The sequence below is a fragment of the Bidens hawaiensis genome, unplaced genomic scaffold (genome assembly GCF_021521415.1).
Source record: "Bidens hawaiensis isolate Kalapana, Puna unplaced genomic scaffold, B.hawaiensis_p1.1 tig00008064_1, whole genome shotgun sequence".
Taxonomy (NCBI): domain Eukaryota; kingdom Viridiplantae; phylum Streptophyta; class Magnoliopsida; order Asterales; family Asteraceae; genus Bidens; species Bidens hawaiensis.
In genome coordinates, this window is record NW_027491569.1 from 376,799 (window position 1) to 448,887 (window position 72,089).

At 33.9% G+C, this 72,089-nt stretch overlaps 4 protein-coding genes across 5 annotated transcripts; 2 read left to right on the forward strand and 2 right to left on the reverse strand.

Moving 5' to 3' along the window:
- Positions 1-16,030: 16,030 nt before the first annotated feature.
- On the reverse strand, positions 16,031-18,738 carry LOC143636829 (LOB domain-containing protein 1-like). The gene is made up of 2 exons (XM_077104321.1): positions 18,192-18,738; positions 16,031-16,530 (listed from the first exon to the last, which is right to left on the reverse strand). Exons 1-2 carry the CDS (start codon positions 18,429-18,431, stop codon positions 16,204-16,206), a joined length of 567 nt encoding a protein of 188 aa, XP_076960436.1. The 5' UTR covers positions 18,432-18,738; the 3' UTR covers positions 16,031-16,203.
- Positions 18,739-25,176: 6,438 nt separating this feature from the next.
- Positions 25,177-28,720, reverse strand: LOC143636849 (uncharacterized). Its single transcript, XM_077104334.1, has 2 exons — positions 25,583-28,720; positions 25,177-25,499 (listed from the first exon to the last, which is right to left on the reverse strand). Coding segments are annotated over exons 1-2 (2,877 nt in total). The 5' UTR covers positions 28,459-28,720; the 3' UTR covers positions 25,177-25,498.
- Positions 28,721-35,817: 7,097 nt separating this feature from the next.
- LOC143636850 (uncharacterized) lies at positions 35,818-39,818 on the forward strand. 2 transcript variants are annotated; one of them, XM_077104337.1, is made up of 7 exons: positions 35,818-35,873; positions 36,672-36,783; positions 37,320-37,359; positions 37,502-37,597; positions 38,261-38,475; positions 38,543-38,641; positions 39,280-39,818. In XM_077104337.1, exons 2-7 carry the CDS (start codon positions 36,677-36,679, stop codon positions 39,683-39,685), a joined length of 963 nt encoding a protein of 320 aa, XP_076960452.1. In that variant the 5' UTR covers positions 35,818-35,873; positions 36,672-36,676; the 3' UTR covers positions 39,686-39,818. The 2 variants fall into 2 exon arrangements, with proteins under 2 accessions (XP_076960452.1, XP_076960451.1); XM_077104336.1 differs by lacking the exon at positions 35,818-35,873 and having other exon boundaries at positions 36,567-36,783.
- Positions 39,819-46,441: 6,623 nt separating this feature from the next.
- On the forward strand, positions 46,442-47,015 carry LOC143636810 (uncharacterized). Its single transcript, XM_077104306.1, has 2 exons — positions 46,442-46,647; positions 46,736-47,015. Exons 1-2 carry the CDS (start codon positions 46,442-46,444, stop codon positions 47,013-47,015), a joined length of 486 nt encoding a protein of 161 aa, XP_076960421.1.
- The last annotated feature ends 25,074 nt before the right edge of the window (positions 47,016-72,089 follow it).

A 72,089-nucleotide genomic window follows, 5' to 3' on the forward strand; every position in this document is an offset into this window, starting at 1 on the left:
TAAACCTTTGAAACAAAGATATTCGTTTTTGCTAAATATGATGTGATAGTGTAAAAATTCTTGTGTGAAAGTGAAGTATTTATGTCACACCCCGAAAATCTTAACTTAACACAGCGGAAGTCTTAACTTAAGTCGTTCGGGTTATGACAGATGCCGATAGCCAACAATAATAGACAATTAATAATAAAAGCATCATCTTTTATTATAAGAAAATATTTTACAAAATCAGAGTTTATTACACGTGCTAATGCACGGTTTACAACACTTCACTTTTGTTCAAACATCCCACGCTCTCGTTTCCATGCCATCTCGAAATCTTCACTTTCCTGCAAAGCATATTTAAATAATATTTGGGTCAACACGAATGTTGGTGAGTTATTCCCGAGAAAAAAAAACTTATTGTATAAATATAGACAATTCATATATAAGCAACACATGAATATAATATTGTACGGCCATTATACTCCCAACAATACCGATCTTTACACGGTACAACACAATAACGAAACCCGCAATTTTACCCTTAAGCACAAAAAGCGTTAGTTGTAAACTAGCTAAGAATACAACGCGTGTATGACTATCAATTTGATAACTCGAAACGTACCATACTCGAAATATTCCCACTTTTAACCCAACGCGAATGGAAATGGGGGGCGTCACCCCGATAGATCTACCAACATTTCTGTGCCCTCAATTCGGTTAACAGTTATTTAACCAAATTGATTCATCCCACAATAACGACAATTTGTAAAGTATAATGCGCTTTCAAAACATATATATAAATACGAATATAGATATACAATATGCATTTCGGAGGAAGAACTCACCTTTGATTTCGGTGTTCGAATAAACGCTCGTTCCTATATTAGTACACGTTCGTTAATTTTAAATTCGGGTTTGACTAAAATATATATATTCTTATTCTAAAAATCCACACAAGCACACAACACATAAAAGTTTACTACTTATAATTCTATAAATACATACTTAAAAATATAAACAAGTAATAATCAACTAATAATTGTTTTATTTAATAATTTAATTTAATTATTAAAATTTATAAAAATTATTACCTTTAGTTGCTGGAGTGTTTTGGAAAAATTCAAGTTATTATTTTATTTAAAATTTTGACTCTATTATAATCGGTTTTGTCCGTTTTGCCGGTTTCGTTGGTTTTGAGCTTAAAAACGAACCGGTTGTTATTTTATGAAACTTTTAGTTTTAAATTATCTAAAACACTTTTTGTATAGTTTTTAGTCAAGTTTTATTGGTTTTTCAATAAAAATGTTTTGGTTTTTATTTTGTTGCCAATTTCTTAAAAATGCCAATTTTTAACGTTTTCGTGTCGGTTTTCGCGACACGAACCGTGTTGGTTTAAGTTTTGCTATTCTTGACTTTTCTTATACTTTAACTTATGTTAAATATAAGAATATTATGACTTTAGGAGCTGTTTTAATTCAGTTCCAAAAACTCATGTCGGTTCACCTTAAAAGTCGAACTTTCCGACCGTTAAAGTCACCGACAGGCTAATTAAGTCACAATGTCAAAACCCAACCATTTGGTACAGCAAATGTACATATAATAAAAAATAATATATCATCATATACATGTTTGATCATCTAGCACCAAGTATGCACACAAAACAAATTTCTAATTACACATACTCAAACCTTAAGTTTTCAACTATACAATAAACATGTTATTTCTATAATCTCTACAAGGTGTTTGTGTACCAAAATTTCCAGATCTTAATTACCCATATTAACATCTTATTTCATCCCATTATTATCCTTTAACAAACACATTCTTGATTTCTTTAACAACAAGGTTTCTATTACTAGTAAGTAGCAATTTTTAACAACCATATTATTATACCAACAATCTTTACAATGGAGTTTACTAAAGGAATCCTAACCACAAGTCTTTAATCATCCACACAAGATTATGTTCATTTACTAAATCATTTTGCAAAACATCTTGTATAATTTACAAAGTTTCTTTTATTAGTAAATTTAACACAAACTCTTGTTTATCTAAGTTATTATGTTACATGCATCCTAGTACTTCTAGTAGATTTTATTCTTCTACATATGTCTCATTCAATCACTTAGTTAGTCACTTTCAATCCATAAAAATCAATACAAGACAAGTATGAACTTTTATGATCAAGAATCAATTTTTTTTTATTACTTGCATGTGTAGGTAAACTTTTTAGAAAAGTCAAATAAACAAATCTCTACACTTTTTGTCAACTCTTCATCCAAGATCTTATTCACCTTTTCAAAACCATTATTACTATTACTTACAACTTTTTCAAATACTTTTTAATAAATCAAGTATGTGGGTTTTCAAAATTTATCATTTATTTTTAACCATTTTAACATTTAATCAAGTTAACAATCTCAATCCAACACCCAAACTAAAACCCACGAATTTAATGGGTGTTTTTACCCATAATCCATCTTTAATCTTTGGCCATTTACATGTTTACTTCCATTATTAAACAATACTTAAACCCATTTGTTAAACAAACTCAAGTAATCAATATGGACAATCAATACAAGCTAATATGCATCCAATATAAGTCCTATAATCAACAAAAATCCATCTTATACATTCACATGCAAACTCACGGGTCACACACATGCATGCATACATCCATATTATACTTGCATGCACACTATCAAGCATACTAAAATCAAGCTTTAAACATCAAATAACAACTAATATACACAAATCTTGAAGTGGGTTACCTTGGATTTCGGATTGGTGTCTAAGGAAGATGATAATATGAACTTGTTTTAGCTATAACCCTTTCCTTTGGTTTCCTACTCCTTATTATTGGCCTAAACTTCCATCAAAAATTCTTAACTTAATAATGTGTGTGGTATTATTTTTGAATTTATGGAATGATGAAGTGGTGTGTGAGTATACGTATATATGGAGAGAGATAGAAGGTATAGACTCTTGAGTTGGAACCTAGGGTGATGTGTTGGGTAAACCATAACACTCCAAGTAACCTTCTAATCATTACATACATATATTATATTAATTTAATATTACAAGTGGGTGGTTTTGGGGAATTTTGGCGGCCGAGAGAGTGGTAAGGGAGTGGGAAAGTGGGTTTTAAATAATAACATGTGGTATTATCTAGGTGTTAAGGTTTAACGTATCTCGTAATTTATCTAGCCAAACGACATCCGTTTCTAATAATTTTTATCAGACTTTGAGCGAAATTAGATTACAGTCAATGTCTGCCTAAAATCATAATTTTCTGAGAAACTTGATGTCGGGTCCTTACGGTGTCCTCTACTGGCTTTCGGTTACTTATTTTCAAATTTTCGCGATTCGAACCTTCTAAAATTAAGTTTATACACTATCTCTAATATTCTAATATAAAATTAAATTTTTCGAGGTCATCTTGACATGTTTATGAATTTATCCGTTTTGAGATATTACCCGGTGTCAATCTGTACCGTGTCAGCTACACGACAAAATTTAACTTTTTTTTTTTCGGGTTTCAATATTTAAAACTCAACTAAAATCAAAGACTTTAGGTAAAAATATTATTTCTATATATTTACCTTACTAATTAATACGCGATTATAGTTAAGATAATTACCAGATTAGTCTAATTTTTGGCGGTTGTCACATTCACCCATCCTTTTAGAAATTTCGTCCCGAAATTTAGGATGTAGCATTGGTTTCGGTTTCTTCTGGGAAGAGGTGAGGGTATTTCGAGGTGAGGGTATTTCGCCTTCATTTGATCCTGACGTTCCCACGTGAACTCGGGACCAAGTCTTGAATTCCAGCGGACCTTGACAAGCTTAATCCTGTTACACCTTAGCTTCTGGATTTTCCAGTCCATGACTTCAACATGTTCTTCTACAAATCGAAGCTTATCATCAACCCTTATGTCTTCAATAGGAACAATCAGCGATTCGTCAGATAGACATTTCTTCAGATTGGATATGTGAAACACGTCGTGTATTCCAGTGAGTTCTGAAGGTAGGTCGAGTCGATAGGCTACCGACCCTACTCGTTCGGTGATTTTGAACGGTCCAACGTATCGTGGGCTAAGTTTTCCTCTTTTACCGAATCTGACTATGCCTTTCCAAGGTGATACCTTTAGTAACACTTGGTCTCCTACCTGGAATTCCAACGGTCTCCTGCGATTTTCCGCATAACTTTTCTGTCTGTCGGCTGCAGCTTTTAACCTATCCTTGATTTGAAAGACTCTGTCGGTGGTCTCTTGGACAATTTCAGGACCTGTAAGTTGCTTTTCTCCGACTTCTGCCTAACAAAGAGGAGATCGACATTTTCTTCCGTACAAAGCTTCAAACGGTGTAGCCTTAATACTGGAGTGGTAGCTGTTATTATAGGAGAATTCAGCTAAATGCAGATAAGTATCCCAACTACTTCCGAAATCAATGATACAGGCTCGCAGCATGTCTTCCAATGTTTGGATAGTTCTCTCGCTTTGACCGTCTGTCTGGGGGTGATAGGCGGTGCTCATATCTAAGCGAGTTCCTAGGGATTCGTGAAGAGATTGCCAAAAACGAGAAACAAATCGACCATCTCTATCAGAAATGATTGAGACCGGTATTCCATGTTTGGCTACGATCTCTTTCAGATACAGCTGAGTTATTTTCTCCATTCTGTCTTTTTCTCTAATGGGTATAAAATGAGCGGATTTAGTTAATCTATCCACAATTACCCAAATCGCATTATAACTTCGCGGCGTAACTGGCAGTTTGGTTATGAAGTCCATGGTAATATTATCCCATTTCCACTGAGGGATCTCTGGTTGTTGCAGTAGTCCAGGCGGTCTTCTATGTTCAGCTTTCACTTTGGAACATGTCAGGCACTTGCTGACATACACAGCTATGTCTCTTTTCAAGTTAGGCCACCAATAATGTTCTTGGAGATCTTTATACATCTTGGTTGATCCTGGGTGGATTGAATATCCAGACTTATGCGCTTCGTCTAGAACAAGTACGCAGATTTCCATAGAGTGGTACCCAAACTCGATCAAGTAGGTATAGTGTCCCATCAGACTTTGTGACAAATTCATTTTCAAGTCCTCGCAATTTCTCAAACCTTACATTTTGCGGTTTCAAGGCTTCACGCTGTGCATCACGAATTCGAGTAGTAAGACTCGTTTGAATCGTCAACCCTAATGCACGAACACGCAGAGGCTTTTCTCTTTTCTTTCGACTCAACGCATCAGCCACAATAGTTGCTTTACCTTTGTGGTAATGAATCTCACAGTCGTAATCATTGAGTAATTCTACCCATCGACGTTGCCTCATATTTAGCTCCTTCTGATCAAAGATATGCTGGAGACTCTTGTGATCAATAAATATTGTACATTTGGTTCCATACAGATAATGCCTCCAAATCTTAAGAGCAAACACAACAGCTCCCAATTCCAAATTATGCGTCGCGTAGTTCTTTTCATGCACCTTGAGTTGTCTGGACGCGTATGCTATCACCTTGTCTTGTTGCATAAGCACACAGCCAAGACCTAAGCGAGACGCATCACAATATACTACAAATCCATTGGTACCTTCTAGTAAGGACAAGATTGGTGCACTACACAACTTTTGTTTAAGCAATTGGAAGGCTCCTTCTTGTTTTTCTGTCCACTCATATTTCTTGTCTTTTTGGGTTAATTGGGTTAAGGGTTGAGCTATAGAAGAAAAATTTTCAATGAATCTACGATAGTAGCCAGCTAATCCCAAAAATTGTCGCACTCCAGTGGGTGATCTTGGTGTCTCCCAATTCTTAATTGCTTCAACTTTTGTTGGATCAACTAGGATACCATTCTCATTGATTACATGCCCTAAAAAGTGGACTTCTCGAAGCCAGAAATCGCACTTGGAAAATTTGGCATATAACTTCTCTTCTTTTAGCAATTCTAGAATCAGTTTTAAGTGTTGTTCATGTTCTTTCTTGGTTCGTGAGTAGATAAGTATGTCATCGATGAATACTATCACGAATTTATCCAAGTATGGCTTACAAACTCTGTTCATAAGATCCATGAACACAGCCGGTGCATTCGTTAGGCCCAAAGGCATGACCAGGAATTCATAATGGCCATAACGAGTTCTGAAAGCGGTTTTAGGAATATCCTCTTCTGCAACACGTAACTGATGATACCCGGACCGCAAGTCGATTTTTGAGTAATAGCTTGATCCTTGCAACTGATCAAACAAATCATCAATTCTCGGTAGTGGGTACCGATTCTTAATAGTAAGTTTGTTCAGTTCTCTGTAATCGATACACATTCGAAAAGAACCGTCCTTCTTTTTCACAAATAAGACTGGAGCTCCCCAAGGTGAGAAACTTGGTCTTATGAATCCTTTGTCTAGTAATTCCTGGAGCTGATTAGATAACTCCTGCATTTCCGATGGTGCTAATCTGTACGGAGATCAAGCTATCGGAGCGGCATCTTGAACCAGATCGATTCTGAATTCGACTTGACGCTGAGGAGGTAATCCAGGCAAATCTTCAGGGAAAACTTCTGGAAAATCCCGTACTACAGGAATATCCTCTATCTTTCGCTCTTTAGCCTTTGTGTCGACTACATTGACAAGAAAAGCGGGACATCCTTTCCTTAACATTTTGCGAGTTTTTGTGATACTAGAGAGTTTTAACTCGGTGTTACTCTGGTCACCTCGAATGCTCAGAAATTGACCGGTTGGGGTTAGTAAACGAACTAGCTTTTCGGAGCATATGATTTCAGCACCATTTTTGGATAACTAATCCATTCCTACTACTATATCAAAACTGCCTAACTCTACGGGTAGAAGATCGATTGGAAACCTAAGGTTTTCTAACAGAATATTGCAGTTTTGGACAATTTTACTGGTTTCAATTAGCTTCCCGTTGGCTAATTCTATTGAGTAATTATTGTCTAACTTGCTTGGTTCAATACCGAGAAGGGGTTCAAATTGGTCAGAAACAAAGCTTAAATCTGCTCCAGTATCAAATAGTACATAAGCATAATGATTATTAACGAGAAACGTACCGGTGACTACGGATAAGTCCTTCCGGGCCTTTTTCGCGTTCATCTCGAATGCCTTGCCCTTAGCATTTTGTATCTTGAGTTTGGGGCAATCATTTCTGAAATGCCCGATGACACCGCACTCGAAACATTCGGAAGTTCGGCTTCCTGAACCTGACGAAGAGTCCTTACTGAAACAGTACTGAGTCTGGTGTCCAAATCGATTACACTTCTGACATTTCCAACATTCCCCATTGTGACTCTTTCCACACCTGTTACAAGTGGATCCTTGTCCAGATCCTTTTGCGTTTGCTGCAAACATTCTTCGTGCTCCTTGGTTTCGTTTGAACTGTCCTCCTGAGTTACCATTCCACTTTCGTTTGAGTTCTCCAGTTTTCTGATTTTCGGTAACTGTTTTTCGTTCAGGTTCGGCGGTAGTCGCTTTCTTACCGGATTCTTTCAGAGTTCCCATACGAATTGCATTATCAGTTAAAGATTTTGCCAGCTCTCGGGCTGACTGGATAGTGGTTGGTTTGGAGGAGGTAACCAATCCTCGGATCTCGGGAGCTAAGCACCAAATTTACCTCTCGATTCTTGCATATTCAGGCGTAACCAGTCGGGGTACCAGCCGTGCCAAAGCGTTGAATCGGGAAGTATATCCTCCAATGTCAGCACCTTCCATCTTTAACTGCCAGAATTCGTATTCGATTTTCTGAAGTTCGTTTCGAGGACAGTACTCCTTTAACAACATTTCTTTTAGTTCTTCCCAGGTTAGGCGGTAAGCGGCATCTTCTCCAAGATTTTGAATTATGGAGTTCCACCACTCGAGTGCCTCATCACGGAATGAGCACACTCCATATTTTATCCGTTCGAGAGGAGTGCAATCACTGATTTTCATTACAGATTCCATTTTCTCGATCCACCGGATAATTTCCAAAGGTCCTTCGGCACCGGTAAATTCTTTCAGTCATCAACCTTGGAAAGTTTTGTATGAGCACCCGCGTACCGTGCTACCTGAGGGGTTTTCGTTTAGATTTTCGGTTCTAGGTGCTTCTCCATTTGAAGTATTAGTTGTATTTAGGGGGTTTTGGCTTGCGTTGCGATTAGCCTCATGTTGCTCAAGTGCCGTATTTACATGTTGAGCGATTTGCTGAGCTAACTCGTCTTGAGAGGAAGGTAATCCGGTTGCTTGATTATTAGTGGATCGTCTTGTTTTTGGCGCCATGTTCTTTTTAGAAAAATATAATTTTTGTTAGTTTTGGAAAAAGTGATATTTTTCTAAGTTGTAAGGGATTAAATAGCATCATTAATAATACAAACATAAATATAATCATCAAAGAGTGGGATTTTATAATATACCAAAATACCAAAATTAGGTGTACATACTTACACCTTGGTCACCCACCATAGTTTCTAGTTCCTACCACAACCACACAAAAGACAACATGTTTCAAAGTTAAGTTACATCACAACTACCATAATAGACATATTACCCAAAACACCCTACTACGTCTAGTGAAGGCTCGTCAAGTAGCCTACGCATGGCTCTATCATGCCATTCCTCATCTCGAGAACTCCTACCCTGGCTTCTGTCATCAGTCCCTGATTCCTCAGTTCGTTCACAAATTGGTGCATCACATCACGGGTTTGGTCATCAAGACCTTGTTTATGCTCGATAGCAAGTACGCCGTCCACCATGGTATGAACGATGTTCTCGTAAGCTGAGAACTTGGCAAGAAGAACCATAAGTAGCTCGTGATCGGAGGGTTCCTCGACCACGGGCTCCGGTGCGGGAGGCGGTGGTGGAGGGGGTGGGATCACAGCCAATGGGAGTGCAACGACAGGGGCAGATGCATCACGGTTTGCCCTGGTCCTTTTTCGGGTGTACACCCTCAAGGGCGCAGCTCCCGAAGTAGACCCGGCATCTCCTGATGCAATCACCGGACGCCACTCCACCGGTGATAGTGGGGTACCGCTGCTACTAGAGTCGGAGTCGGATACGATCGCCACAGAGTTCGTCATCTGAATAAGCGTATTAATTCAAGTTAGTAATAATCAATTATATATATATATATATATATATATATATATATCTTTGTTACCTTTTCGTTTCGAGAGGCGGGAAAGGAGCGCGTGTTTGAACATACCGTTATAGTTTAGAAAACTTTATATTTTCTAATTCTCTATAACTATTGGCTCTGATACCAACTTCTGTCACACCCCGAAAATCTTAACTTAACACAGCGGAAGTCTTAACTTAAGTCGTTCGGGTTATGACAGATGCCGATAGCCAACAATAATAGACAATTAATAATAAAAGCATCATCTTTTATTATAAGAAAATATTTTACAAAATCAGAGTTTATTACACGTGCTAATGCACGGTTTACAACACTTCACTTTTGTTCAAACATCCCACGCTCTCGTTTCCATGCCACCATGAAATCTTCACTTTCCTGCAAAGCATATTTAAATAATATTTGGGTCAACACGAATGTTGGTGAGTTATTCCCGAGAAAAAAAAAACTTATTGTATAAATATAGACAATTCATATATAAGCAACACATGAATATAATAGTGTACGGCCATTATACTCCCAACAATACCGATCTTTACACGGTACAACACAATAACGAAACCCGTAATTTTACCCTTAAGCACAAAAAGCGTTAGTTGTAAACTAGCTAAGAATACAACGCGTGTATGACTACCAATTTGATAACTCGAAACGTACCATACTCGAAATATTCCCACTTTTAACCCAACGCGAATGGAAATGGGGTCGTCACCCCGATAGATCTAACAACATTTCTGTGCCCTCAATTCGGTTAACAGTTATTTAACCAAATTGATTCATCCCACAATAACGACAATTTGTAAAGTATAATGCGCTTTCAAAACATATATATAAATACGAATATAGATATACAATATGCTTTTCGGAGGAAGAACTCACCTTTGATTTCGGTGTTCGAATAAACGCTCGTTCCTATATTAGTACACGTTCGTTAATTTTAAATTCGGGTTTGACTAAAATATAAATATTCTTTTTCTAAAAATCCACACAAGCACACAACACATAAAGTTTACTACTTATAATTCTATAAATACATACTTAAAAATATAAACAAGTAATAATCAACTAATAATTGTTTTATTTAATAATTTAATTTAATTATTAAAATTTATAAAAATTATTACCTTTAGTTGCTGGAGTGTTTTGGAAAAATTCAAGTTATTATTTTATTTAAAATTTTGACTCTATTATAATCGGTTTTGTCCGTTTTGCCGGTTTCGTTGGTTTTGAGCTTAAAAACGAACCGGTTATTATTTTATGAAACTTTTAGTTTTAAATTATCTAAAACACTTTTTATATAGTTTTTAGTCAAGTTTTATTGGTTTTTCAATAAAAATGTTTTGGTTTTTATTTTGTTGCCGATTTCTTAAAAATGCCAATTTTTAACGTTTTCGTGTCGGTTTTCGCGACACGAACCGTGTTGGTTTAAGTTTTGCTATTCTTGACTTTTCTTATACTTTAACTTATGTTAAATGAATATTATGACTTTAGGAGCTGTTTTAATTCAGTTCCAAAAACTCATGTCGGTTCACCTTAAAAGTCGAACTTTCCGACCGTTAAAGTCACCGACAGGCTAATTAAGTCACAATGTCAAAACCCAACCATTTGGTACAGCAAATGTACATATAATAACAAATAATATATCATCATATACATGTTTGATCATCTAGCACCAAGTATGCACACAAAACAAATTTCTAATTACACATACTCAAACCTTAAGTTTTCAACTATACAATAAACATGTCATTTCTATAATCTCTACAAGGTGTTTGTGTACCAAAATTTCCAGATCTTAATTACCCATATTAACATCTTATTTCATCCCATTTTTATCCTTTAACAAACACATTCTTGATTTCTTTAACAACAAGGTTTCTATTACTAGTAAGTAGCAATTTTTAACAACCCTATTATTATACCAACAATCTTTACAATGGAGTTTACTAAAGTAATCCTAACCACAAGTCTTTAATCATCCACACAAGATTATGTTCATTTACTAAATCATTTTGCAAAACATCTTGTATAATTTACATAGTTTCTTTTATTAGTAAATTTAACACAAACTCTTGTTTATCTAAGTTATTATGTTACATGCATCCTAGTACTTCTAGTAGATTTTATTCTTCTACATATGTCTCATTCAATTACTTAGTTAGTCACTTTCAATCCATAAAAATCAATACAAGACAAGTATGAACTTTTATGATCAAGAATCAATTTTTTTTTTATTACTTGCATGTGTAAGTAAACTTTTTAGAAAAGTCAAATAAACAAATCTCTACACTTTTTGTCAACTCTTCATCCAAGATCTTATTCACCTTTTCAAAACCATTATTACTATTACTTACAACTTTTTCAAATACTTTTTAATAAATCAAGTATGTGGGTTTTCAAAATTTATCATTTATTTTTAACCATTTTAACATTTAATCAAGTTAACAATCTCAATCCAACACCCAAACTAAAACCCACGAATTTAATGGGTGTTTTTACCCATAATCCATCTTTAATCTTTGGCCATTTACATGTTTACTTCCATTATTAAACAATACTTAAACCCATTTGTTAAACAAACTCAAGTAATCAATATGGACAATCAATACAAGCTAATATGCATCCAATATAAGTCCTATAATCAACAAAAATCCATCTTATACATTCACATGCAAACTCACGGGTCACACACATGCATGCATACATCCATATTATACTTGCATGCACACTATCAAGCATACTAAAATCAAGTTTTAAACATCAAATAACAACTAATATACACAAATCTTGAAGTGGGTTACCTTGGATTTCGGATTGGTGTCTAAGGAAGATGATAATATGAACTTGTTTTAGCTATAACCCTTTCCTTTGGTTTCCTACTCCTTGTTATTTGCCTAAACTTCCATCAAAAATTCTTAACTTAATAATGTGTGTGGTATTATTTTTGAATTTATGGAATGATGAAGTGGTGTGTGAGTATACGTATATATGGAGAGAGATAGAAGGTATAGACTCTTGAGTTGGAACCTAGGGTGATGTGTTGGGTAAACCATAACACTCCAAGTAACCTTCTAATCATTACATACATATATTATATTAATTTAATATTACAAGTGGGTGGTTTTGGGGAATTTTGGCGGCCGAGAGAGTGGTAAGGGAGTGGGAAAGTGAGTTTTAAATAATAACATGTGGTATTATCTAGGTGTTAAGGTTTAACGTATCTCGTAATTTATCTAGCCAAACGACATCCGTTTCTAATAATTTTTATCAGACTTTGAGCGAAATTAGATTACAATCAATGTCTGCCTAAAATCATAATTTTCTGAGAAACTTGATGTCGGGTCCTTACGGTGTCCTCTACTGGCTTTCGGTTACTTATTTTCAAATTTTCGCGATTCGAACCTTCTAAAATTAAGTTTATACACTATCTCTAATATTCTAATATAAAATTAAATTTTTCGAGGTCATCTTGACATGTTTATGAATTTATCCGTTTTGAGATATTACCCGGTGTCAATCTGTATCGTGTCAGCTACACGACAAAATTTAACTTTTTTTTTTCGGGTTTCTATATTTAAAACTCAACTAAAATCAAAGACTTTAGGTAAAAATATTATTCCTATATATTTACCTTACTAATTAATACGCGATTATAGTTAAGATAATTACCAGATTAGTCTAATTTTTGGCGGTTGTCACAATTTATACATAAGTAGTAAAGGATTGAATTTTGGGAGACTTGAATAAAGAAGGAATGTATATACGTAATTAATTAAAAACAAAAAATTAGGAAATTTCAATTACCTTAAATTATGGACGAAAATTAGGGGATGAGGATTAATTGATTTTTAAAATTTGAATTACTAAAATGTAATGTTGTTTTATTATATTATAAATACAAATTAATTAAATTCATATCTTTATATCTAGACTATATTTAAACATACTGAATTAATTTATTAATATAGAATTATAAGTTACTAATTTATTTATTTACATTTATATGATTAATCATCAATTAAAATAATTCTGTATATGTTAAATTGATTATCAGTTACCGTATATCTAATATATAAAATTATAATAAATTATGATAATTTAAATCCTAAATCATATGGGTGAAATTTATAAAAATACTTAACATAATATAAATAATCAGCATTTGAATAATCAAGTAATTGATATAAGGTGTGGAAAAATAACTTACTAATTTGTTTTTTATTTATTAACATTAACAAAATTTTAATATAATTGAACAACAATTATCAATTACAATATTTACATTATATTTAATATATTTAAAATTATAATCAACCTCATATATTTAAATCCTTAATCGTTTAATTTAGAATCAGTCAATCGGTCAAAATCTGTATTCTTAGTAACCCTTAAGGATGATTAATCAAATCCTTAATCAAATGATATACGATAATATATTAAAATATAGAAATTATGTAACTAAAGAATTCCTTAATCAAATGACTGTTTATTCCTAATTTACAGAAATTGATTACGAATCTGAATTTATACTTCAATGATTCAATTTTGAATGAGTCAATCGGTCAATTTCATAAATATAAAATTAGAACCAATTATACTAAAGTCAAATCTGTAATCTCTGTATATTGAATCCGATGGATGAAATATCAATTAATTATCTAAAATAAATTAAACCTGGTAGGAAGCCTAAATTTGTAAATGAAATCAATCAAAATAAAAAAAATAGTATTAAAACCTGATGATTAAAGTGACCGGATGTAACCTTGATGGTGAACAACTTTAACGATGACGGACAGTGAATTTGACAGACTAATGAATTGAAGGTATAAGTGGAACAGGATGGAACCGTCAATGAGAATGGATTATGTTATAGTATACATAATAATATAAATAATAGAAATCGTAATTAATTAATAATTATAATTATTAAAGAGAATCATTAAAGAGAATTGATTCAATCTTATTTTAATTTATTTTTGATTTATTTTGTTAACATGTAAATTAGACAAGTGATAGATATACATGAAAAGTCTAAGCAACAACCAATAGAAAGATGAGAAGTTGAGTTAAAGCCTACTGATTTAATAGTATAGTTAGATTTAAAGTTATTTATTATTTTTATTAAATAGTTAGTTCAAGTTTGTGAATGACTTAACCAAATTATTAAACCATTGAGACTGAAATTACCAAATAAGTAAATTGAGAAAATAAACAACAGAGGGATTAAACCAGTCTAAGGGAATTCGAACCTAGGTTACCTCCTTTTTGTCAAGCCTTAACTAGTTATCACACCCCTGGCCACTGCATGGCTACACCAACTTATTTCTATTGTTATTTATTATTATTTATTTTTTTTAGAAGCCAATATCAATAAAAAACAGAATGACAATTACACGAAGCAAAGGCCCAAGTCATACAAGAAAAACAAAAACAATATAAGGGAACATTTACAATGGAAAATTAACAAAATTAAACCTACACCACTTTTCCCAATCGAGGCCAAAACTTTTGCTTCTATACTTTACCCACAAAAAGGAAACCGTTTTTATATTGTTCACCACTTTAGATACTGAGAAGGGGACACCATCGAAAATAAGATTATCCTTCCTTGATTTTCAAACCATCCAGCATGTAACCGCTGAGATGGATTAAACTGCTAGACACTTTACTTTATTTAGTTAATTCATATGTAAAAATTCATGGTGGTAATAACATAAACTCTCAAATAATAATACTCGTATTAATAAGTATTATAATTATACCGTTGCCCATCTCTCACAACTACCACTATTTCTCACAATCACCACCACCAACACTATAGCAACCCCTCTCTCACAATTATTGCCTCCTCATTGTTGTTCTCACTATCGTCTTCAACTCCACCACCATTGCAATCTCGACTGCCATGACCATATACATTTTCGTCCCCACCACCTCTATTGGCATCGTTACCACTAGCCACCGTGAAACAGATATAGCATATGAATCTACTTCGATACATTTCTTTGTTCTAAAACCACCTATTTTACGTCATTATCTTCAATAGTTTATATATACACACACATGGAAATTGATCAACAACAAATAGATAACTTGGTTGAGTTATTAGGGGTAACGTGGTTAAAGCTGATCCATGTTCGAATCCACCTTGGGCTGGTTTGATACCTTTATTTAATTTTTTATACAACTTTCCCGCTGGTTTGACGATATAGTTAAATCTCTTAGAGTCTTAAATCAAGCATTTGATAAAAATAATAGTTAACTTTGACTTTTAAATAAACTAATACTCCCTTCGTCCAGTTAAAAGTGTCATAATTTGATAAACACAAAGTTTAAGGTATATTGAATGATTTACATTTTTTTGATACCAAATGACATTAACGCCCTTGAAAATTGGGTCCATCAATATTGTTTGTTAATGTTAATTAGTTGCGTGTGTTTACGTGTAAATTTGGAAATTGGCTAATAAATTTTGAAAGTGAACACTTGTTTTGGAACAAATATAAAAAGAAAATATGAACACTTTTAATGGGACCGGGGGTGGGGGTAATTAGTTATAACAAGAATTACCATAACAAAATGAACCGGTACCAACCGAATTGTAACTGTGCAATAGGTTTAATAGCGCATAGTTTAAATTAAAGAGACAAAATCCTTTGAAATATTCTTCACCAAACAACAAAAGTTTTGTGAAAGATGTGACTTGCATTTCTAGTCTATCCTTCACCACCGTTACACGTACTCAATATATTAGTTATATCAAGTCAATTGCAAGTTTGACAAAAGCCCAACAAACTGAAGAATTAATCAAATAAAAGTTAGGTCACCAATAAGTTTACTTCAACAATTGCTACAAAGACATTTATTTTACAATTTTAGTTAAAAATCAAGTAAATACAATAATTATGTTTAGTAAATAATAAGTTTTAAATTCCAAAAGATGAAGAAAATACGACTAATATCATTTATGTATTATATTGTTTATTCCCATTTATGGGTTACAAACATTACACTCTAGTTAAGCTTAATAAAATAATGTAGACTAAAATTGCTCCTCTTGAATCATGATCACAACACCCATTTCCTTACGGGTTTTTAACAAGACCAACTTTTAATTCATGTCCAAAGAGGCTCGGGGCTTCCAATACCCGCACAGTCATCTAAGAAACAAAAATTCTCAAAAAGATTTTGTTGTTGTGGCGACGGTGAGACTGGTAGATTTTGTTCCATTTGCATATGTATCAGAGTTAAAAAATGGGATTGTCGGCATTGCAAGTTGACCTTTTCTGCCCGTGCTTTCGCTAGCTCTGCTTGGAGCGCACTGATTTGTTTCTGAAGCATGCAAATAGTGCCGGTACAACCATAAATAGGATCTCGAAACCTTGCATTCGCTTCATAAACCATACTGCTAACTGCATCTGCTCTACGAAGCTCTGGAAGTTCCTATACATCACACATAATAATATATTAATTATTACTTATTTAATCATAATGTTTAGTTCATAGGCCACAAGAATTTGTGATATATGATAAACAGTTTTGGGATGACAATTGTTAAAACTAGGGGTGTTCATCGGATCGGATAACGGATTATTCGGGTTATTTGGTTCGGGTTATTCGGATTTGAAAATTTTTGGACCCTATCCGAAATCCGATCCGATCCGAATTGGGAATATTTCTATCCGATCCGAATCTATCCGAATTCAATTCGGGTCGGATTCGAATATATCCGAAAAGCCCGAAATTATCCGAATAATCCGAAATAAACCTAAAAAATTTCCTTTTTTTTTGTTCCTAACATTTAATAGTTTAGAATCACAATAAACATATAAATCGGAAAATACGAATTACTCTTAACACAAATTTTAAGTTTAAACTTTAAAGAATAGTCTAACAAATATACCAAACCAGAAAATAGCACTAAAAACATGTTTTTTATTCGGATTAAACGGATATCCGAACAATCCGAATTTTTTAATTTTCCATATCCGAATCCGATCCGAATCCGAATTAGTTATTCGGATATTTGGATTGATCCGATCCGAATATCCGAATAAGAATTCGGATCGGTTTATTTGGGTTTCGATTTCGGTTCGAATTTTGGTTTTTTTCGGATTTCGGATTTCTTGAACACCCCTAGTTAAAACTATTTTCATCTAATAAAATTGTATTTTAATTTTCATAACACATCATGCATTAAGACTTTAATATTAAATCATATTAAGATGTTTTTGTTCTCTTTATTAGTTGATTGGTTTGACAAAAACAGTTAGTGTTAAATGCGTCACATCCTAGCTCTCTCGTTGTATACCTTTAAACTTGAGGAACATTAATTCTCATTTTCCGTACTAGAAAACAAAAAAAAAAAGGAAAAGAAAAAAGAAAGGGTGGTTTTATATATTATATATTTTTAGTATATTGCGATTCCCATTTTTCTTTTTTATGTATGAATAAAGTAAAGTTTTAGATAAACAATGAGATTAGAAAGCAAAGTTTTAACTATACGTTAATCAAGTATATAAGTCCTTTTGAAACTTTAGTCAAAATCTTGGGATTCACCTTCAAAAAGTCAGATTCCAATCTATTTTTTTTAGCTCATTATTTATTTATGTCGTTTAAAAATAAATTTCATCAATCTAGTTGGGATAAAAACTAAACAAATTATTCATTAGACTAGCTAGCATGACTTTGACAAAGAAAGTAAAACAAATTAGAAGCATCATACATTACGAGAAATTTTTATTACCAAACTTCAATTTGCCTAAAAAAACGTATTTCTCATATAATATGAGGGTAAAAGCTTTACCAGGTGTTTTTACTTTTTAGATTTACTTTTCTAGCTATTATATATTGGTATAGCAAAATAAATCGTTAAAATAAATTTATGTTTATTTTATATATTTCTAATTATATTACTAGCTCATTTGAACAATTATGAGTAAAATGAAATAATGGTTTATGAGACTAATTAATAATTCTATAGATTAATATTATTCGAAGAGAACACAAGTAAAAGTTAAAAGTTTCAAACAATCCCAAATACATGCATAGTCATATTATTTTTGTCAAGTATGACTTAACATAAACTTTAATAATTTAATTACCTGCAACAATTTGATAACGTTGCTGGCTCCAAACACTCTATGTGCAATGGTGAACTTGTGTGGGTCAGTGGGTGGGAAGTAAGGTGCCAACATGCACTTGTCGGTGCACCGCCTTCGGAGGATCTTGCAGGCGGCACACGGGCTGAGCACCACCGGTGTAGGAGGAGCAAGAACACTGGTGGGACTCAACTGATGATCAGTGGTAGTGGTGGTGGTGGTGGTTTTCATGCAGCTTTCCATGTTATTATATATTCTAGAGAGAGAAAATGTTGAGAGAGAAAAGGGTTATCTTTAACTTTGCAAAAGAATCAAGTGGGAATATATAGAGGTGGTGATGACGTCATTTGGTGCTTTGGTGACGTCAGCAGGAGGAGGGGTAGGGTTTCACCGTGTTTGCGGCGTTGGTCAAAGATAAAGTCAAGATGATGGGACCTACATGCATGATGGATGGACTAAACTAAACTAAACTAAACGAATGGATGTCAAATAAAACCTGGTTACATTTTCACACCATTTGCATGAATGAAATAATTATAATTAAAGCTAATAATAAGTAAAAGTAATAATGTTCTTTTTCCTGTTATGAGAAAACATTATTTCATATTACGGATGAAAATTTTGTTTCAAATACTTGTAGAATTGTAGTGCCTGTATTTGTACTGATTTAAACTATTTGGTACGGTTATTAATACTCATTTTTATGAATTTCGGTACAAGAATGGGTATGGTATGAGTACGTTTTGTATTTTGTACATGTTTGAAATATATAGGGGTATAAATTCTTCATATTTGATATATAACATAAATTCTACAACTATGTTATTATTGAATAGTGACCAAACGTTTGTTCAATATTAAATAATATAACATCCAAGTCTTGAACCAACAAGCAAATCACTTAAAGTCGACGACCGAATTAGGGTTATTCAAGACTATCCTATCATTAAATCGACGACCAATTTGGTACTTGTACTAATTCGGTACATGTCACGTACTTGTGCACGTACCGACACCCGGACTAATTCAAGTTGTTTGCTACTCGTACCGGTACCGGTTTCAAGATCGTTGAATATTTGGAAATAATAAAGCAAATTGGCACAAAAATGGGTACCGTACCGAAATACCCATACCATACTAAAAAATTTGGTACGAGTATTGGTACATGCTTTTATTGATTTATGCTTTTGTTGATTTTTGGTACGGGTATAATCGGGTACAGGTACGGGTATGGATACAAATATTGTACCAAGTTCATCCCTGTTTCATATGGTTTTTTTCATTATTGAAGATACAGTATGTTCTCAAAATAATGTTGCACAGATTAGTAGAGCTGAGCACGGTTCAGTTCGGTTTAGTTATTGGGTGAAATCTAAACCAAAACCGAAGTAGTCGGTTATTTTCGTTTTCTAACCAATCGGTTTTCGGTTACTCGGTTACTTAGTTTTCGGTTATTTTCAATTTCAATTAATTGCTTGTACATCAAAAAAAATCAAAATCAAATAATGAACTACAATAATTATTCACGTTCCAACTAATATAAATAATAAGTCCTTAGTCATTATTATTCATGAATAAATTCCAAATAGAAAAGATTAGAATAAAGAAAATGTATTAGCCGATTACCTTAACAACGAATGTAAAGTGATGAACTGATGGATTTGACTCTGTAGAATAAAGAAAATGCATAATCGGCTCGGTTCGGTTTTATTCGGTTTTTCAAAAATGGATAACTTAATTAACCAAAAATCGGTTTTTCAAAAACCAAAAAATTAACCTTCGGTTAATGCTTCGGTTCGGTTTTTTCAGTTCGGTTTTTTACAGTTAGTCAGTTTTGGTTCGGTTTATTCGGTTTTCTGCTCACCCCTACAATTAAGGGAATGCTACTCATGGTAGTACGGGTGCAAATAAACCGCGTTGCTTTAGAGCTATTTGGTATCGGCTCGTGGAAAGGCACAATCGAGCCAAGCTTAAGTAAAGTAGAGCTCGAGCTTAAAATTAAGCTTGCTATAATAAACGTGCACGTGCCCTTTCCTGAGCTTCACTTATTGAGGTTGAACCGGCTCACGAACCCGCGCAAACCTATTATATATATTTTTTATGTAATATATTAAATAATTAATTAACAGTAAATGAGCCGAACTTAAGCCTAGTCAAGCTCAAGCTCGCCTTGGCTCATTTGCTCTCCTAAACTCCAAGACATGAATGTGAACAAAACCAAATGTTAGGTTTCGGAAGATCGAAGGACAAAGCATGGCCACTGGTAAGATATGGAGACCTAATGAACTGATCAACGTACATGAATGAAATGATGTACAAAGAAACATAATCATATTTATGTAACCCTACAAATAATTAAACCAAGATTTTTAACACATAGATACATAAACATAACACGAACCTAGCTATATGTGGATTTGACAGGGTGAGGGGACAAGTATTAGATATTCTTGTTCAGGAGGCTCCACGCTAGATCAGATGTCAGCCCACGGAATGCAACTTCCTTTTTAGAATTTGTTTCGTTGATTTTTTATTTTTTTAAAACCATTAAGAGTTTTTAAAGAAACATTAAATAGCTCATCACTCGCTTGATTGAATTCGTGTGTGTATATATATATATAGCAAGGTTATAATAAGAAGTAGATTTTTCTTAAGAAATGCAGGAAGTGTGCATTCACCATTAGATCTAATAAAACACACCGCAAAATAAACAAACCACAACAAAAATAACACACACTTTCCATATCCACCGTCAGATTAACATATCTAACGCACCAGATTACTTCTTACACTTTTTAGACGCACTCCACTTCTTATTTTAACCCCACCACACACACATATATATTTTAAATCAAGACAGATGACAAACATGTAACAAACTGCGCCGCAAGCTCTTTTTAAATAGCTAACCTCATGGTGTTTAACTATTTAAGCACCTTTTAATAATAATAATAATAATAATAATAATAATAATGTAGAAGATATTAAAGGGAATACCAACTATAGGAGCAGTGGTCTAGTGGTACGTATCCCGGTAACTTTTTATATGAAAGCTAACCAGTTTCATTCTCATTCATGATAAAGCTGTTATGTCCAACTATGTAATTAGTCATGAGTTTTACCAGAGTGGGCCTACGAACAGTAAGATTCTATCCCCTGAATTGGTGACGGGTCATCAGCTTTATCTGTGATTGTGGATATGAGTGACCTTTTGACGGTAGATGTATCTTTGTTGGACATTAAAATAAATATGAGAATGTCACGTGGAAATATTTAGCAACGAGTAAAACTGTCGGGATGCCGACAGTGTACAACATACAACCCCATGAGCACTGATATCGAATCAAACGATTGTGCCACATGGGCATGCAGGTCCACCACGTGTACATACCTAACAATCTACGTCCTACGTCACGTGTATTTCATTATGAGACCGTAGACAATTTCCAAATGTATTATTCTTTTATTATTTTCTAGGGATCTCATTTTCTTAAATAAAATTAGGATAACTTTTTATTACATGATTATTGATGAAGCACGTATACGTCAACCAGGATTGTGCTCAATGAATTATTCGACTAGCGTATTATAAACATAAATGAGGAGACGTTAATTATCATTTCAAACTGTAAATTAATTGTTATCTCGTCAAAGCAAGAAGTGATTTCTTCTTATGATCAATCTCTGTCGTGAAAATAATTAAAATTCGTCACATGAACACTAGAGAAAACAAAAGCGCTCGTCTAAACTTGCTAGGCTGACTTCAAGTATAGAGACGTTGTATTAACGACAATACCCACATTGATAGGTAATTGTCAGGGCACATTCTTGGCCTAGAACCTTGAGTCTTGAAACGTGGTACGATGTTTTGTCGGTATTAAGGTTATCCAATATCAGGTTTCATACCGATTTAACTGAAAAATGAGCTGACTCCGTTTAAACCAACTGTATATTCGGTTTTCGGTTAAGTATATTGGTTGAGTTCAAACAACGTGAATAACATAAAATGGTATTTAAGTTTGGCCATTTAACTCAATACTCACAATTTTAGTCCAACGTATTGGATAGTATATCTTAATTAGTGTTTATTATTACATCATTATCATACTAAACCAACCAAACCATTTGAACTATCTGAATGTCTTCAGTCGTTTTTTTGGGTCAGTCAAATAAACCGACCAAACCGAAAACCAAACCAATGAGCTCCCCCAGAGCAGATACAAAATATAAGTATTGGGACATGTTTCTAGATCATGTGCGTCGAGAGGTAAGTTATCTGGTACATGTTCATTAATTTGTATGTTTTGCATGAGTCGTATCTTCTGAGTTGGGTTAATTGTATGAAGAATGTGTTCGTAATTTGATCTGAATGCTACATGGAAAACATAAGCCAGATGGTGGAACAAAACGACCTAGGATGTAGATGGATCAATCAAAATAAGGGTTCGACACCTTGAAGTTAGGTGGTTTATGGATATTTATGGAGATTAAGCGGGTGTATGAGATTCATAGAGAAACGTTTATTTATTTATTTATTTATTAATATTAAATTAAATTTTTATATTTAAAAACACCGAAATAGTAAATAAAATAAATGATACGATTAATAGAGTGCATAACCCGGTGGTTGTTGAAAATTTTGGTTAGAACCACCTATCAGACTAGTGACTTTCACTTTCTTGCTTGAGTGGATTCTCGATTTTTTGCTCGATTCCGTTTAGAGTGTTTGTATGTAGCAAAAAAATGTATAAGTATGATATAAATATAGCAGAAGAAATTGTATGTTTTGTGTTAAAAATTTGGAGAATAATGGGTTAACTTACCGTGTTTTAAAATAAATTTATTTATTTTCTTAAAGAAAGAAAGAATTGAGTTAAAACGGTCACGAGACCCAACAGCGATCTTTCTCACCATCCTTGTCGGTTTCGCGAACCCCAACTATCTGCGCTGTTGTTCCCGATGAACTTGAGCTAACTACTGCACCAACCCGAGAACGCCCTGAATACATTTTTTTTTCCTTGTAACCTCAAAGATGATACATTTCTTAAGGAACCGCCATTGTATGTTAATTTAATAAATCATTTTAGCACATGTCGGTATTAGGGACAAAATACGTTACGGTTTGCAAAGTTCAATTGGTGGACATAAAGTACACGGCTTTATATACCCACTAAAATCTTGTGCTAATTTATATTTATTGTATGGGTTAGAAATTAGAACCGATGACTTACACATAAATTACTTCACTTAAATGAGCAATCAAGCGGTACATTTGCATTCGTTAATCTCAACTAAACAAATGTAAAATTAAGGGTATTAGCTATGTCGGTTGGCAGGTTAAATTGTTAAATCCATAACACAGTCGCTATGTACGTCAAGATATTGTATACATAGCGTTTTTGATTGTATAATCTATTAATATGTTAAATAATGCATCAAGTCATTAAGATTCAAGAGGTTGCACATGTAGCTTTTTATGTTGTGAATAAAGCTTATTCATATAAAGGATTCGTGAATCGTTATGATATTACCCTATCTTGCTTCTTGCGAACATAATGTACTCCTTCACCTCAGTTTTGCAGACCTATTGTCCCCATTTCATCTCGGGCTTTTCAAAACAACAATTTGCAGCCATTTTAATTAGTGCATCGACACGAATTTAGTCGGTATTGATTAGGTTCGTACCGTCAACAACAAACTAAAAAAAAAGTAGTTGGTTGGTAAAACTCGCATAGTGCGGCTATGAGTCGACGCTAATTCGATAGGTGCAGGGTAACAACACCGGAACTAAACCAAAAAAGAAATTCTTCAATGACCTAATACAACACATTAAAAATACAAAAAACCGTGCATTGCAATGATGAACCAACGTGAATTATAAGCAATTAAACATAAATTAGTAAACCCAAAAAAACAACATAAAAAATTAAAACCCAAAAAATATATAACAAGAAAAAGAAGAAAAGAACATGCTGATGTGGCTAACCATGGACAGCCACTTCGACCAATCGGATCCTTGCAGCATCAGCCCAATAGTTATTCATATACAGTATAATAATAATCCTCATGCTTTCACCTTTTCAACACTAATTACCCCATTTTAATTATAAGCTTAAACCATAATCAAGATTTAAGTATTTTCCAAGTAGTAAATTAGCAATTAATCACTCATGTGCTCACAAACCACATGGTTGACCAGAATAGCGTAAAGGATGAATATGATATTTGACCGAAAAGGTTATAGCTAACTAAGCTCATTCACTTTTGCATTTGCCGTGCCTATCTACATGTGTTTACAAAAGAAAAAATCGTCTCATATACGTATACTCATTCATGTCTGGTGTTAAAACTTAACTGGATTATCGTTTAGTGTGTCTTCGAACAACCCATTTTCAGAGTGTGTTCACCTAAGCTTGTTTTCTAGGTGCGTCAGTTGCAAAGGATGAACTCGAACTTCTCAGGTCTAAGGTTAGCTTTCTTGACTTCAAACAGTATTTCTCAAACCCCGGGCTAAAGCCCAAACATCCCAAGTCTAGGTATATCTAGGGTATACCTAGTTTCTTCATTCCGTGTTTTACAAGCTCGGGTTAGGTTGGGTTTGAATTCGTCTCCCCACCCTTTTCTCTACTCTAGATGCGTACAAAACTAATCTCTATTCACCCTAATACCCAACTTGTCTTTTTTGCCAACTCCGGATCATCAAATTGTAAATTAGATGGTTATTTTTTTTAAATCAAGACACAACTTCATTCATCGAAAATGTTTAGGTTTTCAGTTCAATCGGTTTTCAAAGTGCAGCCGTATCTAGAGTTTTAAAAATAACGATCTAAATTACATTATGATAATCCGGGGTTACCAACAGTGAGTCGTAATTAGGGTTTTTAGATTTCTTGTACATGATATTATTCAAACTTTCACAAAACTTAAAGATGGCTGGGTTCACATATTAACTTAATGACATAAAAATCAAATTAAAATCCACACATCCTGAAACAAAATGACTGGTCTTAACTCTTAATTAATTATAATCAGGTTTTTCCTAGATGACAACACAAACACATCTACCATTCCACAAATTACAATCTATCAAACATACCCCTTACTAAAAATTAATAAAAAATAAAGTCTCTCGCCCTGATAATTTATTAAAACTTAAAAACACAAACAAGGTACATCAGCAGAGATACTTTACCTTCACGAAGAAAATAAGCCAGAAATGATAACTCTCATCTTGAATCTTCATCATAGTACATAATGTACACTCAGCACCGATCCACGAGCCCCTCACATTGTGTTTCATGTTATCAATATCTAAAAACACAGCAGTTCATGTTACATACAAGAAATTACATATTAGTTTAGAAAAATATACAAAATCAAAAACAGTAAATTACCAGCCTGCGTGCGGTGGATCTTGTGCCAACGAAAGCGGCAAAGGCTTATACGAAATCAATGGTGTATAATTAATCTCATAATTCACATAAATGGCTCCAAAAATATTGAACTTTGCAGCACTGTTTTGAGCAACTTCCGCATCAGAACATTTTTTGAAAACCACACGGGCCCGCCCGCTCTGCCTATCAACTTCAGTTTCTGATTCCATTAAAGGCCCGAAGCGTTTAAACATTTTGTTTAAATGTATTTCTGAAGGAAAGTGTACACCCTCGGTAAACTTCATCAAAACTTCGGTTGCTAAATTTTTTCTTCTTCTTTCTATAAGCTCCGATTGCTCCTTCGCCTCTATTTCATGATTACTACTAAAAAACCGTTTTTTGTTCGACCTTCGGGCCGGTTTCAGGGTTTGTTTTTCTTGCTCGTAAGCCATCATTTGATGTGATCCGCCTCCGTTTTGGTTGTTGTCATGCCCAGGATTCTCTTCCGGGTGGTTTTGAATAATCCTGTCCGTCCAGTAAGAATCATTAACATCATCAAATTCAAAATTTTCGTTTTCATTTTCGTTTGATGTTTTTCTCTTTCTAGACTTGCTCAAAACAGTATCTCGGTGAGTATTGAAAAACGGGATTATATTGTTAACGAAACCGTACCCTTTCATGGGATCTTGTGCAGTCTGGTGGAGTTGCGACAGCATATCCGCTTGATTTCCCGTGGGTACCGGACCCTGCACTTGGTCAACCGGACCAACTAGTCCGGTCAATTGAGTTGCTACTTTTTGAATGCTTCCACCGACTTTGTATACCGTATCAGAAAGAGAATCGAGGGCTTTTCGTTTTCTAGAACCGTCTTCTGAATCCGATTCTTCTTTGACGACTTGTTGATCAGCGTCCAACAACTCACCACATAACTGAAACTCTGCCAGCTGGCGGTGGCCTTTGAACTGACAGTACGATGATAACTGAGCCTTAGCTATTGTGAGCTCCATTTTATCACCTTCACCGTGTGGAAACTTTGCTAATAACTTAACATAATCCACGAGCATATTCGGCTCAAACGAGTTCACGCTTGCAGATTCGTCAACACCGTGCCGTCTACTAGATTCTTGTTTAATTCCTGAATTTTCCACAATCTGACATTTAATATTTTCAAAAATTTCACGAGGAATGCAAGAACATGTGAGCCCTAACTCCACCCGTCTGGATACTTCTTGTAAAGCACAGTGAACTGCGTTATTAAATGCTTCTGAATCGATACGGTCCACAACCTGTGAGAAATTTTCACGAAACGGTTTCAAAACAGCTGCATCGTTCCACGCGAAAGTTCGGTCTCCAAAATATGCAACTAAAAAGCAATCTTTTTTATGATGTTTCGTGGCCTTTTCTGATGCATCAGACGGATCAAATATCTGACCGGGCCACCATGGATGGGTTCTGACTTTACCCCAGACCAAATCAGAAACCGAAAACTCGCCTTCGTTTACAGGCGGGTGGAAATAACAAGATTGCTGCAACGGAACTTCAACATGTGCAGGGTCCACCTTGTGCCCGTGTTCTTGCACAGGTGGTATTTCATCTTTCCAACCGAGTACTTCGTCTATGTCCATCCCCACATCCTCTGCTCTCTCCATATGCACATCCTCATATGTAAACTCTGCATTTGTTGCAGGTACATGTTCGGTTTGAGACGTCGTGATTTCATCGCCAGGTGTCACCTTATCAGTGGCGGATTCTGGTTCAGTATATGCAACCACATCAGGTTCGGTGGAAACTTGCATATCCGAACTTGGTTCCTTTTCAGCAATCACCACTTCATCAGGTTTAACTGTTTCGCCTGTCGAGTCAACTGCAGTTTTCTGGCCAACTTCACCCGTTCCAACATTAACTACCTCAGCATTAACCAAACTCGGTTCCACAGAAACAGGATCTTTATCTTCAGTTTTTTCTTCTGTACCCTCGTCGACAACATCCACGTCAGCTTCCTCTAATCCAAGACTAGCCATGATTGATGATCGCGGAACCTTTGGTGAACCGGGATCTTCAACAACCGCTTCTTGAACAGATTTCACAGACTGTTCATCGTCTACTTTATCAACCACATCTATTTCTTCTATAAGGATTTCAGGTTCAAAAACCAATTTAGACTCTTCTGTTTCCGTTTCTTTTCCAGATTCTAAAGCATCTATTGTCGATTTTAAACCTTCTGCAGCAACACCTTTACTTTGATCCTTAGACTCACCGTCTCGAGTTTCATCTTTTCCTGCCACCTCAGCAGCTTCCGACACTGCATCTTGAACCTTCGTATCATCCAAAACCTCATCTTTCTTAGTTTCTTCACTCATTACACTATCCACACCGTCCGCTTCTTTAACAGACTCCGTAACCTCCGTAACCACCTCCTCCGTCACACCTTCATCCACATTTCCAGACTCTCGAGAATCCGCAACTTCAACCGTCTTCTCTAAACTCTCCTTCGCTTCAACTTCCGTACTTTTCGTGCTTACATCAACCACCTTATTATCACCTTCCGTCGACTCCGAAACCTTCAAATAATCCAAAACCTCACTTTCCTTTTCAGTTTCTTCAACAACCACTTCTTCAACCGATTCTTTCACCTCAACTTCAGCTTCCGCCTCTTCGACCGCCGGTTCAACCGTAACCACAATATTCTCTTCTCTAACCTCTTCAACCACCACTCCAACTTCCTTACCCGCACCCGCGTCTTCCATAACACGATCCGAAGGCACCGAATCGACCGTATCGACATCCACCACCATATCCTCGGGCTCTCTCTCACCGAAAATCGCCTCTATCTTTTCATCACTTTTTGTACAATCAACAGTCTCCTTAACAACAACATCAGCCTTGTTTTCTTTCATATTTGACAACAGATCAGCTATAATCGGCAACAATCAGCTGCTTATATGCTTCCAATTGAATAGCAAACCCTAATTATGAACCGGAATTGTACGAATCTAAGGAGCACGGAGCAGAATCAAGTGATCGGTAAGAGAAGTAAACGTAACCCTAGATTTATATATATAGCGTACCTTGTTGATGTTGTGCTGAAGCTCAAGTTGTTAAAGAGTACTTGAGATGATGGGTTTTTTTAGGGTTAGAGTTTGGAAGTGAGGAGTGAAGTGATGCATACGAGTTTTGTTTTCCTACTTGTTTAATTAATTTTACAACAAAAAGGTTTCTTTTTCAATACACTCTTTTTTATTGAAAACTAGTTTGGCCCCGTGTATTACACGGATAATTGTTGAATATTTAAACTTTGATTATTAAGTGAAATACAACAAATTGATCATATATTGTTAAATACAACTACAATTAAATTAAAATTACAATTACACAAATATGTTACAAATAGGTAAAAATATCTTTTTACATTACATTTGTGATTGTATTAACAGGTATACATTGTTTATCAAAAATCAAAATCTTTAGTTCATGTTTGCTTGTAACTCTTAATTCATGTTTACGTTATCAGGATTTAGTCCAAGTCGATTGTTCTCATTCCACATATTATGAATCGAATGTTTATTGTTTATTATTTTGAATATAATCCATAATAAACACTTTAATTAACACTACAAAATTCACTAATCGTCTCTTGTCAATTCATATGGAGAATACTTATTATATGTAGTAATTGATTTAGTTGAAATAAACCAATAATTTTAATGTCATATATTGAAATGACTTAAAAGATAATGACTATATATGAAAATTGGTTGAAAAAGAGGAGATGAGGGCTATGATATTGACAAGTGGCAAAATTGGTAGGCTCTTATTAGAAGAGATAGATTATATGTTTTATTGATTTATACTTTAAATAGATAAAATTAATTATACTACTTAATTAAGGTGGAAATTATGTTTTGTGTATGTATAATGAGTCCAATGACCTTATTTTGTGAAAAAGATGATTAAATTTGGTCCAACTAGTTGAAGACTATTGAATATCGACCAGAATAGTTTGCAAATGAGAGTGCTAACTTGGTATTAGAAATCCGCACGAGTTATTTTTCCAACTAGACAAGTTTCGAGCATCGATATCTTGTTTATCATAGTTTTGTATTGAACTTGGTATGGTTCGTTGTGAAGCTTTCACATAGTAGCACAGAAAAAACTGAAATATTTATTATTATACCACATATGTAAATAAAAGTATTTATGCACAAAATTAAAGAAAATAATTTTCCTATATTTATAAAAAGTCATTTTTAACAAATTTTCCAACATATATAATTATTGCATCTTTTACTTTAATCAAACCACTTAAGAACGCTATTTAATTTCTCAAAAGCGCTATATGGTAATAGCATTTGAATGTGGTCAATCACGCAAAAACTCGCTCACGAAGAGCTACATAAAGCTAATCTTCACATTTTAAAAAAAAATTACTTTTAAAGAAGTTATAAGTCAATAAACATTTTTGACAACAAAAAAAACAATTTTGAAGTTAAATAAGAATCCCAAACACCCTCTATACGTATGTTTTCATCAATTTACTTATATGCGTATATTGTCTTTAATGCCACCACTTTTCCATTAAGAAAATTCAACTTAATAAGACATATATATCTTTTTTTTTAACGATGACTTTCATAATGGTTGAATATGCAGCCACAGCTCTTTGAGAGAGCCCCAACCGCCTCACTCGGGCCAAGACTATGTTGTCTTAACCGGGCCCACGCTTGGCTTCCGAGTTTGGCTAGGCGATCCACGAGAAAATTTCGAGCCCCCTGCCACTTGACAGGAGTTGTCCGCCCACAAGAGCAAGCTCTTTGGGGAGGGACACTCTAATAGAAAACTCGTGTCGCCATCAAGATTCGAACTTGAGAGGCCAACCGACATCAAGCTCTTACACATCATTTGGCTGGCCACTTGAGCTAGCCCAAGTGGTTTATATATCTTTTAACATTGTCAAATGATAATAATCATGTTCATAATTAATATCTATCTATAATATTATATATAAACGAAAACATAAAAATCCTACGTGTCGCGATGTGGTTGCTCCCCCTTTTTTTGGAGTCAACAGATTTGCTTGATTTTTAAATGGAGACTTCTCATGCATTTGACCCGAATTCATGGGTATGGGTCTTACCAAATCCAAATATTCCTTAAACGGGTTATAACATCTCCATAAATAAAAATTATTCTCACCAAATTATTGATGTAAAAATCCTATAAAATATGATATACTAAAAATTAATATCTTATTTATTTTAAAAAAGATATATATATATATTATTTAAATTAAAAAACCAATTTGATAGTAAAAAAAATAAACGGGTCTTGTGTCTCATCAAACCATAAGTATATTATTAACTTTCATTAATATTATTTATAATTAAAAAACCAATTTTATAGTAAAAGAAATAAACGGGTCTTGGGTCTCATCAAAACCATTTAGTTTTTAAACCGAGTTATAACATCTTATTTATTTGTCAAACAATTTATCATTAAACCATAAGTATATTATTAACTTTGATACAATAAAAAAATATATATACAAAAAATAAATAAATATTAGAACAAATAATATAAACCAACCCCGTAATACGGGATTAAAAACTAGTTAAACAATAAATAAATTGACCGCTCACATTTCAAATTTTACCTAAGCCTGCTAAATTTAGGACATAAGCCACTCACATAGACTTTTTGAAGTCAAGCTTATCCTATGTCAACAACCAAGCTTTTTGGCATACATCACCATTCCAATACACATGTTTATGTTAACTTATTGATTTCACAGTTTATCTTGGTTATTTTCATTCACCATCATCTAATATTAACACTAGACTTATTCATTAACATGTTTTGATGATGTCTTTTGCCTGAAAACTCACTCATTTAAGTATATTTGCATAATATTGACACATCCTTATACTTTTTCCGAAGATGCCCATCCTTTTATAGTGAATTAAACTTATTTTAACATGAGCAATTTCATTAAGCTAGGTAAAAGCTTCCAATTCTCTACCACCCAATTGTTAGTCTTGACCATATTATATAAATACTTAAAAGGCGTTACCAAGTTTTGTTTGCAAGATTTTAACCACAAAAGTTTGCTATATGTACCATTTGGTCCCTTACTATATATATATATGTATATATATATACATACTAGTTTTTATCCCCCGTATCGGGGGTTGTTTTATATTATTTGTTCTAATATTTATTTATTTTTTGCATTTATAATTTTTATTATATGAAAATTAATAATATACTTATTGTTTAATGAAAAATTGTTTGACAAATAAAAGAGATGTTATAACCCGGTTTAAAAGCTATATGATTTGATGAGACCCAAGATTCGTTTATTTCTTTTACTATAAAATTGGTTTTTTAATTATAAATAATACTTATGAAAGTTAATAATATACTTATGGTTTGATGAGACCCAAGACCCGTTTATTTTTTTACTAATCAAATTGGTTTTTTTAATTTAAATAATATATATATATATATATCTCTTTTTTAAAATAAATAAGATATTAATTTTTAGTATATCTTATTTTATAGGATTTTTACATCAATAATTTGGTGAGAATAATTTTTAATTTAATGGGATGTTATAACCCGTTTAAGGAATATCTGGGTTTGGTAATAACCTAAACAGTCTCAAAATAACTTAGCGTCTTCCAAACTCCAATCAACCAATAATCAAACCTGTAACAATGCATAAAATATAATTTGTTAACACGTATGTTGATGAGAAATTTCATATTTTTATATATAATATGAGGCAAAATCCACAACTCGTATATGAAACCATAAATAAAAGAAACAATTGCGGGTATAAATCATAAATAAATGAGGATCATTTCTAATTAGTAACAACCAACATACTTGAATAGTGAGGCCCTATTCTACTAGCACAAAGCTAAATAGTTAGGGGTGCGTATGATAATACTTATTGAGGCTTAACAACAACAAAATAAACACTCGTGCACGTAAAGCATATGAAACATATAACACACAATAGAGCAAGTATTTTAAGTATCATACACCCTAGAGTTTGTGGTTTGAGGATTGAGTATATTAAATCCTTCTTGTTTTGAATAAGTATGCATGATATCCTCAAAGTATAAAAGTGAAAACGGGGGATGAAATGTACTCACGTGAAATAAGTAACTTGAAGGATTAGTTGCGAATAAAAGGAAATGTAAGTTCAACGAGCAAGACCTAGATTAAGAGGGTCATGAGTTAGTAGATGGTCTTAAAAGCTTTAAAGTAAAATAACATAATAAGTAAGATAAATAATTAAAGTTTGAGGGTTAAAGTGTAAATACATAAGAAATTAAAGTAATGGTTTTTGAAAAGTAAGTTTACTCGAAATCGGGTCTCGGTATTCTATCAATTAGTTTTACTTAACCTTTGTTAAGTAAATATTCGAGTATAATTGTGATATTGCAAGACCCTTTGTTAAATAAATACTAAGACGAGATTTTACGAGTGTTAGGATTTGTCGGTTCGAGTCTTGATAATTGGTCACCGAAACCGAGATTCCAAAGTGATAAATGTTATGAGATAACTCAATGAAATCAAAAGTAACTTAACCAAGTGTGTAGTTATATTAGGAAGAACCTCAACATCCGTTAAGCGGGTGTTTGGCTTTGTTGGTCCAAACTTGTTTTAAAACCAAGTTGGATCCAACATGCCAAGTGTTTTGAGAAAATAATTAAAATTTGTTTATAATATAGTTTTAGAGAAAAATACGAGATTTGGTGGCCCAAAACACAACTAGCGTGTCTTAAGCGAGTGAACCCGGTTTAGTTCGGTCTTGGTTCGGTCATTGACTCGGAATAAGACCGAGGATGGTTACCACATACTCAATACCATATAACTCATAATAAATTTATAAATAATAATACTCAAGTCTTACATACAACATGTTAATAATAAAGTATTTAAACAAGAGTTCGGTTTTGGTTCGATCCTTGACTCGGAATGAAACCGAGGATGATTGCCACATACTCAAATACCATTGAACTATTAAAATGATTTGGAAACTAAAATGACTAGAAACTAAACAATTATAATAAGCTTAAACAAATTTAAAGTGTTAACAAGGACTATAATAATCCTTCATATAGCCTTGCCTAGCAATACACCTAAACCGACCATGGCCGAAGAAGGGAAAGCCAAGGAAACAAGGGAAATATGTTTTAAACAAACTATAATAACAAGCTTTAATTAACAATAATTAGTTAAAACAAAGATTAGCATTAGTTTGACCTTGAGAGATCAACTATCAAGAGCTTGAAAGATGAATACTTAGATCTAGATTTGGGAGAGTTTTGAGGAAGAATGAGCAACAAAAATGGGTGCATTGGACTTGTATTTATAGTGAAAAAAGCAAAGGTTACCCATAAGAGTTATGCATGCATTTTAATTGGTTAAAATGGTTAAATTAGGTGGATGGTGGTGGAAAAAGTAAGGGTTATCTATTAGTTTAAAACACTCATTTAGCTGCGATTTGGGTCCCTGAAGTTCGTTTTAAGTCGTTTTTAATAATAAAATGGTGTTTTAAGGCACCGCAAAGGGTGTTTTCTTGATCCAACAATTGTGAAACATAAATGAAACATAAAACCTAATATATTATTAATAACGAAAGATCCGAAAGACAAAATGGGTCGGGTTTCTGATACAAATACAAATACAAGTTAAACCGAAAATGACGAATGTCACATAATTTCCCGTATTTCAATTGGGTTTATCCTATTAGATTACTCCGACATAGTTCAATTTCTTCATTTCCCGCATTGTGATTCTTCAATTCAACATTCTTTTTAAATACCTAAACATATAGGATTATGATTTCAGGATCAAATACAAAAACTTCTTAACATTTTGGGGGTTGGGGCGAGTAAAAATATGATGCCCTAGAATCGTGTTCTACCTATGTGATGCACAATTTTATCAATAAGATTGCCTTTTTAAAACTCAAAATTAAACAAAACAAAAAAAACAAAAAAAATAAATAATAAATAAGTTATTAAAATAACTCATATAAAACATAAACGAAAGTTTGTCTATAAAAAAATATCACTACTTGTAGGAATTGAACCCATAACATTTGATTCCATAGTCTAAAACTCTTTCCTTTCAACCAATAAGTCATTTTGCAAGTTTTTGTTTTAAAACAAAATTATATATAAAATATAAATATTCTTTTAACAATTATGGGTCTCTTCGCCCTTCCTTTGGGCCGGGCTGTACGTGAACCCGTCCAAGGATTATGCGTATACTTAATAAAGATTAAGAGAAAAAAACAAATAAAATGTCAAAATATTACTATTATTCAATAAAAAAATTATATAGGTGCTGCTAAACGTACCCCTCTTTCTCTAATTTTACTAAACATACCCCCTTCTAGTATTTAGGAAATACAATTCAAACCTCTTATTTTCCTTTTTATAATTTGTATACCATATTAGTTATCTTCACCTTCTACAACCACTTTTTACAAATCATCCTACCAATCCACCATAATACATTTAACTTGATATAAATTTGAAAACCCCTTTAGTCATCTTGGTGATTACGTATTTTTTTAGTATTAATATTATAAATATTAATAATATATACTTTTTTTAATTTTAATAGTATATATATTTATAATATCCTTATTTTACCTCTTTATCTTTTACAAAATAAACCCGAAATTCGAAAACCTAAAACCCTAAACCCGAACCCTAAACCCTAAACTCTAAACCTAAACCCGAAACCCAAAAACCTAAACCCTAAACTCTAAACCCGATACCGGAAACCCGAAAACATAAACCCTAAACCCGAACCCTAAACCCGAAACCCGAACCCTAAACCCGAACCCTAAACCCGAAACCCGAAAACCTAAACCCTAAACCCGAAAACCTAAACCCTAAACTCGAAACTCGAAATCATAAAAAAAAAACGCAACTTGTAAAAAAATAAATAAATATGAAATCCTTGTTTTTATGCTAATTTAGTAATTATATAATTTCAAAGGGTAATATTAAAATTGGTTTTTCCAGGGGGTGTATGACAAGCAACCAGGTGGGTACATTTAGTCTGACCTATTATATATTATATATTATATTATATTTGTATAATATAACTTGTTTCAATAGCAACTAGCAAGGGCATTTCGGTCATATATTTATATCTCTATCTATCTGTCTCTCTCTCTATCTCTATATATATCGAGCGGGGGTTAAGTTCGCCGTTCGTGTTTGAATTCACAAACACAAAAGGGGTAAAAAACTAGGGTTTGTGTAACTGTTCGCTTATTCAGGTATCTTTTAACTTATTAATATTCAGTCCAATTACACTGTAATTCAACTTTCATGTTATCGATTCCATCAATTCCTAGTTACTGTTCGTTCAATTCTGCTGTAAAACAAACAAGTTACAGTGTCTTCGTCACCGATCGAATTCGTCTATATCGACTTTTATATGTTTGTCTTTATATGTAATTGGAATTTGTATAAAATTGTAATTGGAATACTATTAACAGAAGTGAATGAATTTTAAGAAGAATTAGGCTGTGTTCATGTTCGTTCGTTAAGCGTTTAGCGGACGGTCACGAACGAACTTTGATGCTTGTATATTTTTTTGTTTTAAAGTTGATAGCTTTGCTTAAATCAATACGATAAGATTAGAAAAGTGGTTAAAAAGACATTATAAATAATGAACATAAACGGTTGCAAACGAACATGGCCTCTGTTCATGTTCGTTCATTTAGATAATCAATTGAAGTTTGTTGTTCATGTTCGTTCATTAATTAAACGAACGCACATATGAACTTTGCCAAACGTTTGGTTACGTTTGGTTTGTTTACAACCTTAGGAAGAATTAACAATAGTTAATACATTATTAATAGACTTATGTTTTGAGACGTCATATCAGATAAAGTTTAAAGAAGTTTTTTGGTGCATATGCCAGTCATAACACTATGATTTTTAAGTAGATCTTTGTTATATGCATTTTGTATACATGCAGCAAGTATCTTTTTATCAACAGGTGGTGGTTTTATTGTTAATTAAAATTCACATATTAAATATATACGTGTGCGTGTGTTTTCTTTGTGCAGGGAATATGCCGCGTTATGATGATCGTTATGGGACTACACGTCTCTATGTTGGCCACTTGGGTTCACGAACCCGATCGCGTGATTTAGAGGACATATTTAGCCGTTATGGAAGGTAAAAAATCTAGCAAGTCATTTTGTACAGTGTTTTTTTTTATTTGACAAAAGCTGATAACTTTGACATATTTGCTGATTATGCACACTTGATCCTTCTAATATTCATCTTGATGTTATGATCCTGTACACCTATGCCACATACTATTGTTTCCAACAGAACTTAAAATCTAGAATTCAGGTAGTTTTAGAACTTAGGTGTGTGTAGGATTAAGGCAGTGGTTTTTTAAACTATCATTTTCAAAACACTACCCCCTTAAAGCGTCAAGTAAGTTTGACTTGATGATCTTTATGAAGGTTTATGGGTTTAACCCAACCTGGAGGTATATGGTGAGAGGTTGACCATGGTCAAATGAATCGCTATTCATGCAGTGCGTGTATAAAAGACGTTGGCGATTCTTTGTTATTATTTCAGTAGTTTTAGAAGATAATGGCAAAGTGGTGTTTTAGTTCATCTTTGAGGGGTGAAGTATCAACCCTTTTGGTTCTTAATGTCATGATGGCCTTATTGTTTCGTTTCTGGCGCCATTTACGCAGAGTTCGTCAGGTGGATATGAAGCGTGACTTTGCCTTCGTGGTATGTACTTACTGCTTTTACTGTTGTACTTTTAGTGATTGATTGTTGTTGCATAGAATCTTGTTTTGCCTTTTCCCATACTTTTATATTGATTGGTATGACCTTTGCGTTCGTGCTTTTTTCTTTATTTTTGTTACTGTAGGAGTTCAGTGACCCTCGAGATGCTGATGATGCACGATACAGCTTGAATGGTCGTGATGTTGATGGAAGTCGTATTGTGGTGGAATTTTCTAAAGGGGTATGATCTTTTTATATTCATGATGGTTTTTGGTCTGTATATGCGTGTATATGCAATATATTATTTCGTGTAGAGAATCCGATAATTCGAGTTCAAATATGTAATGTCTGAAATTATGCAATGTTTGACACTTTGACTATACATGATTAACAGGATGTCCTCAAATTATGGATCAAATACTTGAAAGTAATCCCAGAAGTAACTAAGGTTGAAAACTTTTGAGTTTTGAACCTAAATAAATTTTAAAATTGTTAATAATGGAATCATATTTAAGTTTCACAAATATATTGAGTTTAGGAATTAGGATATGTAAACTGAATTGGCATGATTGAAACTTTTCTAGAATTAGGGTTTGAATGCTTGACAATCATATAGTGTATGCACATCTGTAGAAGTAAGCCTGGCAAACTGGGTGGTGGTCGGTTGATGGTTCAGAACGAATTTAGGTCAGCACGGGTTTGGGTCAATACGGGCTCAGAGCTAAACTAGCTTGGGTCAAAACTGGCCATTTTTGAAGAAGTGTCAATTTGGTTCGGGTCAAGACGGGCTGTGGGTCAAACCTTGTTACTACTTTGGCAATGAAAAAGACCAAAGTTTTATTGGAAAAAAAAACAAAACTTTGGCATTGACTTAATAAGAGCATTGTGCTTTGTTTTGTATTAGGTTCAACGAGGTGGAGGTGGTGGTGGTGGTCCCTCAGGTGGAGCCCGTGAGTATCTTGGTAGAGGTCCTCCACCAGGGTCGGGTCGTTGCTTTAATTGCGGGCTTGATGGTCATTGGGCCCGAGATTGCAAAGCAGGCGACTGGAAAAACAAATGCTATCGTTGTGGCGAGCGAGGTCATATTGAAAGGGATTGTAAAAACAGCCCCAAGAAACTGTAAGTTCATTACCATTTCTTTTGTCCATTAAAAAAATATTCAGAAAATAATATTTCTTTTATTAAGTGTTCAAAGCAGGCGTGGACGAAGTTACTCGCGGACCCCATCTCCTCCTCGACGTGGTAGAAGCCGCAGTCGTAGCTATAGCAGAGGTCGCAGCTACAGGTTACATTTACATATCTAGCCCCCCAACTTTGAAAACATATGTTTTATGTACCCTCATATTTGTCAATTTACTTTGTTCACATGATTACAAGTAGGCTTGCAAACGATCCAAACGAACACGAAGTGAGCATGTTCTTGTTTGCTCATGTAACTTGAACTGAACAAACACTCGAACACAAACAGTTAAACGGACAGGGTTTTCTTGTTTGTGTTTTGTTCATTGAGAAAATGAACGTGTTTGTGTTCGTCTATGTTTGCCTGTTAAGAGTATAAATGAACGGTTACATAACTGAACATAGATGAAGGAACATACCTAAGCTATGGCTAGTTAAAAGTAATGTGAAGAACAATGTGTCGGAAATAAAACTATGAACTACATGAAATTCATGCATATAAATGATCGGACTAGGTATGTGTTCATGTTCGTTCGTTTATTAATTAAATGTACATAAACAAACTTCGCGCTGAACAGTTCATGAACGTTTGGTTCATCGGCTGTATAGAAGCCTAATTACATGCCAAAATGGGTTTGGTCTGTTAAAACACTTCTCCTGTACATTTTATTTATTTACATATATGTTTTGTCTTTTTATTGGAAAACTTACGTCTAAATTTATTTTGCCTTTTTGACTTTTCAGCCGATCTAGATCACCTTCAAGGCGCAAGAGGAGCAGTGACCGGGCAGATAGAAAGAAGAGGAGCCCAAGGAGACACAGAAGCCCATCACCTGCTGGCAGAAGCCCATCACCAAGAGACCAAAGCCCATCACCTGCTGACAGAAGCCCATTACCAAGAGATCGAAGCCCATCACCTGCTGACGAAAGCCCGTCACCAAGAGACCGAAGCCCATCACCTGCTGACAGAAGCCCGTCACCAAGAGACCGAGCTGAGAAGGCGAGTGAAAGGAGTAGGAGCCCAATGGAAGATGGTGGCAGCCCAATTGTTAGGAGTCCTGCTGAAGAGAATGGGCGCAGCCCAAGTGCAAGCCCGAGGGACAATGGAAGTCCGGTTGATGATGACGGGAACCGTGGTGAGTCTGAGTAAACGTGTGAGCTGCATGGTGTTTTTGTTTTGAGGAACAATTGTGTCGGGACTAGACAACTAGTGGTGGGTTGTTATTTTGACTTATATACTTGTTGAGGATGAGGAACTGTTATATGGAGTTTTGTTTTGAAAACTAGGATTTTGGATTGTGTGTTGAAAGGTGAAACGGCCTTCTCCCCTTAGTTATATCTGCATGGGGAAGGTTATCATACAAAGTAAAATATCATACTAAACGTGAGAACTGAACAAAAACTGAAATTTGGGCGGTGGCATAGTTGTAAATAACAAGAAATTGATTATTCCATCACCCTTCACAGATAAAATCGCTTGGCATCTTCATCAAATTTAATCAATTCCCAATTTTCATCAAATCGCTCGGCATCTTCATCAAATTAACTTGATTTTAGAACCAAAATCATGAGTCTACACTTCAATTTGAGTTTTGCGATCATTCAATTGAAACCACATAATGTACTAACCAGCCGATTAAAGATTCTAAAGTTTTAGGGTTTTAAAGCATGTTTAGGTGTAGTAGAAACTAGAGTATTTATGAAATCAAACAAATTACCAATGACTAATCTATAACTGATGAACGAACCACAAATAAAACCCCATGTTTCATAATTACTCTACTTATGTAAGTTTATTACTCTAATTAAAATAAAAAATTACACTACTTGAAGTTAAAATTACTCTACTTGTAATATAATTACTCTAATTGAAATTGAAAATTACGTTACTTGAAGTTGAAAATTACTCTACTTGTAATATAATTACTCTACTTTAAATTGAAAATTACACTACTTGTAATATAATTACTCTAACTGATATTTAAAATAACACTACTTGAAATTGAAAATTACTCTACTTTTAATATAATTGCTCTAATTGAAATTGGAAATTACACTACTTGAAGTTGAAAATTACTCTACTTGTAATATAATTACTCTATTTTAAATTGATAATTACACTACTTGTAATAATTACTCTACTTTAAATTGATAATTACATTACTTGAAGTTGAAAATTACTCTAATTGTAATATAATTACTCTAAGTGAAATTGATAATTACACTACTTTAAACTGAAAATTACACTGAAGTTGAAAATTACTCTACTTGAGGTTTGATTTTAGCCTAATTACATACCGTCTCTTCAACCTTCATAATTAATTAATTGCCTAATTCTAATTGATTTTAGTTTGTACAAGTCTTGTTTTATTGATTTCGAACACTGTTAATTTCAGTTGACCAATTCTCTTCATATGTTATTTCAATTGATTAATTTGGTTGATTTCACCCGAATCCATTGAAAAAAAGTCATGCTCTGTTTTTTGAAAATCAAATTCTATATAATTGAATCATACAATTCAACTAATTTCATCAATTAATGGGTTGTGGGTGGATGATACAATGAAGACATGTGGGAGCGATGGTACGATTAGAGAAGGGAGAGGTTGATTAGTAAAGAAATTGCAGAATTGATGTGGGAGTGATGGGTTGTAGGTGAAGGATGAAATAATCCTTTAATTACAAAATTGCCACCGTCAAATCCTTCAGTTCGTACGTTTAGTACGCCTTTTTTATTTGTATTTGATCTTTTGCCTATCTGCATTTACTATTTTAATGAACCGGTTGAAGACGGACATGGCAAGTTCATGTTTGTTTATATAACTATAGCTGGAAAATGAACAGATTGTCTTGTTCGTGTTCGTTCGCTAATAAAATGTGTGCGGTCTGTTTATGATTGTGTGTTAATATTCAAAATGAACGGTTTACACACAAACATAGAATAATGAACAAAGAGCAAACAAATAAGATGTTAGCAGACATTTTGGACAAAATTTTCAACTTAAAGTTTACATTGTGGGTGTTATTATTCATTCATCAACTTAAGTGTTGTTAAGAATGATAATCATTTTTTTTATTCTCCTTTTCATTTTACAATATGGCCCCTGAATTTTGATAAGGCTTATTTTTTAAAGAAAATTACCATTTGCCTCCCTGGGTAACATTGTCGCGAGATGGAATAACCACTGAAAAAAATTTGCGCATATTGGACCGTTGTTTTATTTGGACGGGCCAGTATGTGCCACTCCGTTAGTTTTTTCCGTTAACCGCCATTATTTGGGATGGTGTTTTAGACTTTTTACAAATATAAAATTAAGTGATATATCTTTTTCATGAGCTTGGAAAACCGGTTTGTCGAAAAAAATGGCAGTCCGATCATCACTGGGTATTCTTCCTCCTTCACACTCTTTCTGTTTCCACCCTTCCTTCCATATTTCCATTACTTAACCTACACCATCACTTTAATATATATATATATATATATATATATATATATATCACCATCTTCCTTCCTTCCACCTTCACACCTCACCTCAACGCCGGCCACTACCTCACCACCGTCGCACTTCCCGGCTCCCGTTGGCTTCCCCGTCGCACGTCACCTGGCTCCCCTATCGCCCGTCACACCCCGTCGCACCTGTCTACAATGGTTTTGATCTTCAATGTAAACTACAATCGGGATCTCTTTGGATTCCCGATTGAACTCAATTTTCGAGTCCGGATCAGGATTTGTAAAATAACAGTTCGATTTTTGGTTACTTTAGCAGGCGAATTATCACCTATCGTTGGAGGTGGACTCTCGGCCCGCGGCTCCTTCCATAGTGTTCGGGTTTGGCTCGTTATATGTAAAATCCCGAAGTTTATAATCCGGGTGTTTTGTTATATGTATGTATTTGTGTATTGTGTTCGTGTTATATATATTTAATGTTTGTCTTCATTGTGTTGGGGCTCGAGTTCGTTTGGTTGTTTTCGGGTTCGGTTCGGGTGAAAAGTTTGTAAAAAAAAGAAATATATCGGTTCGTTTGGTTGTTTTCGGGTTCGGTTCGGGTGTAAAGTTTGTAAAAAAAAGAAATATATCGGTTCGTTTGGTTGTTTTCGGGTTCAGTTCGGGTGTAAAGTTTGTAAAAAAAAAGAAATATATCGGTTCGTTTGGTTGTTTTCGGGTTCGATTCGGGTGAAAAGTTTGTAAAAAAAAGAAATACACCGGTTAGTTTGAATGTTTTTCGGGTTTGGTTCGGGTGAAAAGTTTGTAAAAAAAAAGAAATATATCGGTTCGTTTGGTTGTTTTCGGGTTCGGTTCGGGTTAAAAGTTATTAAAAAAACAGTATTTTAAATTTTGGAGGGAAACACATAGTTTGAAATTTTCAGGGGTACACTTGAAAATTATATGAAACACAGATCTTCTAATTGCGTAGCTGAAAAGGGCATATTAGTCATTACACAGGTCAACTGGATGGTCAACTGATGGAATGGCACATATTGAGCCCGCCCAAATAAAACAATGGTACAACATGCGCAAATTCTTTTTCAGTGGTTATCCATCTCACGATGATATTACCCATGGAGGCAAACAATAATTTTCTCTTTTTTAAATGATTTATGTTTCTACCCCTAAATTATAATAAAGTTATAATTATTACTGGTTTTATTAAATTTTTAGAAATTTTTATTTAAGTTATTATAATTAGAGGTAACTATTAACCTCAACCTCCAGTTGCTAACATATTATCTAGGGCTGACAATTTGTACATGAATACACGACACGCACATACACAATTTTAACAGGTAACATGTAAGGCCTTAATAGGTTTCGTGTACTAAACATGTATACACGAATTTACCTGTTAATTTTCATGTTTAAACAGGTAAAATACTTGTTTACCTGTTAAGTACACGTTAAGTACATAAATAGATTTTTATAATTATATATATATATAGGGTTTGGATCAAATACAAATGAAATTAACGTGCTAAACGTGAGAATCAAGTAGAGTAATTATATATACAGGTACTCTACTTGATTCTCACGTTTAGCACGTTAATTCCATTTGTACGTTAACCTTTCCTTATATATATATATATATATATATATATATATATTTACGGGTATGATCTTTTGAGAACCTTGATGAGTTGTAAGAACTTTAAGAACTCAATATGGACCACACATTTAATTAAATGGTTATTGAATATGTGGCTGAGAATAAATTTGATTAAAAAAATCAATCAGGAGAGAGAATACAGATTTTTGATAATTACACAAATTTAAATATTAGTTACACATGTGTAATAAGTTGATCCGGTGTGTAAAAAAATACTGTAATTTTTTTCACGTTACTTATACTTACGTATTACATGTGTGTAAGAAAAATTCAAAAAAAAAGTTACGTTGAGTTCTTTCGAGTTCTTTAAACTCAAGTGGTTCTCAAAAGAAATCAATCATATATATATATAAGTTAACATAAACCATAAATTCCTAAAACATTTTCACTCTCTGTTTTCTCAGCCGTCACCACTCACCCACTCACGAACATTCTTTCTCCGGCTTTGGTTTCACTAAACATGTTGTCAAATATGTGTTCCTAAACAACTCTTATATTGTATTATCGTGTATACAAGGTAGTAGCAGGTTCGTGTTTGTGTTTGGGATACATGTACACGATAAGTTTCCATGTTGTGTACAGGTATACACATTTCGTGTTCTTGTCTTATCGTGTTCGTGTCTTATCGTGTACGGGTATACACGATATGCCAGCCCTAGTTTTATCTGAAACCATTTGACGAGTTACTTAGACCGGTTGTTAGGGCTGTTTAAAAAGCTCGCAGCTCGAGGCTCGCTCGAAAATAGCTCGATAAAAACTCGGCTCCAAAAAGCTCGATTCTAATTGAGCTCGACTCGACTCGGCTTGATTTCTAAACGAGCCGAGCTCGAGCCAGGGTCAGCTCGGCTCGTGGCTCGGTCTTGGCTCGACTCATTAGCTCGGCTCGTTGGCTCGTTTAGATTAAACCTTAGATTTTAATATCTATATATAATAATATCATAACAAAAAAATAAATAAATAAAAACTATACATATATTATGCCACTCGATACCTAAAACATTATAAAAGAATAACGAAAATAAAACATATAAATTTATAAATTCTTTAGTTTATAAATTTTATATAATATGTATGTTAAAATTATATTTTTTTTTGTATTTTATATATCAAAATTTTAAATTATAAAATAAAAACATTTTAAATAAAAAATACAAAAAATTTAAAAATTAAAGGAGCCCGGCTCGACGAGCTCGAGCTCGGCTCGAGCTTTAAACGAGCCGAGCTCGAGCTCGATTTTTCAGCTAAATAAAGAAAACGAGCCAGCTCGATTAAGTTCGAGCTCGAGCACACTCTGGCTCGACTCGACTCGACTCGGCTCGTTTACAGCCCTACCGGTTGTTGTGGAGAAGGTTTGCTGGTTAGTTAAAGCGTTGTGTCACTGTCATATAGGCAGTACGACTTTAACTAACATACCCATTAACTTGCACATCGTGGTTTAGTTAGACATTAAATAAAAGAAAGAAAAAAGAAACAAAAAATTAAGAAAAATGTGTGATTGGTTATCTATTTCACAATATACAATAATAGTAAATCATATACTTATACTCTCATAACTTAAGTCTTTACGTGTGAGATGTTATAAAATATGAAAATATATTTAATTTTAGAAATTGACTATAGGTTTGTCTTGGGTAAGTATAATTGTATAAACTTTGATGGGTTAAAGTATCAAAGTTGGCAAAAACATAAATAAGAAAAGGTAATAACGGGTTAGGTGTAGCACATTATGGGAGTGTACCATGATAATAAGTAGAAATATTAGAATATTGTCTTCAAACTTAAGAGAAATAACAATGCCAATTAACTCATTTGTTATTGTTTGAAGTTATTCATCATATGTTTCAGCAAAGGAACAATTTATCAATCGGGTGGGTGATGATGGCGAGTGTTTCTTTCATGGAACTCATGGTTACGGCCATGTTATTTCACGGGGTGGTTAATGACAACAATCGTGATGTTTTTCCAACAAGTTCTAATATCTTGCTCATTCCTTCACTATCTTCTTTGAGAGATTTAAGTAGGGTTGGCATAACATGTATACCCGTACACGATAAGAAATAAACACTAAACAGTGGCGGACATACATACATACAAGGGGTAGCCTCCTCTATGGCTCAACTTTTTTCCGGTAGTGTAAAATTATTTTTTTGCCCGATTTTTGTGTTTCGTTACTGCTGGAAGAAAACCGTTGCCGCTAAGATTTTAAGCCCAACCAATTTATGTTTTAAACCCAATCAAAAGCCAAAGCCCAAACAAAAAAACCCATCAACCCAACCCAACCACCTTTCACCACTTAACCCAACCCAACCATTAACCCAAACAAAAAATAATAATACAGTTAGCAGGCAGCTGCGCACACGAACCTCCACACCTCCAGTCCACACCATCGCCGACTCCAGTTCACACCACCACCACCGCCGGCGCCGACGAACCTCACACCACGTCACCACCGACGAACCTCCACACCACCGTCCACAGGTAAGATTTTTCAATTTCTTATTTAAATTAAAATTAATTTAGGGTTTAGGTTTAAATTGGAATTAAATAGGTATTTAAGGTTTATGTTTAAATTGGAGTTGATTACCTTTTAGTTTTATGTGTAAATTGCCAAATTGGAATTGAATATTGGTTATTGATTATTGATATTAGGTTTTTGTTTCAAATTTTGTTTAGGAACTTTGAATATTTGAAGATGAGTAAACAAGCTCTTATTAGCAACCTTTTTAAACGTCAAAAAAAGAAAAGAAAACGATGACATTGGTTTATCTTCACCAAGTTTAAATATTCCAACTTCATGTTCAAATATGGTTGATGATTTGCAAGAAAATGAAGATATCGGTCCAAGTTCAAATATTCCTTCGAATTCAAGTCCTTCAATACATTCAAAAATCAATTTGGATGATCTTCCTTCGGATCCCGCCAATAGACCACCTATTACTAGTTATCATCCTGATCAAATAGATGACGTAAGAAGAGCATATCTTGTTAAAAAAAACTTTTCAACCACGAGGTCATAAATTTAAATGGTCAAACTATTCTAGTGGCCGGAGACGTTTTAATATCAAATGGTTTGATAAATATGATTGGTTTGAGTATAGCACTAAATTTGAAAAAGCGTATTGTTTATGTTGTTACTTGTTTAATGGAAGTGTTGGTAATCAAGGTGGAAGAGAGGTTTTTGTTAGTGGAGGCTTTTGTAAGTGGAGTAAACCGGGTGCCTTAAAGGAACATGTTGAGGAAGTTAATAGTGTTCATATTAATTCGGTGCAAAAATGTGACAATCTTTTGAACCAAAAGCGATCCTATGAGGCGAATGTCACTAAGCATAGTAATGAAGAAAAAGATTGCAAATTGGTATCGATTATTGGATTCCGTTAGTAGTTCGAGATTCTTGTTAGAAAATAGTTTATCATTTCGTGATCATAATGAATATGAAGACTCTTTTTCTAAAGGGCTCTTTCTTGCGATTTTAAAGTTGAATAATGCTTTAGTTTATGCGGTTGAAAGAGAAACGTTTAATAAAGTAAATGAAGAAGATGTAATGGTTCGGTTTCAAGCTATCAAAAACCGAAGAGGAGATATTTACAGCCCAACCTAGCCGCCACTGTTGATTCGTCAACCCGGTTAGTTTAAATTTATTTCGTGTTGTTTATATTCGTTTCGTTAACATTGTATTAAATATGAGGAATTTTTTTTTAAACGCTACGGCTCGGTTTCGAATCTAGAACCACCATTAGTTATTTCACGGGGTGGTTAATGACAACAATCGTGATGTTTTATTAAGTTTTAATCTCTTGCTTATTCGTTGATTGTCATCGTTCTGTGAGAGATTTAGGTATGTGAAAGAAAAATATGACGTTACATTTTAACAAGTTTTGTTCATATTATTGGCCGCACTTTGTTTCAAGATTGAAAAAAGAAACTTGATCCATCTAGAGTGATTACTTAAAATAATATTATATATTTATATTTGAAACGGGGTGAGTGGGTGACCAAGCCTTTTGTAACAAAGAGAACGACACAAATGTGATTTGGTTGATTTTGTAAACGATCTTTCATCATCGGCTTAAAAATGATAAACATGATAAATGTGAAAGGTAATATGATTTTACATATCGTCGTCTAGTAATTGTTAATCGGTTGTAAGGGATCACTTAAGTCTTATTGTCAGTGAAGATCTTACTACTCTTTACGTTGCGGACAGTTCTTCGAACGTTATGGGTTTTTACGGAGTTGAGAAAAACAAATATTTCATCTAACATGGTTGGTTGATTACTAGAGAGCTATATATGCGAAACAATTTAAAACTATCAATCTTAACATGATCGTTGACATAGAAATTTCAAACTATCAATCTTTCCACGAGTTGACATAAAAAACACTAATTCGGATTTAAACATTGTTTAAATCTAGAATAAAGAACACATAAAGAGACGCTAATTATTCTTCTATGGCATTTACTCCTACTTGAACTGCATCAACAAGCTCCTTCACTTGTGTAAACAAGACCTTTGTAAATGCATCAAATTAATCTAACATGGTTTGTAAATACATGACTTCAACTTTTTTTTAATCGAACAGATTAAAAATATAAAGTTATTAAATGAATCTATGATTCTTAAAAACATCTTAGTTATGCAATCATTAACTTCATTAGTACTACAAACAAGTTAACAATTGATCAAAATAATTTTTCATGTTTACACAATAGTGTTAAATTCAAATTAGTGGGGGTTGTCAAATATCTACTTTTTATTACACACTTTAGTGATGTAAACAGTATAATTTTGAGATTTTATATGAGAGGTCAGGTTAATAATACAAAGAAGAACAAAAATGAGAAAAATAAGAAAACTTTGTTGCAAAAAAAAAAAAACAGTAAAAAATAATAATGAAAAATTAATAAAAAAGCACAACTCAAAATTTAATAAAAAAATGAAAAACAAAAAACACAAAAATGTTTCCACCGTCTTCCTCATCTAAAAAAAAGACACAATGTTGAAGAAATAAAATCGTGTCTTTTTGTTTAATTTCGTTATTGATGGAGTCTTTATTTATTGACATTGTGTCTTTTTTTTTTCTTGATATTGTGTTGTATTACACATTGTGTTATATTTGCTCGGAATTGTGTTATTTTTTGCGATTTATTAGGTCTTTTGTTATTTATCATTGTGTTTTTTTATTTATTTCATCATTGTGTCTTTTCGTCGTTTTTTATTGTGTCTTTTTGTCGTTTTTTTAAACGAGAATGACTGGGAAAACATTTTAGTTTTTTTTAAAGTTTTCGTTCTTTATTTATATTTGAGTTATGATATTTTAGGTGTTTTTTTTACCACAAATCATTGCCACACTTCTCATTTTTGTATTCCTTTGCATTTTTACTTTTCCCTTGATATGTGAACATTTATTAATCAAGATATTTTTATACAAAAATAGTCAAATATAATATTATTGCATTTATTAACAAAGGTATCATTTATTTATTATACAACTATAAATAACGCTTACATTCATATCTTTTGAATCACCACATTATTTTAAATACATCATTTTACATTTATTAATCAATATATTTTCATACAAAAATGGTCAAATATAATTTTATTGCATTTAATAAAAAAGATATCATTTTTATTACACACCTATAAATAGCCCTTATATTTATATCTTTTGAAGCACAACATTCTTTTCTATACGTCATTGCTATCTTCTTCTTTGAAAAGTAGATTGGGTGGTTTTTAAGGAAGACAAATTTCTACAATGTGTTGATGTTCATAGTGTTTCATTATATATACAAGTGATATTGATGCTTTGTTAAAGCTATGATGATACACTATGAACAGTCAACATGTTACAGAAAAGTCTCATCTTTGTCACGTTTGGGCAAAATAGTGTTTTTAATCACGAACTAAATGACTTGAAATCTCATCAAAATTTATATAAGTAGTATGACATGTTTTTTTTTCTATATGGTCTTGAATGAAAGTGTTTTTCTCAAGTTACAAATTTGATTACTTTAAAGTACAGCCTTAAATTATTGGTGATGGTTGTATCTTTTAAAGTTGAAAGTAAATGCCTTTTTTTATATAATATCTATTTTTTGTGATACATAACTATATTTACGCCTTCGTAAATTATTTTGCAACACATATTTTATTTATATTATTATGTTCAATTTAATGATAGCATAAAATTGAATTAGACTGCTAGCACTTTACAATTTAATGATAAATTACTTGAAATTGCTGAGTACATAACACAATGATATATTATGAAGATGTTTATATTTGTTATGGCAAGAATAGTGTGTTTGTAAGAATCGAGGTTAAGAAATTTCAATATCACTTTAATTAATTCACTGAATTTCATGACTAGTTGCCATTTAGGTTTTATTTAGAACTTTAAGACTTGATGCCATGGGTGTCATTGGGGGCATTATTGGGGCTTTGATGTCCTTGCACATCGCAGAGGGGCGCTTTTTAGGGGGCGCCGAAGGGAGGAAGGGGCTTTGGAACGCCGGGCGCTAATGGGTAAATGGTGGGCCCTCTCTCTCTCTCTCCATCTCTCATACACACCTACATAAATACATGTGTGTATATATATATATATATATATATAATGGGAAACCTAGAGGCTTTAAACCACAGCGAGGCAATATAGGTTGAGGCTTCGATGCCCCTGGTGCTCACGTGGCGCTGAGGTGACAATGTGGAGGGGCTTCGATGCCCCCACCATAGAGGATAGTCTAATTACTTATCAGGAATTTGAAGCATTGAAGCATAAATTCATGGGAAAATTCCTAAACTAGCCATTTTTTATCAAGGGTTTTCAATTCTAGCCCTAGACCAAAACAAATTCCCAAACTAGTCATATTATTCCGTTGTACCCAACCAAAACACTAACTGATCTGACTGAATTTGTAGCCTATCCCAACGCGCCACGTTACTTGATGTTCCGTCGGATCCGACGTTTTAAGATTCTGGCAGATCGATTAATTGGAAGAACCGTCGGAGGAGAAGACAGCTGGCTCTGACGAAAATAATGTCTGAACAGTCGGATCCGACTGTTTAATTTGTTCAAAAATTCCTAGATTTTTCAATTTGGGGGTTTTTGATTTTGTTTTCTAGAGTGAAATTGAACACTTGTAAGGCCCCGTTCCCGGTGCCTCACTTTAACGTCGGATTTACTCATAAACACAGTTCTACAAATCAGAGTTTATTAAAACTTTTGCGGAATATAAAACTTTAACCGTTTATTACAAAACATTTAATCTTTTCTTTAAAACCGTAACATAAATCATCATATTAAAACATCATTTCTTCCAATTTCAAATGCCAGCCGTTCGATCCATACCATGTTCCAACCTCATGCTAGCCCTTTAATCATATTTACCTGCGTGCATACTAAAAGTCAGCTATGCTGAGTGAGTTCTAGTTAATCAAGCGACATACAATACATACACATATCTTACATACATACATATCTTAACCTTGTATAAATATCCATAAGAGGAACGTCACATAATATCTATTAAAAGAACTATTACTATTACCCCTACTATTTATATTCTCCATAGAAGGACACTCTATACATATATATTCTCCATAGAAGGAACATCTTATATACTTCCATAGAAGGAACACTATGTTTTCCATCAAAGGGACACTGGGCTTTCCATTAAAGGAACACTCTATATATTATCCGTAGAGGGAACTCTATATATAAGTTATCATTTAATATCCATATAAGGTGACAATCATCACTATTCTTGGCAATACATGCAATATCCGAAGATCGTTCACGTATCGACAAGCAATCAATCGTATCTATCACATATATCATACATGGCATACACTTACCATTTAAGGTAAGTGTATTAACTGTCACATCGAGTATGCACACAGCCCCGAAAACATAACAAGGAATGGGGCTAGAAACTCACCTTGATCCTGTTGCGTTCACCGTTAATCGTTATCCCCTTCTTTAATTGTGCATGGCTAACTGTATAACAATTACACGTATCATTCTAACTATCATTACCCATATCGTGTTTATAGTTTAATCGTTGCCCTCAACGAACGGGGTCCGGGGCAACGCCCCTGGCAGCGGGGTTCTAGGGGCGGCAGCCCCTAGCGGGGTCCAAGGGGTAGAGCCCCTGGCTAGGGTCGAGCTGCCAGGTCAGCTTGAAAAAATTTTATTTCCATTAACCGTCTTAACACATTTTTCATTAGATTTTTAAATTAGTATTATTTTATTCTCTAAGTTGGGCTTAGCATCTTATGGGCTTAATTAAGTCAGTCCAACTGTTCATCTGGCCCAACTGGGTCTAGGCCCAAACCAAACCAAACCTAGGTGGCCGAGAACTCTGGGCAGAGAACCCCAGTTCTCACCGAGAACCCATGTTTGACCGAGAACTCGGGTTTGACCGAGAACCCATTTTGGCCGAAAACCCATTGCAACCGAAAACTCGGGTTGGCAGAGAACCCTACCGAAAACCCTCAAATCCTGACCGATAACTCTCAGGGAACTCGTGACAGGGAACTCAGGTCACCGAGAACCCCATACCTGATACTTTCAGCTCATTTTTCTATTTTATCATTTCTATCCTAGCTTAGGTAACTGTTTCCCAGCCCATATCACAATTTTAACCATTATTCCTACTTTCCTTAACCGTTTAATCGTCCAATACCACCCCATTATCAAGATTTAACCCGTGTCTAGCATAAAGCTTGAACCTTTATTACTTTCAAAACCCGTTTTATGTATAAAGCTTAAAGCTTTATCGATTTTAAACCCATTTTAGCTAGATCTTTGGGTAACAAGTTGATTAGGTTCATCTTTAACACCAAGTTTGCATTTTTATGAAACATCTAGACTCGATCTACCATAGGGTTAAGTTTCATGGCAAACCGTTCATAAAAACGTAACCTTTAATGTTAAAGCACGTACCTTTAAGTGTTCTTAGGCTTCGGGTTAGCTTGTTTATGAACTATGATCTTGTATCTATCTTGTATATGAAGATCTATCTATATTTGGCTTGGTTTCGGTCTCGGATCCCTTCTTCTCTCTTGCGTCTGTAAGTAGCAATATGTGTGTGTGTGTTTTAAGGTGTGGAGAGAATAAGATGGGAAATATGGATGGAAATGGAAAGGGTTTAAGGGGTATTTATACTCCCTTAAGCCCATGGACTCAAAGCCCATATTTCCTTTTTGGTCCATAATTAATTCCCTTTAATTAGCCTACTTATCCTTTTATATTTATTATTATTAATCCACTAACTCAATTACTTCACCCGACGCAACTAATATATTAAATATTATTGCAGAAATTTCGGGATGTTACAACACTATGGTTGTGTTCTCATTAAAAAATTAAGCGATTTGCACTATTTATTTGCTTGAAGTTGTGAAGAAATAACAAAGATGGAGATGGAGATGGAAGTTGGTTATGGAAGTTTAGGGTTCGAGAGGTAGAAGATGAATAAATCCAGTTGGCCCCACTAAAATTCAGTTGGCTCCAACGAAATTTTAAAAAATTCAGCTGGATCCATTAAAACGTTGACACATGGCGCGATTTTAAAGGTTCAAAAATTCAATCGGATTAGAAATGGTTTTAGTCGGATCTGACGAAATTTTTTTGCTAATTTGGGTATTTTATTTGGTCTTGGGCTAATTGTGGAAAATCATGATAAAAAATGATTATTTTGAGAAATTTCCCAAAATTCATTTTTAATATGATTGAAGTTTTTTAATTATACATAGTTCTCAAGTTGTATCAAGATCACACTAGTGGGATTAATCTCACATCTAGTTTCTTACGCATTTATATACGTTCAGGTGCCACATACACATCAACTATAGTTTTCAACTTTTCATTTTATATACTCTTTATTTATCATCTTTCATTATTCTTTAGGTGAAAGGAGAGCTGGACATTTCATAATATATTTGTTCAAGACACAATTGTGCATCAGAGCTTATATTCGGTGCCACAGAATAATAAAACAGCTATATATAGATATATGGTCAACCGGTTGTGTAATGGCTGAACTACTTACTACTCGGCCAGTTACTTTTGTTTTATTTGTATGTATATGTCAATTTCCGTTACTTCATTTGTATGTATATGCATTATGTGATGGATTCAACTGACCAGAGGAACTAGATATTTTTTGGTGCTTCAAACTTCAATATTATGTTTATGTTGCATAATTATCTATACTATTTAATAAATCAAGCTTTCTAAATGCCACATGTTATCACTATATTGATCCTTACAAAATTTTCCCTCCTCTCTCTCATATTAAGTACTTTCTCTTTTTAATATTTCATTTTCAATTTTTTATAATTCCATCATAATTTAAAAGAATTAATACAATCAAAAATATGTTAATTTGTTTAATATAAAATATATTGCGTTAGTTATTGATATTAGATTTTTATATGTAACCAATACGAAATGGGTGAGTTTCTTTAACCGCTTAAAGTATCAAACATTGTTCATGCCAAAACAGTTTAAGATTAGAATGAGTTTGGTCTACGTGTTAGTTTTTAAAAAAGTAGCCATTTACAACTAAGTTTTGATATAGAAAATAACAAAGAGATAATTTATGATTTATGAATTTTCTAACTTTTTATTTCCAAAATGTGTAATGTGTAATTTTTTTTACCGTATAATATATCTTTATATATGTGATACATGTTTTTTTTTTGTATTTCACATTATGTTCTTATTTAAAAAATTACTTATTCTAACCCGTGTGCTACACGGGTAACTAACCTAGTAATTGTATAAACTATGCATAGTTCCTACGTGAATTTTGCGTACTTTTTCTGCTTGCCTCTTGATTGTTTTGCTTCTATGTAATAATTATTGTGTTACCTGAGACATTACATGACCGATAGAAATAAAAAAAGTCCAGTTAAAAAGAAAATAATTTATACAGGTTGAACGTCACCATACACAGTTGTGTATTTTTAATTCACAAAATCTTCTGAACCTTTTTTCAAGAAAACTTTGTTGAAATTTGGTCTCTTTTAGCCTTGGACATGCATGGTGGAGTAGGCAGTTCAAGAACCTTTGGATAATAAATATCAATTAACTGTGCACGGCTAACTGTGTAACAATATAAGTATTAGTTAACTCCTCTTATCCATATCATATTTCTAGGATAATAAAACCCCTAATGAACGGGGACCTGGGGCAGCACCCCTAGCAGTGGGGTTCTAGGGGCAGCAACCCCTAGCAGAGTCCAAGGGGCAGATTCCTTGGCTGGGTCGAGCTGCCAAATCAGCTTGAAAAAATTTTTTTCTCATTGATAAGCCTTTATTAAAATTCATCAAAAAACTGAAGTTTAAACGAATCGAGTTTCATTCTAATCGAATCAAGTTTTCATTCTAATCGAATCGAGTTTCCCTCTAATCGAATCGAGTTTCTTTTGATTTGATTCATTTCATTTCGTTTCGATTCGTTTCAATTCGATTCGATTCGATTCGTTCTTCCATCAAACAAATCGAATTTTCTCAGGAACTCGAATCGAATATGGTTTTTCATGCTTAACCATTCTAATCACTTTCTTACATCCCGTTATGCCTGTTTTACTGATGAAACGAGTTCTGGCCATAACAACTTCATTTTCTTACTTTAACTCGGTCCAAACGTCCCTGTTCGTCCCGTATCTCACCCGTTAAGTCGTTTACTATTAAGTAAATAAAATTTATTTATTTATTATTATCAGAAATAGGATCTGACAATAAAGCAATTGTGACTGTTTTGCAACTGCAACTACGGTCACAAAAGATTTATTTTTTTGGCAGTGTTGGTGAAGACTTACTAATCTTTATGTTGTTAACAGTTCTTCGAACATTATTGGTTTGTATGGAGTTGAGAAAAACAAATATTGTCATCTAACATGGTTGGTTGATTACTCGAGAGCTATACAATTTCAAACTGTCAATCTTAACATAAGTTGACATAGAAATAATGGGAATAACAAATTTAGGTTTTAACATTGTTGAATCTAGAATAATGAACACAGAAAGAGACATTTATGGCATTTACTTCCACTTGAACTGCATCAACAAGCTCCTTCAATTGTGTAAGTAAGGCCTTTGTAAATGCAGCAAATTATAAATCAAACTAAACAACTATACATGATTTTATTTTTTGTTAATTAAAGAGAGAAAATAAAACACAAAATCAGTGAACCCAGGAAAGTAGACTTCCAAGACGATGAATCTATGTTTCTTAAAAGCATCTTAGTTATGCATTCATTAAGTTCAAATAGTACTACAATAGAGTAAGTTAGTTGATCGAAATAATTTTCATGTTTACACAAGAATGCTAAATTCAAAAGTGGGAGTTATCAAAATATCAACTTTTTATTGTGATGCAAAAACTGCAATTTTGATATTTGATATGAATACATTTATTAATCAAGAAATTATACATATACTAATTGGTAAACTCATATACACTCACATAATCCTACTGTTCATGATATGTACAATTTTCTAAGCTTGATGTATAAGCCTTTATAGCATTTCATTACTTACATGGATGTATATCTATTATTTACATGTGTGCCTTTCATTTTTGTTCTAGAAACTCATCTACATGCCATCTTGATAACAACTAGTTTTTTCTAGAAAAATTGTCAAATATAATATTATTGTATATATTAATAAAGAATTATTTATTTATTATATAGCTATAAACAACCTTTACATTTATATCTTTTGGACCACAACATTCATTTCTATACATCGCTGTGCATTTAATAATCAAGATATTTTCATACAAAAATTGCCAAATATAATATTTTTGCATTTATTAACAACGATATTATTATTTTATTATACAACTATAATACCCCTTACATTTATATCCACAACATTCTTTTCTCATCATTGCTATCTTCTTCTTTGAAAAGCAGTTTAGGTGGTTTTTAAGGAAGACAAATTTCTACAATGTGTTGATGTTCATAGTGTTTCATTATATATTCAAGTGATATTCGTGCTTTGTTAGAGCTATGATGATACGCTATGAACTGTCAACATGTTATAGAAAAGTCGCATCTTTATCACGTTTAGGAATAATTGTGTTTTTAATCACGACCTACATGACTTGAAATATCATCAAAATTCATGTAAGTAGTATCACATACATTAATTTTTTCTATATGGTCTTGAATGAAAGCGTTTTTCTCGACTCGTAAATTTGATTAGTTTAAAGTGCAACCTCAAAATTGTTGGTGTTAATTGTAACTTATAAAGTTGTAACTATAATTTTGAGATTTTATGAGGGGTCAGGTTAATAATACAAAGAAGAACAAAAATGAGTAAAATAAGAAAACTTAGTTGCAAAAAAAAAAAAACCCGTAGAAAATAATAATGAAAAATTAATAAAAAACACAACTCAAAATTTAATAAAACTATAAAAAAATAAAAACAAAAAAATGTTTCTACCGTGTTCCCCATTCTAAGAAAAAGACACAACAACAAAGAAATAAAATAACTGTATCTTTTTATTTATCATCGTGTGTTTTTGTTTAATTTCGTTATTGACTGCGTATTTCTTTATTGACACTGTGTCTTTTCTTCTTGATATTGTGTTGTATTACACATTGTGTTATATTAGTTCGGAATTGTGTTATTCTTTGCGATCTATTAGGTCTTTTTTTTATTTCTCATTGTGTTTTTTATTTATTTCGTCATTGTGTCTTTTCGTCGTCTTTTCATCGTTTTTTTGGAAACGGGAATGATAGGGAAGACAATTTAGTTTTTTTAAATTTTCGTTCTTTATTTATATTTTGAGTTACGATTTTTTATGGGTTTTTTTTACCACAAATAATTGTCACACTTCTCATTTTTGTCTTCTTTTGCATTTTTACGTTTCCCTTGATCCCTTAATACTAGGACATTTATTAATCAAGATATTTTCATTAAAAATGGTCAAATATAATATTATTGCGTTTATTAACAAAGATATAATTTATTTATTATACAACAACAAATAATCCTTACATTATTTTATATACATTATTTTGCATTTATTAATCAGGATAATTTCATACAAAAATGGTCAAATATAATTTTGTTGCATTTATTAACAAAGATATCATTTTTTTATTATACAACTATAAATAACCCTTACATTTATATCTTTTGAACTAAAACATTATTTTTAAATACATCATTGCTACATTATTCTTTGAAAGTAGATTGGGTAGTTTTTAAGGAAAATAAATTTTTACAATGTGTTGATGTTTATAGTGTTTCATTATATATTCAAGTGATATTGGTGCTTTATTAAAGCTATGATGATACATTATGAACAATCAACATGTTATAGATAAATGTCATCTTTATCACGTTTGGGCAAAATATACGTTATTTTTTTTTCTATATGGTCTTGAATGAAAGTGCTTTTCTCAATTTGCAAATTCGATTAGGTTAAAAGTGCAGCCTCAAATTGTTGGTGATGTTTGTATCTTTTAAAGTTCAAGTAAATGCAATTTTGTATAAAACTAGTATTTTGAACCGGGGGGGGGGGGGGATTGATTTGGATATGTTTAGAGTTTGTGACAAAACAAAACCAACCTGTAAACATCTAAAGATGCTAACTCGACTCAAAACATAAATGCAACGAAGAAATATATAACTAAACTTTAAAACGAATCGCCGTGTGAACTAAATTACAAAGTAAACAAATATGTATTACATGGAACTTTGCAGCGTAATATTTTTGTGTAGGTTGTATATTTCACATTTAATACAAACATGTGTAAGATAGTTTTTTGTATTATTCATCACAATGCAACTATGTGTTAATGGATATTGATAAGTTGAGTTGGAAGAAATTGGTTTTAAATAGAAAGAAATTTTAATGTATGAATAAATTGTATTTGTGTAGGATAAATTTTGTGTGTGTAGGTTATATGTTTTTTGTGTGTAGGTTATATGTTTTCGTGTGCGTGTGTATTTTATTGATGATGAATTTTTTGTGTAGGTTATATGTTTTCTTATTCTTAGAACAAGTGTAGGCTATATGTTTTTGTGTAAGTTGTATTTTTTGTTGTTGATATTTAATGCAAACAAGTGCAAAATAGTTGTTGTATTATTTATCACAATGTAACTATGTGTTGATGGATATTAATATATTGAGTTGGAAGAAATTGGTTTTGGATAGAAAGAAATTTTAACGTATAAATAAATTGTACTTTTGTAGGATAAAAATTCAAGAGACAAAAAATAAGTTATAAAAATAAATGAATTCTTAATATTTTTCAATTATAGTAATTTGATTAGTTATATTAATTAAATAGATAACTATTATGGTTTGAAGAGGAGATGCGCAAGTTTTACCCAGATTTGTTTTAGTAATAGTTAGGTTTCGGCGACGGAACCTCTTTAAGGAGGAAAGACTTGTAACATCCTATATATTATATTAATAAATAAAAGGAATGATGCTCGTTTATTTAAATGTGTGTCAATATTTAATTAAGATTAAATATAATAAAAGAGTATGGACTTGGGTGGGGAAAGATGGAATAAGGGATTGTATGAGCCTCAGGTCCATGGACTTAAGAGAGTATAAGTATTCCTTAAATCTCCCTAAAACCCTAAATCCCTCATTCTCATCTCATAGCCTCCCTACACACTCAAAACACACAGAAACACCCTATATCACGGTCGCGGCCTAGAGGAAGAACCAAGACCAAAACCGAGCCTAGATCTTGACTATACAAATAAGATACGAGATTATTGTTGCATATCAAAGCTAACCGTAGACTAAAAACGCATAAAGGTATGTTATTTATCCTTAAAAGGTTACGTTTTATGAACGATTCGCCCTAAAACTTAGCCTTAGAGTAGATCGGGTATAGATGAACCATAAAAATGCAAACTTGATGTTTAAAATGGACTTAATGAACTCATTGATATACATGTTTCACTTAGAAACCTTAGATCTAGCCAAAACGGGTTTTAAACCCACAAAGGTTCATGCTTCATGGATAAACGGATTAGGTCTTGGCCGAAAATGGAAATGCAAATAGGTTAAGGATGACATAGTGCCATAATAGGGTATTAATGTCGTGAGATATAATGAAATGATGATAAAAGGAACATATGTCAGCTATTCATTCTAATACAATCCATATATTCGTATACAATGTTCTTACTCGAACACATTGAGCGAATTCGCATACATACATACATACATTCGAATACATTGGAGGACTCACATACAATATATGTTCGAATACATTAAGGACGTTCGAATACAGTATACATGTTCGCATACAATGTTAGACTCGAATACATTATGGTCTCACATACATATATATATACTCGAACACTAAAGTATTCGAATACAATATGTATTCGAATACAATAGTGTATTTGAATACAATAATGTATTCGAATACCATACTGTATTCGAAAACAAGGGTATTCATTTGAATACAAGTCTTACTTGGGGTCTGTCTACTCGAATACAATGATACCCGAACACAAATTCTAAGCTAAGAGTATGACTAATCGAGTAAAAGTGAAAGATAGAAATAAGGGGTGTAGACGAGTGCCTATTCGAATACAATGGGCCTATTCGAATACATGAATGTATTCAAATACAAATCCCTTAGAAAACAAAAGTATACAAGGCTATGCTTAGGAACGCCATACCTTACAAGACAATTAGAATAGACTAGACTTAGCCATTTTGGCTGAAACATGAATAATGTGATTAGGACAATTATTGATACATGTAATTAATGTACAATCAGCCAAGCTCAGTTAAAGAGAGGAATAACAGTTAACAAAGAACGTAACAGAATCTATGTGAGTTTCTAGCCCTATTCCTTGTTATGTTTTCAGGGCTGTGTGCATACTCAATGTGATTAGTTAATACATTTACCTTAAGTGGTAAGTGTATGCCTTATATGTTTTATGTATGAATGCTTGACGGTGCGTGAATGATCTTCGGATATTTCATGTACCGTCAAGTGATAGTTTAAAGATATGATTGTTATATATATGAGGTATGAATGATGTATGCATGTATGAAAGTTATAAATATGAATGTATAGAAAGGCATGGTAAGGTTAGAGAGGGAACATACCCTAATAGTATCTGCGAATGTAGGGAATAAACCCTAATAATATCTGCGAATGAATGGAACATACCCTAATAATATCTGCGAATGTAGGGAACATACCCTAATAATATATGCGAATGTAGGGAAAAGACCCTAACAATATCTGTGAAGGTTATAGGACTAGGAGTGTGTATATATGTATGTATAAAAAGAAAGAATGAAGGAATGATTGTATGAACGTATGAATAAAGGTAAAAAGCTAAGTATGTTATATGTACCTTCGGGTGTGTATATAAGTAAGTGTATAGACGTATTGTATGTTATTTGTATTAACTAGAACTCACTCAGCGTAGCTGACTTTTAGTATGCACACATGTGAGTAGAATGAGGCAGCTAGCTTGAGCGGGACACATGGCAAAAGAATAAGAGGCTGGCATATGAAGCTCATGATGTTTTATAATTGATGTTTTAATTTTTGCACGATAAGAATGTCTGTTTAAGACATGTTTAAGAATTATTATGTAATGTTTGATGAAAGTTTTATATTCCGTGAAAGTTTTAATTAACTTTGATATTTAGAACTGTGTTATGAATAAATCCAACGTCCAAAATAGGGCACCGGTAACGCGGCCTTACAAGTTGGAATCAAAGCATAAGTTTGAGAGAATTAAGCATCCTACATGCTTAGACTCGAACTGAGAATGAGATTTAAGTAAGAAAAGAAAGAAGATGCCAGTTCAATATAGCCATGTGTCACTCAAGAAATCTCAGTAAAGGTAAAGTGTATGGTTAAACAATGTATAATGATGTTAGCTTAATTTCTAAAGAAAGGATATGTGTATGTTAGGGATAGGGTTAATTGATTATTATTGATTAACTGTTTAAAATTAGAACTTAGCACAAATAGACTCAAAAGGGGAATTGTATAGGACACGGAAAGTAACGTGATCAGCTAATCACAGCTGGCCACTGTTATTACCTGTTAGCCTTACTATCCTTGTACTAAATAGTTCCTTGAGTGATGTTGTATGTGTTTCCTTACAGAATACGAATATCTGGAGCTAGGAAAGTTGCTGGACAAGGAGGTCGTATGGGACGTCGTGGTAGGTCGCGTAGGATTCGAGAACCTTATGGAGGACCAGTTGTTAACTCTGTAGAAGGGCCAAGTGAGACTTTGCGAGGGCCAAGCTAGAATGAAGGGTATCAGCTTGACCCTGCCGTTCATGCCGCCATTGCTTAAGCTGTAGCTGCGGCAGTGAAGAACCTGCAACCTGAAAAGTCTGCTGGAAGTCATGCAAGAACTGTTGAGAGATCAGGGGAGCATGGTAAGAAAGATAATGAGGGAGGGAAGGGTGACTTGAGTGAAGTCCGACATGTGAAGGTTCACGACATGGAGAGAGGCCGAGGTGGGTGTAACTACAAGTCGTTCAAAGGTTGCGACCCGCAGAAGCTAACTGGTTTGGGAGACGCAATCGCTACTCTCCAATGGATAGCCGCGATGGACAAGGTTATCTGAATTAGAGAGTGCTTTCCCGACCAGGCAGTGGGTTATGCCACTCAGTCGTTTGGGGATGAAGCTATGTACTGGTGGGAAAGTGTGTAGGAGAGGAAGACTCGGGATGAGATTAAGGCGATGAGGTGGGATGATTTGAAGGAGTTGTAATGAAGAGGTTCCATGCTGATGCCGAGGTTGAAAAGGCTGAGACGAAGTTTCTGAACTTGAAGGAGGGAAATATGACACACCGTGAGTATACTACCGAATACAACCGAATGTCTCAGTTGGTGCCTGATATGGTTAACACCGGAGCTAAGAGGATCAAGTGCTATGTAAGAGGACTGCCGCAGAACGTCCGCGCGCTAGTCAGGGCAAATAAACCTGCTACGTTTGATTCAGCAGTGGAACTCGCTGAGATGGTTTATGATGACTTGGCTGTGGATGATGTTGTGGTGGGGGATGAGAGAAAGGGTCAGAAGTGGGTCAATCATGCTAAACGACCCGATACCCAGTTATGGAACTCCAAAGACAAGAAACAGAAGGTGTGGGAGAAGAAGTCGTGCAAGACGTGCGGTAAGATGCACGGTGGTGAGTGCAAGTGGGGCACTGGTTCTGATGTGTGGCACAAGTGTGGAAAATCCCATGGTGGGGAGTGCAGGTTAGGGTCAAATGCATGTTACAAATGTGGGAATGTGAGGCATTTTGGTCAGGATTGCCATGCAAAGCCTGCATGTTATAGGTGTGGTCAGACTGGTCACCTAGCGAGGGCTTGCACGGGCGGCGAAGCTGGCAGAAGTGAAAAGAAGGATGCTGATCAGGCTATACCAAAAACTAGGGCGTACATGCTGACTAAAGAGTAGGCCAAGCAAATTCCAGATGTTGTGACAGGTACGTTTCTAGTAAACAATATTTCTGCTTCCGTATTGTTTGATTCGGGTACAAATAAAAGTTTCTTAACTACACCATTTAGTAAATTAGCTAAAATGTAATGTTGCCGAGTGCCTGAAACCTTTATAGTAGAAACCGCTAGTGACACCTCGGTTAAAATAATGAAAATGGTTAAGGATTGTAAGATAGAGTTAGAGGGACGTGAATTCCCTGTTACCCTGTATGTGATGACCTTAGGAGGGTTCGATGTAGTTTTGGGAACGGATTGGTTATATGAGTTTGAAGCTCAGATAGTGTGTAAGAGTAGGATAATAAGGTTAAAGTCCTTGGGTGGTTGTGCGGTGATGGTTTATGGTGATTAAGAGAGTTCAGGGCTTAATGTCGTTTCGATGATAAAAGTCGAAGGATTGTTAAGCCGATGGTGCGGTGCCTACCTGGCGTATGTTGTCAAAGCTACGACCGAGACGAGAGAAGTGAAAGATGTTCCTATGGTGTGGACTACCCAGAGGTGTTCTCTGAGGATCTTTCGGGGTTGCCACCTGAGCGAGAGATAGAATACCAGATAGATTTAATTCCAGTAGCACAGCCTGTCGTGAAAGCGCCTTACCATCTAGCGCCATCCGAGATGAAGGAATTGATGTCCCAACTACAAGAACTCCTTGACAAAGGTTTTATCTGACCAAGTGTTTCCCCGTGGGGCGCACCAGTGTTATTTGTTAAGAAAAAAGATTGAAGTATGAGAATGTGTATTGACTATCGTGAGTTGATCAAGCTCACGGTGAAGAACAGATATCCTTTGCCAAGGATTGATGATTTTTTTGACCAACTACAGGTTCAAGTTGGTTTTCACGAATAGATCTCAGATCGGGCTACCATCAGCTAAAAGTGAAAGAGGCAGACATCCCTAAGACAACGTTTCAGATACGATATGGACACCACGAGTTCCTCGTGATGTCCTTCGGTCTAACGATTGCTTCCATGACATTTATGGACATGATGAATAGGGTGTGTCGGCTGATGTTGGATAAGTCAGTTATCGTTTTCATCGACGATATTTTGATTTATCAAAAAGCGAGTCTGATCATGCTGAGCATTTGAGGGAAGTATTGGAGATTTTGAAGGAAGAGAAGTTGTATGATAAGTTTTCGAAATGCGTGTTCTAGTTGCGAGAAGTGCAGTTTCTAGGTCACGTGATCAATCCTGAAGGGATTACCGTGAACCCAGCTAAGATTGAGGCAATAACGAATTGGAAGACGCCGCAGAACCCGACTGATATACGAAGCTTCTTAGGGTTGGCTGGCTATTATAGGAGATTCATCGAAGGCTTCTCCAAGATAGCTGCACCGTTGATCGGTATGACCTGAAAGTCTGTAGTATTCAGTTGGGTTAGTTCCAAGAAGAAGCTTTTGAGGAACTAAAGAAAAGACTCACGCAAGCTCCAATCCTTGCTTTACCCAATGGTGACGAGGATTTGGTTGTTTGTACTGATGCTTCGCATCGTGGGTTAGTTTGCGTGTTGATGCAGCGAGGAAAGGTTATAGCTTATGCATCCAGATAGTTGAAGGTTCAAGAAAGCACCTATCCGATGCATGATTTGGAGCTAGCAGCAGTAGTGCATGCTCTCAAGATATGGAGACACTATCTGTATGGTACTAAGTGCATTATTTACACATATCATAAAAGTTTAAAGTACTTCTTCGAGCAGAAAGAATTGAACATGAGGCAGAGAAAATGGTTAGAACTGATAAAAGACTACGACTGCGATATAAAGTACTATCCTGGTAAAGCTAATGTGGTCGCCGATGCGCTAAGTCGTAAGAATGAAGAAGTCATTGCAACATCAATTGATCATGAACTCAAGTCTTTTCGAAGAAATCATCAAGGTGCAGTCGGAAGTGTTGGTAAATGAAGGACTAGTGAAGAAGGAAAGGATTTTTCGGTCAGCAAGACGAGTTGATGGAGAACACTCATGGTGTTAAGACTAGGTTTGACCGTATGTGGATTCCACGCCATGGAAATATTAGAGGTCGAATCTTAGATGAAGCTCATAATTCAAGACATTCAATCCATCCGGGATCCACTAAGATGTATCATGACTTGAAAAGGGATTATTGGTGGTCGGGTATGAAGAATGATGTGGTTGATTACGTCAGTAAATGCTTAACTTGTTTGCAAGTCAAAGTTGAACACTAGAAGCCTTATAGAAAGATGCAGCCTTTGGAGATACCTGAATGGAAATGGGAACACATCACCCTGGATTTCATAACTAAGCTACCCCGTACAGCTAAACACCATGATACCATTTGGGTGATTGTGGACCGTTTAACAAAGAGTGCTCACTTTCTGCCTATATAAGAGGCTATCTCGTCAGAAACATTAGCAAGTTTGTTCATAAAAGAGGTTGCAACTAAGCATGTAGTGCCACTGTCGATTGTGTCTGATAGAGATACTTGATTTACTTCGAGATTATGGAAGAAGTTCTATGAAGCTATGGTTAAGACTAAACATTGTACGACGTATCATCCTCAAACAGATGGACAGTCTGAGAGGACGATCCAAACTCTTGAGGATATGCTACATGCTTGTGTCCTAGACTTTGGAGGAAGTTGGGATGATCATTTGAATCTGGCAGAGTTCTCCTATAACAATAGCTACCATTCAAGTATTGGTTGTACACCGTTTGAGATGCTTTATGGAAGACGTTGTAGAACTCCTGTATGTTGGGGTGAGATTGGTTAGAAGGATATGGGAAGTCTAGAGGTCGTGCAAGAAACTTCTTTAAGGTTTTGATCAGATCAAGGCAAGGATGAAAGCTGATCAAGACCGACAGAAGTCATATGCCGATAATCGGCGACGACCGATTGAGTTTAACGTTGGTGACAACGTGATGCTCAAGGTCTCGCCTCGGAAAGGAATTATTCATTTTAGGAAGAGGGGAAAGTTGAGTCCGAGGTACATTGGATAGTTTAAGATTATGGATCGTGTGGGTGATGTCACACCCCAACCTAAGGCGGAAATGTCGGGGCGAGAGCTGATTGTCACAGCTCACAAGGTTACTATCATGAAATTATAAAGTGACAATATCTAATTAATTTATTTATTATCAAACAACATTCATATACAACAAAAATAAAGAAATTTACAAATACAAAACCAACTATTCTTGTATATGTTTTATCCTAAAGTTATCTCTATGTGAGCTTCAGTTTGATAAGCAATCCAAATCTATAACCTACAAATGCGTACAAAATATATTTTTGTCAGCAACACATGTTGAGTGAGTAGATCACCAGTTTTGACACAAACAAAAATGGTAATAATATATAATGATATAAGTGAATAAAAATAGGCAAAACTGTTATCTGTGAGTATAAACAATTAAACCATAGCACATACATAAACAATCAACCGTAAAGAAAGGGCTAAACCGTTGCCATGCGAATGGGCATTGGTTACCAAAAATGAGGTGCCGGTGAAACCATTGCCAATGCGATCGGGCTCCGGACACTACGACGGTGGTATGGTCATACTATAATGAGATTATGTTGGACCTCTCCGAATGCGATTCAAGTAAGCAAGTAAGCAAATAGCAAGTAACAGACTATCATTCAATTGATACACAACACAAAGATCACTGTTTGCGTTTGAGAAATAATAAGATAAATATTCTGATAAATGGTACGCAAGTGTCCCCAAAACATTTGAAAACAAGCAAAATAGGGGAGTGATTACTCACCTGATTAAATGAGCGAAGTAAGAGTGAGGATGATGTGAGAATGAGAGCAGTTGAACCTCTTTCGGGATTCACCGTCAAGGATTCCTAATTAAATATAATACAATATAAATTAAGTATAAAAGATATAACACGATTTAGTAAATTAAGATTTTGATACTTTGAGTTATGTTTGGGATTAGGATAATCATTGATTGATTGATTAATCTCTACGGTCAATGTTAATAATAGTCTTACTAATTATAAATCCCCCAATAATTACCCTTGATATAGTATATAATTAAATACTTAAATAATTTAATTTATATAAGATATGCTTGAAATAATAAGATCTAAATATATATACAAATTAAATAAAATAATTTAATTAACTATAAAGTGAGATGTATTTTTTATTATTTGAATAAATAAGATACTAATATAGATAATCAAAATAATAATATGTATTATAGTAGGTAGTGATACATAAATAAATATTTTGTTTGCATCTTGTATAAAAATCTATTTAATACGATTATTATAAATATATATTTATTTAAAACTAATATAAGCAAATTTAATAAAATGTTCAACAACGAGGAACGACGGTTAAAATGTCGAGTTTTAAATAAAAAGAGTAAGTAAAGTATATTTATAATACATGCATACACACACACACACACACATATATATACATAGCCGAAAACTTTTAACGAGATGTGCCAAGAAACAAAATTCTAAGATGTCGGTTTTAATAAAATATAATTTATTTATTAATTTATTTATAAGTTTTATAATATTACTAATATCATTTATTAGAATTAATTAAAATAATTAACAAAAAGTTTATAAATAAGAAAATAGCAAAAGAAAAACGAAGTGGTCGGGTTCGAACCCGCGACCACTGGCTCTAATACCCAACAACCAAATCCCCAAACCGACTGAGCTAGAATGTATCTTGTTTATAAACTGAAAACGAAACATTAAAAATAGCCACTGATTATCCCCAATGCTAATTATGAACCCTAGGATTTATAACTCGCTAATCTGCTTCGTTTTTACTTAATTGATGTTAGGGTTCTTGTAATATATATTAAGGCGACCAAGCTGTATGTAAAAATTACCAGGAAACGTTGCGAATTGATGGAGAAACACTGGCTGCAGACGTCGACCAACGGACGAACAAATTTGATCGATTGCGAGTTGTATATCAAAATTAATCTTGGGGTTTATAGTCACGAGGCAGAAACAAAGGTTTGTACCGGATTAATTGAGTTAATAACAAACATATATATTGATTTGATTCGTCTATAAGGTCGGCTCGTGTATTAGTCTAAAAGACAAACGATTTGATTTTGTTTCTAAATTAAACATGTCGGTAAAGCTTATTAACATATAATAATGATTTACAAAAATCAATTCCAAAGTTACAGCAAGGATTAAGCTCAAGAAACGATCGGGTCATGGTTACGGGTTCAAAATGGGTTTGGGTAAAAAGGGTTATAATATAATATTATAACATGTTTAGTCAGATTTGCATTTAAGTCCCTGTAGTTCTAAGATGGAAACAAAAGGGTTAAAACTAAAGTTTAGGGGTAAAGATGTATATATCTCAAAGTTAATTATGTATATTAAATAAATATAATAAACAAATAAAATAAAAGAATTACTCGATAAACGCGATAATTAAATTGGTAAAATTTTCCAAACATGAAATGGGTCGGGTTATTTAAAATGAAAAGACCGAGTTGTTACAGTATCCCATACTTTAGGAAATTTCGACCCGAAATTAAAGGATATTATAACAAAACCCTTAAATTTTGAGGAAATGAAAATTTTAAAATATAACTTTTAAAATTTATCACAACACGGAACTTTGAATAGTCCAGATAACGCTCCAAATGAAAATCCGATAAGGGCACTTATATATAGGATGTACCAGCGGCGTATCCACCATGTCGTTATCATCTCTACATTTGTACCGTTATCCCAACTACTTTCAATTCTATATTATGACACACAATTGTACGCATTTGATTTCCATGCGAGGACTTCGGTAATTATGTAGGCGTCCATAATTACTGATATACGTGAACGTTCAAGTTTGATTAATGTAATTTGTGAAAATTTTAAAGTAACTTAAAAGTTAAGATAAAATAAAACGTTGAAGTTGGGATAGATGATTCGTCGACAAGATCGATTGTGAAGAAAGAGAGTGGGGATACAAGTCAGCTAACAAATTTATGTGAACTTACCAAAAATTCTATCATTGCAAGGATAACATTAACAAAGTTTATGAAAGAATTAATTGATAACTGTAAACGAATAATAACCTGTGAAATTTTTTAAATATTGCAACATTCGAGTTAGAGTTCATAAGATCGAGAGTACAAATCTGAACAAGCTTAAACGAAGACTTTAAGGGATTTAATTTAGTTAAATGAGAAACTCATGAAATTTAAAGAGAACTTTATACAACATTGAAATATCGCAATTGTGTATTTAAGATGAGGTAAGTTAAAATATAAAAGTACTGGTAGTAGTAATTGAAAATGCAGAAATATTAATGCAAAAATTTATGTATACAAACAAAATGTAAATAGGTGAAATTTGGAAGCAGATATTCACGAATCACCGAGATAGTCTTATTCCAACTAATTCTTTAAAGTTAGATAATAGTGAAAATTAATAATAAAATTCTAATTAAATCTCCATGGGAATTCAATGAAATTCATTTTTTTTAATAGTGAAAATTTTACTTAAATAATGGAAAATAAAATTCCATAGCAGAAATAATTTGGTTTAAATAATGACAAGTTCAATTAATAATAGAACTATAACATTTCAATTTCAACGATAAAAATTTACAAGATGAAAGGTAACTTGTAATGCACGAGATCAATAAATACACGATGTACAAAAATGTTAAAAATCAAAGTTGAGAGTAGAAATTGACACGTTGTCAGTAATTTAATAAGCAAACAAGGTAAATGAGAAAAAACAAATTGAATAACATGGTCAACTAATAACTGACTGTCGAAATTGTGTCTTTTATAATTGAAAAAGAAAAAAAAATTGTTTCCATTTATGAGAATCTAAATATTTTGATTAGTTGACGAAATGTTAATGAACCAAATCCTATAATTTTGATTAAGTAAAACCAAATGTATAGATAAGTACGGCAACCAACGATATTGATCTTTGGAAATATAAGAAAAATTTTTATTGTATGCGAAAAAGATACTTAAAATGATGAATTTTCCAAGTTGAGTTTGCTCCAAAATAACTAATTTAGCCAAATAATCGTTTAAGGTATAATTGAATACAAAATACGTTTAGACAAAAATGATAAATACGATAAAAATCTTCTTTGTGAAAACTTAACTACGATTGGTTTGATTCAAAACACCTTTGTTAATCGAGATTATGAAAATTTAAATACTTGAGATCGAATGATTTGTGGCACCTCGAATAGGTTTGTGAAAACGAGGTTTGACTAAGGTAAGCTTGTAAGGCCCCGTTACCGGTGCCTCACTTTAACGTCAGATTTACTCATAAACGCAGTTCTACAAATCAGAGTTTATTAAAACCTTTCGCGGAATATAAACATCAATAATTTGTTACGAAACATTCAATCTTTCCTTTAAAACCATAACGTAAAACCACATTTAAAACATCATTTCTTCTATCTTCAGATGCCAGCCGTTCAATCCATGCCACATGCCCTCCTCTTGCTAGCTCATTAAACATATTCACCTGCGTGCATACTAAAAGTCAGTTACGCTGAGTGATTTCTAGTTAATCAGGCGACATAAAATACATACACATATCACCCATACGTACATATTCGAATATACATATCCATACTTAACCAGTTACCTTTCTATCATACATACATACATACTATCACTTACCTCAGTACACCGAGAGTATGTTCATAGTCCACCGTCTATACCTATACTCAAGGTCGTGAACACGTAAAAGGTCCGCAGTCCTTACCTATGCTCACCATTTATGGTACGTGCAAGGTCCGCAGTCCTTCCTTATACCATCCTTCATTAACAACATGTACAAGGTTCACAGTCCCTCCCTATGTTGTAACCTAATTCATAGCACGTACGAGGTCCGCAGTCCTCCCCTATGCTACCACAACACAAATACAACACGTATAAGGTCCACAGTCCTTTCCTATGCTGATGCCTATCTGAAGTACGTATAAGGTCCACACTCCTTAACTACGTTCTCATCTATCATCTATAACACGTATAAGGCCCACAATCCTTAACTACGCCATCACATGCCAAGTCTAAGCCCAACGAAAGTTAGAGGGATTTGCCATCCTAACTTACTGCGTCAGACGTAGAACTCACATACCATTTTTGTACCTGCATACACTTACTTCTCATATACAATAATTACATCATACCATAAGAACACTCTAGGCGTTCTTCACATCATTCATTTAACAATCATATTCCTTGTCGGTACGTGCAATATCCGAAGATCGTTCACGCCCCGACAAACATTCATTCATAACGATCATACATCATCCATATATAACATTCATATCTTTATTTAAAACCTGACAGTACGCGCAATATCCGAAGATCGTTCGCATACCGATAATCAATCATTCATATCTATCACATGTATCATATATGGCATACACTTACCACTTAAGGTAAGTGTATTAACTAATCACATCGAGTATGCACACAGCCCCGGAAAACATAACAAGGAATGGGGCTAGAAACTTACCTGAACTCTGCTTCTTCCTCCGATAATCTTTCCTTAAGTGAGCTCGGCTAACTGTATAAGATTTACATGTGTCAATTAACTATTACTACTTCTATCGCTTTTCTATCTTTATATAACCCACAACGAACGGGGGTCCGGGGTCAGCGCCCCTGGCAGCGGGGTTCCAGGGGCGGCAGCCCCTAGCGGGGTCCAAGGGGCAGAGCCCCTGGCTGGGGTTAAGCTACCAGGTCAGCTTGGAAAAATTTTATTTCTATTACCTGTCTTGACACATTTTCCATTAGGATTTTAAGTTACTATTTTATTCACCTACTCATTCGTTAGCCTGATTCGTGGTCTAGTACTGGATTACTTTTACTTAGCATTTTAAGCGAACTTAACATAAGCGAGCTTAACTTAAGTGAACTTATTAGTGGCGAATTTATCACCAGCAAACTTATAGCAGCGAAGTTAACCATAGGCAAACTTGTGTCCAGCGATGTTAGCCATAGGCGAAGTTGCCCAG

Coding starts and splice junctions, on each gene's coding strand:
- LOC143636849 (XM_077104334.1), bottom strand. CDS start 28,458: ATGAAAGAAAACAAGGCTGATGTTGTTGTTAAGGAGACTGTTGATTGT.
- LOC143636850 (XM_077104336.1), top strand. CDS start 36,575: ATGCAGCAAGTATCTTTTTATCAACAGGTGGTGGTTTTATTGTTAATT. Junction 36,784..37,319: donor ATATTTAGCCGTTATGGAAG/GTAAAAAATCTA, acceptor CCATTTACGCAG/AGTTCGTCAGGTGGATATGA. Junction 37,598..38,260: donor TGGTGGAATTTTCTAAAGGG/GTATGATCTTTT, acceptor GTTTTGTATTAG/GTTCAACGAGGTGGAGGTGG.
- LOC143636810 (XM_077104306.1), top strand. CDS start 46,442: ATGGTTGATGATTTGCAAGAAAATGAAGATATCGGTCCAAGTTCAAAT. Junction 46,648..46,735: donor AAAAACTTTTCAACCACGAG/GTCATAAATTTA, acceptor GTTTGAGTATAG/CACTAAATTTGAAAAAGCGT.
- LOC143636829 (XM_077104321.1), bottom strand. CDS start 18,431: ATGGAAAGCTGCATGAAAACCACCACCACCACCACTACCACTGATCAT. Junction 16,531..18,191: donor ACGTTATCAAATTGTTGCAG/GTAATTAAATTA, acceptor TGTGATGTATAG/GAACTTCCAGAGCTTCGTAG.